This window comes from Perissodus microlepis, chromosome 11 (assembly GCF_051167445.1).
Source record: "Perissodus microlepis isolate ML-2025 ecotype Zambia chromosome 11, ASM5116744v1, whole genome shotgun sequence".
Taxonomy (NCBI): Eukaryota; Metazoa; Chordata; class Actinopteri; order Cichliformes; family Cichlidae; genus Perissodus; species Perissodus microlepis.
Window position 1 is genome coordinate 2364288 of NC_140471.1, and position 67869 is coordinate 2432156.

A 67869-nucleotide genomic window follows, 5' to 3' on the forward strand; every position below is an offset into this window, starting at 1 on the left:
ATCTTTAATAGAAAAGACAGGCAGAACTCAAACAAACAATAATCCAAACGAGGAGCATATATACACACTGGAAAGTAAATAATTATAAGTTATTAAATCAGACTAATTAAATACAGTAAAACTAATAAGGGAAGATGAAAATGACAACAGTGTAAACATACCAAAACTCACAAAATAAAACAGGAAAGCTACTACAAACCGAGTGTGACACAATTACATTCATATTGAAACATATGTGATAATTTTCTTTCTTTGTAGCATTTTTAAGATGTGTGTTAGAACAGTCATTATGCTGTTTGGATTAGGAACCAAACATTTTTGCCAAATAGTTAACTTAATACAAACTTAAAACAACAGTGAACAATTTTCAAGATTCTGATTTACAGAACAAACAAAAGGTTTCATTATTTAAGAGACAAGATCCAGTTTTTCACACAGGAACGAAATGACAGAATCCAGTGCAGCAGGGCCAAAGGTGTGTGTCAGCAAACTCAAGGTTGAGGAATCAGTCAGTTCCTGTTTAAGGTTGTGTTGGATTTTGCGAAGAGTCTGTCTGTTATTAGAAAGTAAGATTAACAATATTACACCAATAAACCAAATACGGGGAAATGACAAATAATACCAAAAAAGATACGACTTTCATATTATTCTACTAACTTACTTTGTCATATCAGCACTTGAATGGTCGATGCCTTTACAGACCATGTCTCTTGTGACATCGCAGGCCAATCTTCTGGCAAACCCGAGGGCTAGCTCCCCAGCCTCCTCTTCACTCAGAACACTAAACGCTGTTACTTTAGTTTTGGCCTTCTTAGGCCTGTCAAGAATCACTGCGGGCAGTTTGGCTTTACGGCCCTAAAAAAGAAAAAGTGCAAATACCAAAAGAGCAGAGAGACACACACACACACAAACAAAGTTAAATGCTTTTGTTTACATGGTGTAATTGTGTATATGTTGCAGCAAATGCACAACTTCCAGCCACATTGTCACTTCATTGATACGAGTAACCCGGATTTATTTCAGGTGACATCAAAATCACGAAATGTATACCTACCCCAATCAAACCTCTGAAAACATGAACTGACATGTTCTCTGCTTGGATTCTGCGCTTGATCTCGTCTTCTGTCATTGTGTAGGTTTTCTTTTTTGAGCTTGGTACAGATAAGCGACCATGCACTCTGTAAACTGTACTAGTTCCTTCTGAATCAGTTTGAAATTCTGTATCTGCATCGATCCTGTCAACATCATCATCAGCAGCATTATCTGTACTCAGACTTGTGCCGTATACTTCTGTTTCTTTTTCTTTGTCTTCAGTCTGTGTACCTTCATCTCTTTCAGTCTGTGTACCTTCATCTCTTTCAGTCTGTGTACCTTCATCTCTTTCAGTCTGTGTACCTCCATCTCTTTCAGTCTGTGTACCTCCATCTCTTTCAGTCTGTGTACCTCCATCTCTTTCAGTCTGTGTACCTTCATCTCTTTCAGTCTGTGTACCTTCATCTCTTTCAGTCTGTGTACCTTCATCTCTTTCAGTCTGTGTACCTCCATCTCTTTCACTCTGTGTACCTTCATCTCTTTCAGTTTGTGTACCTCCATCTCTTTCAGTCTGTGTACCTCCATCTCTTTCACTCTGTGTACCTTCATCTCTTTCAGTCTGTGTACCTCCATCTCTTTCAGTCTGTGTACCTCCATCTCTTTCAGTCTGTGTACCTTCATCTCTTTCAGTCTGTGTACCTCCATCTCTTTCAGTCTGTGTACCTTCATCTCTTTCAGTCTGTGTACCTCCATCTCTTTCAGTCTGTGTACCTTCATCTCTTTCAGTCTGTGTACCTTCATCTCTTTCAGTCTGTGTACCTTCATCTCTTTCAGTCTGTGTACCTCCATCTCTTTCAGTCTGTGTACCTTCATCTCTTTCAGTCTGTGTACCTCCATCTCTTTCAGTCTGTGTACCTTCATCTCTTTCAGTCTGTGTACCTTCATCTCTGTCACTCTGTGTACCTTCATCTCTTTGTACCTTCATCTCTTTCACTCTGTGTACCTTCATCTCTTTCACTCTGTGTACCTTCATCTCTTTCAGTCTGTGTACCTCCATCTCTTTCAGTCTGTGTACCTTCATCTCTTTCACTCTGTGTACCTCCATCTCTTTCAGTCTGTGTACCTTCATCTCTTTCAGTCTGTGTACCTCCATCTCTTTCAGTCTGTGTACCTTCATCTCTTTCAGTCTGTGTACCTCCATCTCTTTCAGTCTGTGTACCTTCATCTCTTTCAGTCTGTGTACCTCCATCTCTTTCAGTCTGTGTACCTTCATCTCTTTCAGTCTGTGTACCTCCATCTCTTTCACTCTGTGTACCTTCATTTCTTTCAGTCTGTGTACCTCCATCTCTTTCAGTCTGTGTACCTTCATCTCTTTCAGTCTGTGTACCTTCATCTCTTTCAGTCTGTGTACCTCCATCTCTTTCACTCTGTGTACCTTCATTTCTTTCAGTCTGTGTACCTCCATCTCTTTCAGTCTGTGTACCTTCATCTCTTTCACTCTGTGTACCTCCATCTCTTTCAGTCTGTGTACCTTCATCTCTTTCAGTCTGTGTACCTTCATCTCTTTCAGTCTGTGTACCTTCATCTCTTTCAGTCTGTGTACCTTCATCTCTTTCACTCTGTGTACCTTCATCTCTTTCACTCTGTGTACCTCCATCTCTTTCAGTCTGTGTACCTTCATCTCTTTCAGTCTGTGTACCTCCATCTCTTTCACTCTGTGTACCTTCATCTCTTTCAGTCTGTGTACCTCCATCTCTTTCACTCTGTGTACCTTCATCTCTTTCACTCTGTGTACCTCCATCTCTTTCAGTCTGTGTACCTTCATCTCTTTCAGTCTGTGTACCTTCATCTCTTTCAGTCTGTGTACCTTCATCTCTTTCAGTCTGTGTACCTTCATCTCTTTCACTCTGTGTACCTTCATCTCTTTCACTCTGTGTACCTTCATCTCTTTCAGTCTGTGTACCTCCATCTCTTTCAGTCTGTGTACCTTCATCTCTTTCAGTCTGTGTACCTTCATCTCTTTCACTCTGTGTACCTTCATCTCTTTCACTCTGTGTACCTTCATCTCTTTCAGTCTGTGTACCTCCATCTCTTTCAGTCTGTGTACCTTCATCTCTTTCAGTCTGTGTACCTTCATCTCTTTCAGTCTGTGTACCTTCATCTCTTTCACTCTGTGTACCTTCATCTCTTTCACTCTGTGTACCTTCATCTCTTTCAGTCTGTGTACCTCCATCTCTTTCAGTCTGTGTACCTTCATCTCTTTCAGTCTGTGTACCTTCATCTCTTTCAGTCTGTGTACCTTCATCTCTTTCAGTCTGTGTACCTTCATCTCTTTCACTCTGTGTACCTTCATCTCTTTCACTCTGTGTACCTTCATCTCTTTCAGTTTGTGTACCTCCATCTCTTTCAGTCTGTGTACCTCCATCTCTTTCACTCTGTGTACCTTCATCTCTTTCAGTCTGTGTACCTCCATCTCTTTCAGTCTGTGTACCTCCATCTCTTTCAGTCTGTGTACCTTCATCTCTTTCAGTCTGTGTACCTCCATCTCTTTCAGTCTGTGTACCTTCATCTCTTTCAGTCTGTGTACCTCCATCTCTTTCAGTCTGTGTACCTTCATCTCTTTCAGTCTGTGTACCTTCATCTCTTTCAGTCTGTGTACCTTCATCTCTTTCAGTCTGTGTACCTCCATCTCTTTCAGTCTGTGTACCTTCATCTCTTTCAGTCTGTGTACCTCCATCTCTTTCAGTCTGTGTACCTTCATCTCTTTCAGTCTGTGTACCTTCATCTCTGTCACTCTGTGTACCTTCATCTCTTTGTACCTTCATCTCTTTCACTCTGTGTACCTTCATCTCTTTCACTCTGTGTACCTTCATCTCTTTCAGTCTGTGTACCTCCATCTCTTTCAGTCTGTGTACCTTCATCTCTTTCACTCTGTGTACCTCCATCTCTTTCAGTCTGTGTACCTTCATCTCTTTCAGTCTGTGTACCTCCATCTCTTTCAGTCTGTGTACCTTCATCTCTTTCAGTCTGTGTACCTCCATCTCTTTCAGTCTGTGTACCTTCATCTCTTTCAGTCTGTGTACCTCCATCTCTTTCAGTCTGTGTACCTTCATCTCTTTCAGTCTGTGTACCTCCATCTCTTTCACTCTGTGTACCTTCATTTCTTTCAGTCTGTGTACCTCCATCTCTTTCAGTCTGTGTACCTTCATCTCTTTCAGTCTGTGTACCTTCATCTCTTTCAGTCTGTGTACCTCCATCTCTTTCACTCTGTGTACCTTCATTTCTTTCAGTCTGTGTACCTCCATCTCTTTCAGTCTGTGTACCTTCATCTCTTTCACTCTGTGTACCTCCATCTCTTTCAGTCTGTGTACCTTCATCTCTTTCAGTCTGTGTACCTTCATCTCTTTCAGTCTGTGTACCTTCATCTCTTTCAGTCTGTGTACCTTCATCTCTTTCACTCTGTGTACCTTCATCTCTTTCACTCTGTGTACCTCCATCTCTTTCAGTCTGTGTACCTTCATCTCTTTCAGTCTGTGTACCTCCATCTCTTTCACTCTGTGTACCTTCATCTCTTTCAGTCTGTGTACCTCCATCTCTTTCACTCTGTGTACCTTCATCTCTTTCACTCTGTGTACCTCCATCTCTTTCAGTCTGTGTACCTTCATCTCTTTCAGTCTGTGTACCTTCATCTCTTTCAGTCTGTGTACCTTCATCTCTTTCAGTCTGTGTACCTTCATCTCTTTCACTCTGTGTACCTTCATCTCTTTCACTCTGTGTACCTCCATCTCTTTCAGTCTTTGTACCTTCATCTCTTTCAGTCTGTGTACCTCCATCTCTTTCAGTCTGTGTACCTTCATCTCTTTCAGTCTGTGTACCTTCATCTCTTTCACTCTGTGTACCTTCATCTCTTTCAGTCTGTGTACCTCCATCTCTTTCAGTCTGTGTACCTCCATCTCTTTCACTCTGTGTACCTTCATCTCTTTCAGTCTGTGTACCTTCATCTCTTTCAGTCTGTGTACCTCCATCTCTTTCACTCTGTGTACCTCCATCTCTTTCAGTCTGTGTACCTTCATCTCTTTCAGTCTGTGTACCTCCATCTCTTTCACTCTGTGTACCTTCATTTCTTTCAGTCTGTGTACCTTCATCTCTTTCAGTCTGTGTACCTCCATCTCTTTCAGTCTGTGTACCTTCATCTCTTTCACTCTGTGTACCTCCATCTCTTTCAGTCTGTGTACCTTCATCTCTTTCAGTCTGTGTACCTTCATCTCTTTCAGTCTGTGTACCTTCATCTCTTTCAGTCTGTGTACCTTCATCTCTTTCACTCTGTGTACCTTCATCTCTTTCACTCTGTGTACCTCCATCTCTTTCAGTCTGTGTACCTTCATCTCTTTCAGTCTGTGTACCTCCATCTCTTTCACTCTGTGTACCTTCATCTCTTTCAGTCTGTGTACCTCCATCTCTTTCAGTCTGTGTACCTTCATCTCTTTCAGTCTGTGTACCTTCATCTCTTTCACTCTGTGTACCTTCATCTCTTTCAGTCTGTGTACCTCCATCTCTTTCAGTCTGTGTACCTCCATCTCTTTCACTCTGTGTACCTTCATCTCTTTCAGTCTGTGTACCTCCATCTCTTTCAGTCTGTGTACCTTCATCTCTTTCACTCTGTGTACCTTCATCTCTTTCACTCTGTGTACCTTCATCTCTTTCAGTCTGTGTACCTTCATCTCTTTCACTCTGTGTACCTTCATCTCTTTCAGTCTGTGTACCTTCATCTCTTTCACTCTGTGTACCTTCATCTCTTTCAGTCTGTGTACCTTCATCTCTTTCACTCTGTGTACCTTCATTTCTTTCAGTCTGTGTACCTCCATCTCTTTCAGTCTGTGTACCTTCATCTCTTTCACTCTGTGTACCTTCATCTCTTTCACTCTGTGTACCTTCATCTCTTTCAGTCTGTGTACCTTCATCTCTTTCACTCTGTGTACCTTCATCTCTTTCAGTCTGTGTACCTTCATCTCTTTCACTCTGTGTACCTCCATCTCTTTCAGTCTGTGTACCTTCATCTCTTTCACTCTGTGTACCTTCATCTCTTTCAGTCTGTGTACCTTCATCTCTTTCACTCTGTGTACCTTCATCTCTTTCAGTCTGTGTACCTTCATCTCTTTCAGTCTGTGTACCTTCATCTCTTTCACTCTGTGTACCTTCATCTCTTTCACTCTGTGTACCTCCATCTCTTTCAGTCTGTGTACCTTCATCTCTTTCAGTCTGTGTACCTTCATCTCTTTCACTCTGTGTACCTTCATCTCTTTCAGTCTGTGTACCTCCATCACTTTCAGTCTGTGTACCTTCATCTCTTTCACTCTGTGTACCTTCATCTCTTTCAGTCTGTGTACCTTCATCTCTTTCACTCTGTGTACCTTCATCTCTTTCACTCTGTGTACCTTCATCTCTTTCAGTCTGTGTACCTTCATCTCTTTCAGTCTGTGTACCTCCATCTCTTTCACTCTGTGTACCTTCATCTCTTTCAGTCTGTGTACCTCCATCTCTTTCAGTCTGTGTACCTCCATCTCTTTCAGTCTGTGTACCTCCATCTCTTTCAGTCTGTGTACCTTCATCTCTTTCACTCTGTGTACCTTCATCTCTTTCAGTCTGTGTACCTTCATCTCTTTCACTCTGTGTACCTTCATCTCTTTCACTCTGTGTACCTTCATCTCTTTCAGTCTGTGTACCTTCATCTCTTTCAGTCTGTGTACCTCCATCTCTTTCACTCTGTGTACCTTCATCTCTTTCAGTCTGTGTACCTCCATCTCTTTCAGTCTGTGTACCTCCATCTCTTTCACTCTGTGTACCTTCATCTCTTTCACTCTGTGTACCTTCATCTCTTTCAGTCTGTGTACCTCCATCTCTTTCAGTCTGTGTACCTGCATCTCTTTCACTCTGTGTACCTCCATCTCTTTCAGTCTGTGTACCTTCATCTCTTTCAGTCTGTGTACCTTCATCTCTTTCAGTCTGTGTACCTTCATCTCTTTCAGTCTGTGTACCTCCATCTCTTTCAGTCTGTGTACCTTCATCTCTTTCAGTCTGTGTACCTTCATCTCTTTCACTCTGTGTACCTTCATCTCTTTCAGTCTGTGTACCTCCATCTCTTTCAGTCTGTGTACCTCCATCTCTTTCACTCTGTGTACCTTCATCTCTTTCAGTCTGTGTACCTCCATCTCTTTCAGTCTGTGTACCTTCATCTCTTTCAGTCTGTGTACCTTCATCTCTTTCAGTCTGTGTACCTGCATCTCTTTCACTCTGTGTACCTCCATCTCTTTCAGTCTGTGTACCTTCATCTCTTTCAGTCTGTGTACCTTCATCTCTTTCAGTCTGTGTACCTTCATCTCTTTCAGTCTGTGTACCTTCATCTCTTTCATTCTGTGTACCTCCATCTCTTTCAGTCTGTGTACCTTCATCTCTTTCAGTCTGTGTACCTTCATCTCTTTCACTCTGTGTACCTTCATCTCTTTCAGTCTGTGTACCTCCATCTCTTTCAGTCTGTGTACCTCCATCTCTTTCACTCTGTGTACCTTCATCTCTTTCAGTCTGTGTACCTCCATCTCTTTCAGTCTGTGTACCTTCATCTCTTTCACTCTGTGTACCTTCATCTCTTTCACTCTGTGTACCTTCATCTCTTTCAGTCTGTGTACCTTCATCTCTTTCACTCTGTGTACCTTCATCTCTTTCACTCTGTGTACCTTCATCTCTTTCAGTCTGTGTACCTTCATCTCTTTCACTCTGTGTACCTTCATCTCTTTCACTCTGTGTACCTTCATCTCTTTCAGTCTGTGTACCTTCATCTCTTTCAGTCTGTGTACCTTCATCTCTTTCACTCTGTGTACCTTCATCTCTTTCACTCTGTGTACCTCCATCTCTTTCAGTCTGTGTACCTTCATCTCTTTCAGTCTGTGTACCTTCATCTCTTTCACTCTGTGTACCTTCATCTCTTTCAGTCTGTGTACCTCCATCTCTTTCAGTCTGTGTACCTTCATCTCTTTCACTCTGTGTACCTTCATCTCTTTCAGTCTGTGTACCTTCATCTCTTTCACTCTGTGTACCTTCATCTCTTTCACTCTGTGTACCTTCATCTCTTTCAGTCTGTGTACCTTCATCTCTTTCAGTCTGTGTACCTCCATCTCTTTCACTCTGTGTACCTTCATCTCTTTCAGTCTGTGTACCTCCATCTCTTTCAGTCTGTGTACCTCCATCTCTTTCACTCTGTGTACCTTCATCTCTTTCAGTCTGTGTACCTTCATCTCTTTCAGTCTGTGTACCTTCATCTCTTTCAGTCTGTGTACCTCCATCTCTTTCAGTCTGTGTACCTTCATCTCTTTCAGTCTGTGTACCTTCATCTCTTTCAGTCTGTGTACTTCCATCTCTTTCAGTCTGTGTACCTCCATCTCTTTCAGTCTGTGTACCTCCATCTCTTTCACTCTGTGTACCTTCATCTCTTTCAGTCTGTGTACCTCCATCTCTTTCAGTCTGTGTACCTCCATCTCTTTCAGTCTGTGTACCTTCATCTCTTTCAGTCTGTGTACCTCCATCTCTTTCAGTCTGTGTACCTCCATCTCTTTCACTCTGTGTACCTTCATCTCTTTCAGTCTGTGTACCTCCATCTCTTTCAGTCTGTGTACCTCCATCTCTTTCACTCTGTGTACCTTCATCTCTTTCAGTCTGTGTACCTCCATCTCTTTCAGTCTGTGTACCTCCATCTCTTTCAGTCTGTGTACCTCCATCTGTTTCAGTCTGTGTACCTTCATCTCTTTCAGTCTGTGTACCTTCATCTCTTTCAGTCTGTGTACCTTCATCTCTTTCAGTCTGTGTACCTCCATCTCTTTCAGTCTGTGTACCTTCATCTCTTTCAGTCTGTGTACCTTCATCTCTTTCAGTCTGTGTACCTCCATCTCTTTCAGTCTGTGTACCTCCATCTCTTTCAGTCTGTGTACCTTCATCTCTTTCACTCTGTGTACCTTCATCTCTTTCAGTCTGTGTACCTTCATCTCTTTCAGTCTGTGTACCTCCATCTCTTTCAGTCTGTGTACCTTCATCTCTTTCACTCTGTGTACCTTCATCTCTTTCAGTCTGTGTACCTTCATCTCTTTCAGTCTGTGTACCTTCATCTCTTTCAGTCTGTGTACCTTCATCTCTTTCAGTCTGTGTACCTCCATCTCTTTCACTCTGTGTACCTTCATCTCTTTCAGTCTGTGTACCTTCATCTCTTTCAGTCTGTGTACCTCCATCTCTTTCAGTCTGTGTACCTTCATCTCTGACTGTCAGTCCTCCTATCTCACTGTTACTTTCCGTCTTGCTTCAGATGTCCTCTCCCTTAGGAACTTTTCCTTTGTCATTCGCTGCCTGATGCTTTCCCTGATGACATTCTTCGCTGGCTACTTCTATTGCTCCTCCTGTATAGCCACCTACTATGCTGCACAACTCCTTTCCCTCTGCTGTGCTGCACTGTGCTGTTACATAAAGAAGAATGATATAAACAGCACTATATCAATTTAATTGTGAAGGGAAATCCCCACAATACGACACAGTTATGTCTAAAATAGTTTTGTGTAAAAACTGGATCTTGAAACGTCCACTTTAATTACACAGTCCTGGTGTGCAAAGGCAAAATTACGAAAACTTTTTCACTTTAAACATTTTTGGACATTGTTTACTTATATTGTGACTTACTCTCACAGAAGATACAGATGCCACAAACAGACTTTAAACAACGCATGTGCTTGTATGCACCACATTTCTGGCACTGCACCTGTGAATTTAAAAAACAAACAAACAAAAAACAAATGAACAAAGTCCATTATATAAACAATCTATATGGCTAAGGACATGTCGTAGCGTACCCGGTCTTTGGCTGCAATCACACACCAGCACTGACTGCACTTCCTAGTTCGATCTGCAAAATATAATTTGTTTAAGTACAAGTTACATTTTCCAATGTTAGAGAAAAAGAAGACGGCTAATTTTATATTTACCTATTGAGGAAAATAAGTAGTGGCAAAGTCGGGACGTGAGCTTTGGGATTTCAGTGTTGTACTCCTCCACATGTGTTTTACCCTCAATGAGAGATTGGGCAAACTAATAATTGACGAAGAAGAAGAAAAAAGAAAAAAAAGAAGAAAAAAAATTCGATTAACAAAGAAATGGGATTTTTTTTTAACCCCCCCCCCCCTACCATCCTGCCTCTAAAGCTTTAAAAACTGAATAGGCAAAAATGTAAACATTACTTATATAGGTTAAAGCTATAGTTTTCAGTACCATTACGACATGCACTCCACATGAGTTCCCATCCTGTTGATGTGGGTGGCTCACATGTGACAAAGTCCACTCTCCAGTGCAGCCTCTTGCTGAAGCAAATGAGCTGAGAGATCGCAGTTATTACAAATAAAAAGCATATAGAGAAATCAATAACCACGTTCGGTAATGATTTCAATTAAATTAAATATGTTATGTTAAATATGTTAATTAAGGCGATCGTGGCTCAAGAGTTGGGAGTTCGCCTTGTAATCGGAAGGTTGCCGGTTCGAGCCCCGGCTTGGACAGTCTCGGTCGTTGTGTCCTTGGGCAAGACACTTCACCTGTTGCCTACTGGTGGTGGTCAGAGGGCCCGGTGGCGCCAGTGTCCGGCAGCCTCGCCTCTGTCAGTGCGCCCCAGGGTGGCTGTGGCTACAATGTAGCTTACCATCGCCAGTGTGTGAATGTGTGTGTGAATGGGTGGATGACTGGATATGTAAAGCGCTTTGGGGTCCTTAGGGACTAGTAAAGCGCTATATAAATACAGGCCATTTACCATTTACCATTTAATTAATTACCTCTAGTTTTTCAACACCGCACGTTTTCTGACCTCCGACTCTCCAAATGAATTCATATAGACTATGGTCCTCTTGGGTATGTCACAAAACTGTTTTGTAAAAAGATGGATATGGTAGGCTTGGGCCTTGAGCTTTCCTAATGAGGGACACTGAAAAGTATCATGCACTAGAGAGAGTGCAAAATCTGTGCAACTTACAAACAAGGTCCAGTGGCTGCCGTTTTCCAGACAGGCTCCAATCAATTTCTCATACATCTGAAAGATGTTTTTCTGGAAATAAAAAGAATGTGACAAGTATGTTTTTCTGTCAAGAATGACACTGCAAAATTGCGAAAGCTTGTCAGGTGAGACTTGTAATTAATTCTGCAGATACACAAACATATAGAAAGTGTCATTTTTTGTTTACATTAATTAAGTTCTATAGTGTGTACGAAACAAATCAAGACCACTGACTCAACACGCACCACTCAATTTTTGGTGTTCTTTATCAGATGGCCAAGACAGAAATGTTTTAATCTGTGTGCATTGCTTTTGAGCAAATCTTTACACAGAAAAGGTTTCAGAAAGGTATTTTTCAGGTTCTTCTGACAAGGCTTCCATTTTGGAAAATGCTGTTTGTTTATAGTGGCAACTTATAAACCCTTTGTGATAAGAACATAGTTACCACAGTCCAAGTCATACCTTCAAAAAGTATGCACTTTGTTACACGATGTCCCTGGCACAACATTTACACAATGTCCCTGGGACAACATTTACACGATGTCCCAGGAACAACATTTGCACGATGTCCCTGGGACAACATTTACACAATGTCCCAGGGACAACATTTACACGATGTCCCTGGGACAACATTTACACGATGTCCCTGGGACAACATTTACACGATGTCCCAGGAACAACATTTAAACGATGTCCCAGGGACAACATTTGCACGATGTCCCAGGAACAACATTTAAACGATGTCCCAGGGACAACATTTACACAATGTCCCTGGGACAACATTTACACGATGTCCCTGGGACAACATTTACACGATGTCCCAGGAACAACATTTACACGATGTCCCTGGGACAACATTTACACGATGTCCCAGGAACAACATTTAAACGATGTCCCAGGAACAACATTTAAACGATGTCCCAGGGACAACATTTACACAATGTCCCTGGGACAACATTTACACGATGTCCCTGGGACAACATTTACACGATGTCCCAGGAACAACATTTAAACGATGTCCCAGGAACAACATTTAAACGATGTCCCAGGGACAACATTTACACAATGTCCCAGGGACAACATTTACACGATGTCCCAGGAACAACATTTAAACGATGTCCCAGGGACAACATTTAAACGATGTCCCAGGGACAACATTTACACGATGTCCCTGGGACAACATTTACACGATGTCCCTGGGACAACATTTACACGATGTCCCAGGGACAACATTTACACGATGTCCCTGGGACAACATTTACACGATGTCCCTGGGACAACATTTACACGATGTCCCTGGGACAAATTTGTAAATTTCTGGATTACTGTTAATCTCCATAGAATCAAGAACTCATGTCCAGTTTCACAGCTATGGGCCAGTTAATTACAGAACAATAACCAAAAAAAATCCAGAAAAATGCATTTAGAAAAAGTTATAAATGAATTTCCATTTGAAACAAGTATTTGAGCCTTTTAATATTAGTTATTTATTTATTTATTTTCCCTGACTATTTCATGATTTCTGGAGGGCAGTGCTTAACTAGCACATGCTACAGTTTTCTCTGTTCACACGTATGTATATCCTATTTGCAGTTCTGCATGTACATCCTGCTGCTCCATTTCGATGAAGAAGCAATTCAACAGATACCTGTGATCCTAATTCTCTAACAGGACTCATTGTTGCCTCAACCAGCTACATTTAATGCTAGAGTTTCAACTGACTCTAGAACACTATTAATGCTAATCCATTTTCATTAGTAAATCTGGCCCATTTACAGTGGGGCAAAAAAGTATTTAGTCAGCCACCGATTGTGCAAGTTCCCCCACTTAAAATGATGACAGAGGTCAGTAATTTCCACCAGAGGTACACTCCAACTGTGAGAGACAGAATGTGAAAAAAAAATCCATGAATCCACATGGTAGGATTTGTAAAGAATTTATTCGTAAATCAGGGTGGAAAAGTATTTGGTCACCTCAAACAAGGAAAATCTCTGGCTCTCACAGACCTGTAACGTCTTCTGTAAGAAGCTTTTCTGTCCCCCACTCGTTACCTGTATGAATGGCACCTGTTTGAACTCATCATCTGTATAAAAGACACCTGTCCACAGCCTCAAACAGTCAGACTCCAAACTCCGCCATGGCCAAGACCAAAGAGCTTTCGAAGGACACCAGGAAAAGTATTGTAGACCTGAACCAGACTGGGAAGAGTGAATCTACAATAGGCAAGCAGCTTGGTGTGAAAAAATCAACTGTGGGAGCAATCATCAGAAAATGGAAGACATACAAGACCACTGATAATCTCCCTCGATCTGGGGCTCCACGCAAGATCTCATCCCGTGGGGTCAAAATGATCATGAGAACGGTGAGCAAAGATCCCAGAACCACACAGGGGGACCTGGTGAATGACCTGCAGAGAGCTGGGACCACAGTAACAAAGGCCACCATCAGTAACACACTACAACGGCAGGGAATCAAATCCCGCAGTGCCAGACGTGTTCTGCTGCTGAAGCCAGTGCATGTCCAGGCCCGTCTGAAGTTTGCCAGAGAGCACATGGATGATACAGCAGAGGATTGGGAGAATGTCATGTGGTCAGATGAAACCAAAGTAGAACTTTTTGGTATAAACTCAACTCGTCGTGTTTGGAGGAAGAAGAATACTGAGTTGCATCCCAAGAACACCATACCTACTGTGAAGCATGGGGGTGGAAACATCATGCTATGGGGCTGTTTTTCTGCCAAGGGGACAGGACGACTGATCCGTGTTAAGGACAGAATGAATGGGGCCATGTATCGTGAGATTTTGAGCCAAAACCTCCTTCCATCAGTGAGGACTTTGAAGATGAAACGAGGCTGGGTCTTCCAACATGACAATGATCCAAAACACACCGCACGGGCAACAAAGGAGTGGCTCCGTAAGAAGCATTTGAAAGTCCTGGAGTGGCCTAGCCAGTCTCCAGACCTCAACCCCATAGAAAATCTGTGGCGGGAGTTGAAAGTCCGTGTTGCTCGGCGACAGCCCCAAAACATCACTGCTCTCGAGAAGATCTGCATGGAGGAATGGGCCAAAATACCAGCTACTGTGTGTGCAAACCTGGTAAAGACCTATAGTAAACGTTTGACCTCTGTTATTGCCAACAAAGGTTATGTTACAAAGTATTGAGTTGTATTTTTGTTATTGACCAAATACTTATTTTCCACCCTGATTTACGAATAAATTCTTTACAAATCCTACCATGTGGATTCATGGATTTTTTTTTCACATTCTGTCTCTCACAGTTGAAGTGTACCTCTGGTGCAAATTACTGACCTCTGTCATCATTTTAGGTGGGGGAACTTGCACAATCGGTGGCTGACTAAATACTTTTTTGCCCCACTGTAGCTTGCTGATCTCTTGATGGTAGGTGATGCTACTATCTGTGCATTGAACAGGGAAGCTATTTTCTAAAGAAATGATTAGGCAGTGGCCTATATATTTGTTGATCGCTTCAATGAACATAACCTTCCACATATTAGTATATGCATTCAACATATGGTGATTTAAACATAAACAATGAAAACTTGTACTATATGCTTAGCTCGGCATCACACTCTTCTAGGCCTGAAGTTACCTCACTAAGCCTCAAATTCAGCCTCATAGTTCAGGTTTGTAGAGCACAGAAATAACTGATTAACAGACTAGATAACACAAAGAGAGGTAACAGAAGATGTGAGACAGTGCTGTGTACAGCAACAGCAAATATAAAGACCTGGAGAGAAGTGGAGCTGCTGTTTAAATATTGCAAGTGGTTGAAAGGTGTGCCAGCCAGAGAGCCAGCTGAGTGAGTAAGCAGCCATGCTGCCAGGGAATCCACAGAGAGAGAAAGAGTGGCTGGACAGCTCTGACGGCCACAACACAATAAATGATTGGCTCCTGAGTAAACAAGTAACATTCTTGAAACTATCCAGTATTAATGATTAATACCCAGTAAATGGTTTCTTGTGAATAGAGGTTATTTCTAAATTTTTAGAAGAAATTATGGAATGTTCTGGACAATAAATAAAAATATAAAAAAGAATTACCCAGACTGCCCAAATGACATATTTGATCATTTAAATCGTGCGTTTATCAGTAACTTACAGGCTTGACTGAAAGGATTAATAGGGAATATTGCTAATATCACCGTCCTGACTGAAGGGTTATTTACTTCCGTTGTATGTATGCCACGGTCAGCCCCCCTGACCGTGTGGTAGTGATGTGACGTTCTGTATGCGCGTATCGTTGCTTGCTTCATTTATGGGAGGAGCTGAAAATGATGACGTCCGAAGCCTCGCTGCCCGGCTGTACCACGTGACTGGTTCATGAAGTGGTTCGAACTTTGCCGCGAGCTATGACAGCGATATAAACCCCTCAGACTTCATTCAAAATGTAGGTGTTTGATGGAGAGTTGCGGTTAGTGAGAGTTTGGAGACAGTTTGGAGGTTTATGAGAGTGAGGAGAGAAAGTCAGGAGAGAATGGAGCCAGCTAAGAAGAGGAGGATGTCCTCCCCTGTGTGGGAACATTTTGATCTTATATCTCCCAACAAGGTATGTAAATTTCTACAGAAGATGTATTTTCATAATACTGACGGTGCAATACAATTTATGTTAAGCAGCTTTACCTTTGTACAAGGTGGAGTGTTTGCTATGTGCCAGGGAGCTGGGATATAACAACAACACCTCATCCATGCTTAGGCACTACAGAGCTTTGCATGAGAATAAGGGGAACACCGATTGTGGAGCAAGACCAGGTGAGCCATCAAATGCAATGATAATATAGCATGCAGTAATGTTACTAAATGATATAACAATATTATACAACTGTAATAAGTTACGTGTGTGATATTTATATTTGTGCTTTGTCTTTATTGTCTTTCCTCAGGAGAACAATCTCAAATAGATGAAGACCTGGTTAGCATGGTGATTGAGGACTCCCAGCCATTTAGCATTGTGGAGGACAAAGGATTTAAAAGATTTGTTAAATCATTAAATCCTAGCTATGTTCTCCCCACTAAAAAGGCCATAAAAGCAGAGAAAATTTAGTTTTTACTGAATAAAATGTGAACAGGCAGGACTGAGGCCTCAGTGTGTAGCTGTCCATACCTCAACGTTACAAAAGCACAACCACTGTCCACACCCCAACCACACCTCACCTCACAGTAAATGATCATTTCCATTTTAAGCATTTCCAAATGATCATTTTCCATACTGCCAGTATAAATATACACAGTATACTGCCATCACTACAATATACATGTTTTACACACTCCTTTTGTTGTTGACATTTACAGGCTGTGTGCAAAAGGCCACACTCTTCAAATTCATGCCAACTAATATTTTTACGTCTAGTAGATGTCCTACTAGAGCAAATGAAGCTTCAAGACGCTTTGCGCTGGTGTGAACCAATTGGATGAAAAGCTTCAGTGCTTCATGAAGCTTCATCTGCCCATCACTACCGTGTGGAGAGTGTTTGGAGGACCCAGGTGCGGACACAGATGCAGGAGGCAGAACTTTTGCTAAACTCAAAGCAAGCCTTTATTTGGGGCTGATATCTTGCAGGCTAGAATAGTGACATGCAGCTAGAATAACAGGGTGGGTGAATCAGACGACACGACCACGAACACAGGAAGCCTGAGGACTTAAATACACACATGAGGTGATCAGGGGAAGTGGAGACACATGAGGACACAGCTGACTAGAATGAAACATAATGACAACACAGGGGAGAGTAAGACTAAATGCAATGAACAAAGGACACCAGACTCTTTCAAAATAAAACAGGAAACACGGAGACATAGACATTACACAAACTTGACAACAAGAGCCACACAGACATGACACATGACAGGCAGATGCATGAACCACGGAGACTGAGTACAGGGGGAGATGACAAAAGGAATTTAAGAAACAAAGGACTAAACAGCAACCTGGAAATTAGCTAGATGAGCCAAACTGAAACTAGAACACATATGAATGCAAAATAATACATTAAAACCCACATACTGGGTCACACAGTACCGTGACAATGTACAGATGTAAAAAGAAGAAAGCAGATGGTTTACAGCCATTAAAGCTCACACATATCAAACTGAAGCAACAGGTGAAGTGTTGCTCACAGACAGTGAGGATGATCACAGCTAGCAAACTCTGTACCATGTTTGCATGTTCTTAGCCTTTTGCCCCCCAAACACAACAACACAAACTGTATTTTACTGATTGTGTTCTCATGCAACAACAAAGTGCCATTCTGAGTGGATTCCTCTATCCATCGTACCGTGACCATCTCTGACAAACTTTTTTGTGTTGAATGACAGTGTATTCATGTGATAGTGTGTTAATGTTTGAGTTTTGTCAGCTCTCTTTCCTGTGTAATGCTAAATCCTCATTGTGCCTCAGTAATGTAACTTTTAACAGCCCTGAGCCATGAACGAGGAACGAGGAAAAGTTTATTATTAATCTATTATACGAGTAGACTTTGTCACTACACGGTGAATCAACTTAAGAGCCCGGTCGTGAAACAGCTCCACACAAAAGGCGATCTTAGAGCAGTCGTTCTAGTGGTCTAATCAGCCAGGTGATCAGGAACACAGGGAACCTCACAGGTGCGCACAATCAAGGGCAGAACGTGTGATGAGTCCACCAAAGGGCCCGAGGCAAAACACAGATAGCAGGACAGAGAGAGAGAGAGAGCAGGATAACCGAAGCCCCTGACAAATCAGGGTTAACAGTGAGCCAGATGAATGAAAACATAACAACATAATCAAAACTGTAAGACCTTAAAATCAAAATATAAATAATAAACAACATTACAAACTAAAAAGAGAACACCTTATCATAAACAAGAGTCCGAAACTCAAAAGCTAAAGGATTATGACGACATCAGCCTCGGGGCTTGTAAGTTCTTCAGCCAGAGCTGGTGTCATGGTTCAGTCTTTGACCCAGTGTTTTGTGTTCTGGACATATTAATCTATCTATGGTGTTTATCTCAGGTTTATTTTAGGTTCTTTAGTTTCCTTTAGCGTTTCCCTTTCTCGCTTGTCCTGAGTGCCTCGTCTTCATGTGATTTACCCCTCTGTGTCGCTCTGTGTTTTGTCTCTCTTCTCTGTGTCGCTCTGTGTTTTTGTCTCTCTTCTCTGTGTCGCTCTGTGTTTTGTCTCTCTTCTCTGTGTCGCTCTGTGTTTTGTCTCTCTTCTCTGTGTCGCTCTGTGTTTTGTCTCTCTTCTCTGTGTCGCTCTGTGTTTTGTCTCTCTTCTCTGTGTCGCTCTGTGTTTTGTCTCTCTTCTCTGTGTCGCTCTGTGTTTTGTCTCTCTTCTCTGTGTCGCTCTGTGTTTTTGTCTCTCTTCTCTGTGTCGCTCTGTGTTTTTGTCTCTCTTCTCTGTGTCGCTCTGTGTTTTGTCTCTCTTCTCTGTGTCCCTCTGTGTTTTGTCTCTCTTCTCTGTGTCGCTCTGTGCTTTTGTCTCTCTTCTCTGTGTCGCTCTGTGTTTTTGTCTCTCTTCTCTGTGTCGCTCTGTGTTTTTGTCTCTCTTCTCTGTGTCGCTCTGTGTTTTGTCTCTCTTCTCTGTGTCGCTCTGTGTTTTGTCTCTCTTCTCTGTGTCCCTCTGTGTTTTGTCTCTCTTCTCTGTGTCGCTCTGTGTTTTGTCTCTCTTCTCTGTGTCGCTCTGTGCTTTTGTCTCTCTTCTCTGTGTCGCTCTGTGCTTTTGTCTCTCTTCTCTGTGTCGCTCTGTGTTTTTGTCTCTCTTCTCTGTGTCGCTCTGTGTTTTTGTCTCTCTTCTCTGTGTCGCTCTGTGTTTTTTGTCTCTCTTCTCTGTGTCGCTCTGTGCTTTTGTCTCTCTTCTCTGTGTCGCTCTGTGTTTTTGTCTCTCTTCTCTGTGTCGCTCTGTGTTTTTTGTCTGATGTCTGTGTGTGCTGATATTACTTACCTTTGACCTGGCAGATTAGTGTCTGTTAGTGTGAGACTGGCTGCAAGTACTTTGACACAAAAAAGAAGAAAATGTGTCCATTGTAATGAAGTGATTTTAATGTTTGTAACCTTTCACATGGTTTGACTTAAAATAGGGTGACGTAGACGTCGAGGAGGGGAAGAGAGAAGCACAGACAGATTAAGTTGTTGAGTAAGAGAACATCAAATCTAAATCTAAAAACGAAGGGCACTAAATCTTAACTCGGTTAGTAACGACAAGTGGACGGATTTAGAGGAGAGTGGTGGTAGTGGGTGTGACTGAGTGGACATGCCCTGGCAAACACAGCTTGAGTGGAAGCAGGCTCGACATGCGGAGTCTCCATCCAAGCTTTGTACTGCTTACTGGGTAATACTCACAGGATCAGAGACTGACGTTTTAAACAGAGAGCTGGTTCCAAATGGTTATAACCTGTTACTGTAACAAATTCATAATAACATAAGGTTTCCTATTGGCTGTGAGCAATTTATTACTACACTTACACTCGGGAGCTGGAAACACCTGTTTGTTTGTCTGTGTTTGTGTGTGTTTGTGTGTTTGTGTGTTTGTGTGTGTGTGTTTGTTTGTGTGTGCGTGTGTGTGTTTGTGTGTGTGTGTCTATGTGTGTGTGTGTGTGTGTTTGTGTGTGTGTGTTTGTGTGTGTGTGTTTGTGTGTGTGTGTGTTTGTGTGTGTGTTTGTTTGTGTTTGTGTGTGTGTGTTTGTGTGTCTATGTGTTTGTGTTTGTGTGTGTGTGTTTGTGTGTGTGTGTGTGTGTGTGTGTGTGTGTGTGTGTGTGTGTGTGTGTGTGTGTTTGTGTGTGTGTGGGTGTGTGTGTGTGTGCCTGGCTCAGTACTGTTGGCTCAACACACGAGGCAAACCGTGTATTGTGAGCTGAATAGAGCTCAGTGGCTGTACACAGGATTAACATAAGAATAGTGTGTGGGTGCTGGAAGGCCAGCACTTCATTCCTGTCACTCTGCAGCTGACGCGTTCTCACCTCTGCATGCTGCACCTCCACAAAACTGGCTCACCTCTGCTCTTCACCTCTGCCAGTGTTGCTTTATTCTGTGACTGTGCATAATTTTCTTTCCATCAGTCCATCTGGTTCTAATTTTCCTCCTGACAGAGACTGATGACAACATGGAGGATAACCACACTTTCCTGTACTTTGCATATGGCAGTAACCTGCTAAAGGAACGTCTTCAGCTCAAGAATCCCTCTGCGACAGTACACTGTGTAGCCAGGCTCAAGGTATGATGTGCTGTGAAAAAAGGGGAAGCTCTCCCATATGAACACATTTAATTATTCCTTCCTTTTGTCACTTTTCAGGACTATAAACTGGTTTTTGGGAACCACAAAGGCCTTGCTAGTGACCGATGGCATGGAGGTGTTGCCACCATAGAGCACAGCCCTGGAGACGAGGTGTGGGGTGTGGTGTGGAGGATGAACGTGTCTGACCTAGAGTCTCTTGACAGGTAAAGTTGTTTTTTTCTCATAGATTTTATTCAGTGTCCTCCTGGTCAACGTGACGTGTAACATTTGTTTACACACTTAGTCAGGAGAACGTGACATTAGGAGCGTACAGTCCTGTGGAGTTATCGGTGAAGACAAAAGGCCAGGACCTCAACTGTCGCACCTACATAATGAACAGCTGTGTGTATGCTCCACCATCACCACAGTACCTAAAGGTGAGATGCTGACTGTAGTTATGATTGTGAGTGTTTCAGTGTGATGCAGGAGCAGAGAAAAATATTTTTGAAATCACAGAAAGTCCAATTTAAAAAAAAAATGTTCACCATTATACTGATGCATTTTTTTCTCTCTGATGTCAGTAAATCCCATAAAAAATACTAACAACTACAAAGCAAAAACCTTTTTTCATTTTTATTTGTATGTTTAGAAACTAAGATGTTAAAGTTAACTGATTTTTTAAAACAGAAAATTACAGAACACTAAATAAAACAACATGCCATACTTTCAAAATGAACTTGGACAAATGAAAAATATAGGAAATGTCTTTAACGTCTTTGTCAAATATGGTCATATTAGGCATGGAAGGTATTTGTGTGTTTGTGAGACTGGTATATCAGTGGGAGTGTCTAATATTTATGTATTTTGTTTTGAAATTTTAATGATTACAATATACAATATAACTAGATGTGAACTAAAACGAAGAAATGATAAAGCAAATGTTCTGTGGAAACAAAATAAAACTAAACTGATTTGAAAATTTAAAAAAAAAACTAACAAAAGTAAGAATTTAATGGTAAACACAAAGCTAACTGCTAAGCAATTGGAAGAAACGGCTAATGGCTAATCCCTTGTTTAATTTTAATCAGAAGTTTTAAAAAGTGACATTAAATTGATATTCTTTTTCCACATTCATTTGTAAAATCTGTTTTCATGCTCTAGTCACTGTGACTGTGTGACATACTGATTTGTTATTTATAGGATCTCAAGAACAATGCCTCTTTATGGTACACGGTAACAACTTACACTCATTTCACTTACTGTAAGGAAGGTACATTTACTGTTATTTTGGGTCGTTTCATAATTTTATCAGCAGTATTAAAAACATTCACTCAGATGCCAGTTTATGTATATGTAGCTTAAATTAGTGGAGTTTAATATCACACGATATCCGGAAACCGAAATCAGGAAACCTGAGATGTGTTGATACAATTTTATCATAACTGTTAAGACTGTGATTTGTCCTGTTATATTGCCTTATATCAAAAGATAATGCAATTTGAATGCATTGTCCACCCCATTTATATAACTGATAGAAAGACACAATCCCGTTTTCAAAAGAAACTCAACTTATGTGATGCTGATGAGATTTTTTTTTAAAAGCTATAAAGGAGAAAATAAGAACGTTTTCTGACAGCACTAGCATGTCTAAAAAGAAGCTTACTGAGACATGAAGATAATGTGGGACCTATGAAATCTTCAATACCCAACATCCAGATGATGGTGAAACAACTAGTAGCTCAGTGTTACAACATTAAATGGTAAATGGCCTGTATTTATATAGCGCTTTACTAGTCCCTAAGGACCCCAAAGCGCTTTACATGTCCAGTCATCCACCCATTCACACACACATTCACACACAGAGAAAGGAACTGCTATCCCAACTCGAGATCGATGAAGTAAAATACAAATGCTGCAGCAAGGGGGACCAAGGGCTTCAGGTCAGTGGGGAGATATCATCAGCTCCAACCAAGATTGGGTACTAAGCATCTGGTTTGTCAGAAGGAATGTTGAGTGCAAGAGCAGCTTGCCTAAAAGATAGGATTCATGGCAAAGCAGGAAACCTTGACCATCGGTAGGTGGTTAACAAGAGTAAGTGAAGCACCCTCAGAAGTGCTACTAGAAGATTTGAATGCAGCATTACGGACAAACCCTACTGCAACCATCACCTAAACCAACAAGCTGATCTACACCACAGCAGCAGTGCCCTCCATGGAGAAGGAGATCAAGGTAGTAAGGAGGGAACTATCAACTGTCAGAGCTCCAGAAAGGTGTAATGAAGAAGGGGTGCCTAAGAAGTACAGCAAGCTGCCCATACCTGAGACCTTGGAAACTGCCGAGCAAAGACTCACAGCCTTGGCCAGGCGTTTGAAGGGGAATACCAGAGAGATCAAAGGCAGGAGAATAAACCAGATGTTTTCCGCTGAACCATCCAAGGTGTACTCTCAGTGGCAGGGGAACAAAATGAGAACAGCAGCTCTAACATTGGTTGAGATGGAGCAATACTAGAAGAGCATATGGAAGAAGGATGCAACTCATAACAGCAACTCAGGGGCTAGTCAATCTAAGAGCAGACCACAGCAAGCTCCCTGAACAGGGACCAGTAACCATCACAGTGGCAGACATCCAAGAAAGAGTCTCCAATATGAAGACTTGGACAGCACAAGACCCCAAAATGATTCACGCATACTAGAGCAGGGCGATATGACCAAAAATATTTATCACGATACACATTTGAAAATTTGCAATAACGATATAACTGACGATATAATTGACACGAGACAAAATACTTTACAACTCCACAACTTTATTAGTGCAAAAAAACCCATCAATGTATTTTCACTTAAACAAGCAGCTGTTTTTTATGTGCATTAAAGTTATATAAAAATGTAACAGTGCAAATGCAAATTCCTGTCCGACAGTTTAACCAAAAGCCATTTCCAGTGGAGACTGGCCGACATATCCTCAGCATAACCATGTATAACATCCACACAACTTAAAATGAGGTTATACACACACAATACGGTAATATTATGTTGAAGCACAGTACGTATCACTCCGCGAGGCTCCTGCCTACGATAGCCGTAACGCTCCGACAATCCATCAAGCGGTGCGGCTTCGTAGCTTAGCAAAGTCGTACTAAAACATTTGACAGATTTTCGAGCGCCGTGTACATAAAATCAGTTCAAGGTCAGTAAACACAACCAGAGTTCATACACAAGGCACACAGGATTATAAGGGGCCCTGTCGATTTTCAGAAAAATCAAAGGATTGATTTTAAGTGTGCCGTATTTTCCAAAAACACGGTAATAACGACGGCCCGCTAGCATGCTCTACCAAAAATAGTGCTTTGTTGTGTATCTGACGGACGAAAGCTAAACCAGTTCCACACCACTGAAGCTGCAGCATTTTTACAAACCAGTTCTGGTTCATCCGTTTCATTCAATGATCCGCTTTCGTCCTTCTCATTCTCCGTCGCTGCCATGCTTTTTCCGCCATGTGCGTATGAAAACAAAGGCACTACGCATGCACGTTTTCCTCATATTCTATCGCGATATTTCATTTTCTTATCATTGCCCAACATTATACCGGTATTACCGTGAACGGTATGATATGGCCCAGCCCTAACACCTACTGGCTAAAGAAGCTTACTGCACTCCATGAGCGTCTGGCACCAAAAATGAACCAGCTGCTGGCCAATGAGAGACACCCAGAATGGCTAACTGAAGGCCGGACAGTCCTGATCCCCAAGGACCCCCAGAAGGGACTGGTCCCGTCCAATTGCCGGCCAATAACCTGTGCCAGCACCGCATGGAAGTTCCTGTCAAGCATCATAGCGGCTAAGATGAAGAAACGCATGACTCAATACATGAGTGGGGCACATTAGCAAAAATACCAGAGGAATGAAACACCAGCTACTGGTAGACAGAGCAGGCATCCGAGACTGCAAGACCAGGCTGACCAACCTGTGCACTGCCTGGATTGATTACAAGAAGGCCTATGACGCAATGCCCCACAGCTGGATCCTGGAATGCCCAGAACTATACAAGATCAACAGGACCCTGAGAGCCTTCATCAGGAACTCAATGGGGATGTGGCGTACAACACTAGAGGCCAACTTCAAGCCCATAGCATGAGTCACCATCAAGTGTGGGATCTACCAAGGAGATGCTCTGTCCCCACTGCTGTTCTGCATAGGCCTGAACATCCTCAGTGAGATCATCAACAAGACTGGCTACGGATACCGACTACGGAATGGAGCAATTGTCAGCCACCTCCTGTACATGGATGACATCAAGCTGTATACCAAGAGTGAACGAGACAACAATTCACTGATCCACTCCACTAGGATCTAAAGCAATGACATCAGAATGTCATTCGGACTGGAGAAATGTAGTTGAATGGTAACAAAGAGAGGGACGGTAGTCCGAACTGGGGCGATTGCACTACCAGAAGGCAACATTGCAGACAACAAGGACAGCTACAGGTACCTGGCAATCCCACAGGCCTGACCGTCAGACCCTGCTGAGGGTCAGGCAAGTCTGGAGGAGTGAGATGAATAGGAAGAACAACATGCAGGCAATCAATACCTATATCCTGCTGGTGATCAGGTACCTTGCTAAGTTGGCCAAAGGAGGTGATAGAAGCCACTGACATCAAGACAAGGAAGTTTCCTTATCAGGCATGGAGCGTTCTACCCTAAATCCACCACCCTGAGGCTGTACGCTAAGCAAAAGAAAGGAGGCCGAGGACTGGTGAGTGTCAGAACCACTGTCCAGGATGAGACAACGAACATCCATGAGTACATCAGGAAGATGGCCACAACTGTGTGTGCTTAGTGAATACATCAGGCAGCAGGAACCAGAGAAAGAGGAGCAAGAGGAGGAAGTATCATGGAAGGAAGGGCCCCTGCACGGTATGTACCACCGGCAGATAAAGGAGGTGGCTGACAGAAATCCTACCAGTGGCTGGACAAAGCTGGACTGAAAGACAGCACAGAGGCACTAATCATGGCAGCACAGGAACAAGCTCTGAGCACAAGATCCATAGAGGCTGGGGTCTATCACACCAGGCAAGACCCCAGGTGCAGGCTGTGTAAAGATGCCCCTGAGACAATCCAGCACATAACAGCAGGGTGCAAGATGCTAGCAGGCAGGGCATACATGGAACACCATTAACCAAGTGGCCGGCATAGTGTACAGGAACATCTGTGCCGAGTATAACCTGGAAGACCCGAGGTCAAAATGGGAGACGCCCCCTAGGGTGGTGGAGAATGACCGAGCTAAGATCCTGTGGGACTTCCAGATACAAACGGACAAAATGGTGGTGGCTAACCAACCGGACATAGTGGTGGTAGACAAGCAGAAGAAGACGGCCGTAGTGATCGATGCAGCTATACCGAATGATAGCGATATCAGGAAAAAAGACAAAAAAAATTGAGAAATATTAAAGACCGAGAGAAGAAGAAGAAGACATGGCAGGTGAAGGCAAAGTGGTCCCAGTGGTAATCAGAGAACTCGGTGCAGTAATTCCCAAGCTAGGCGAGTGACTAGGGGGCTAGCTGTTGTTCCTAGGAACAACAGTTATGATTTCTGTCCAGAACAACAAATTGCACAGGACCCGAGTGTGAAGGATAAAGACAGCCCAGAGGGGCAAGAGGGAATTATACGTCACGCTTTTTTATGAAAGGTTCTTCATCCTCCAAAATGATCATTAAGCTGAATCAGCAACTTAGCAACAATGAAAAGTTTACTGTATATATAAGTCCTAGCTAAACATATTTAGTATCAGCTATCCACACACTTATTCTTTCTTGTATGTTTATTGCTTTAATCATTAAAAACGAGGTGGTTCTAGGATTTAAAGTCATGTTCTTAACCCTTTAAAACCGGTCGGAGCGGGCACGCTCTGTTTTGCATAAGTATTTTTAAATCCCGGTAGCACTGCAACCACGTAAGCTAGCGCAATAATTTTTTTTGCATATGAAACCGGAGGAGTTGTACTTACATCTTATGCCATCAGCTTGTCCTCGGTCACAGTTTCCTTCCACATATAGCTTTGCAAAAACTGCATAAAAAGCACTTGCAGCAACAAAAACATAATATTCCAGAAACACGCTTTGCCGATCCGATCAGCTGTTCGTAACACTTCCTACATTGGAATAGACGTCAGAGCGAACTTTCGCATGTCCGCCTTTACCTGCCCGAAACCGGAAGTGGCGTCATTTTCGCGGAAATGTAGTTTTTTTACCATCAGGGCCTTATGAGCCTATACTGGTGTTTTTAAAAGTTATCTTTGACTTTATGACTTTCTGTGTCATTTCTGCGATGCTTAGAACTCATATTGCACCGCTGGAAATAGTTTATTTTGATGCATATGCTGCTTTTTTGCAAATTTGCACTATAATATTTATTTTCATTTTTCCTGCAATATATAAAAATTGGTGTATTTCAAAAATAAAACTATGAAGACACTTAAAATAAATTTCCTGTGGTGGGAAACTATTTTGTGCAACTTTTTTGTATTTACAGTTTTGAGGGATAAGCCTCTTAAACTTCTCTAACTAGAAATATATGTTAAAAAAACAAAAACGATTTTCAATTTTTTTGTAGTTTATTGCACTTTTTTGCAATTTATGTAATTACTATGCACTTAATGCATACATATTATTAAGATTTGGGCTATAATGGTTGTATTGATGTATAGCAACTTGAAATGCTCCCAAAAATGGCTCCACAGCATGTAAAAATATAATATAAGCTCTGGTGGACTTGGTTCTATGGTAGGTCTTAAAGGGTTAATGACTATTTGACTAGTAAACCTTTATTTCAACACGTCTCACTTAAAAATATATATTTAAACAAAGCCAGCGTTGTAAAACTCAACCACATACAGAATTTACAATGAATTACTTTCAGGTTATATATTTACTTGTATCCATTTCTCTCTCTGTGGTTCATCTGGAAAAGGGATTCGTTTGCTACCCCCACTCATCACCTGACTATGTGAAACAATTAGGACACACATTGCTTTGCTATGTTTTACAGATCTCACAGCTTGTGAGCTAAAATGCTAGACTGTTCCTCAGCACATACGAGCGCTCCAAACATGCCTAACAGCATGCCTTTGTTTTGATACCTTTGTCTTCTACAGTGTGTCACCTACATTGTTCCCTCTGTTCTGCTTGTTCTTGTATCTGTTGAACTACAGGGCATTCTCAAATTTACTGTCATCTTTGAATTCTAACACACTGGTGGTAATACTAAAACAATGATCCAAGTGAACAGAAACTCCTTCTGGAATATCCTTACCTGGATTACTGAGCATGCATCACCACACTGACTCGTGAAGTCAACAACATCACTTATCTCTTTGCAAAGTTCTGCTGGGAAACCTTAGTTCAAGGCAGATTCAACTTAATTAAACACTGCAGATCATACCCTAATTTATTTATGAAACAGCTGGGAAAAATATGTTTAAAAAATACATTTAACAAAGCATTTTTTTGTTTCTTTGATAAAAAGCTTGACATATACTCAGTCATGTTGTTAGGTACACCTTGCCAGTACTTGTTTGGACCCCCTTTTCTGTTTATACAAGCGTCAACTCACTGTGATGTAGATTCAAAAATGTGCTGGAAACGTTCTTTCACATTACTCAGAGTGTTTATCGACTGCAGATCCATGATACAAATATCCCACTCTACTTAAGAAACCGAAACAACTGTGTTCAAAGAGGAAGCCAGAAACAGTGCATGCCTTTGCAACACTAGCAGCCTGAACTGATGATACGAGGCCTAATTGTGACCCTCCTGTTTTTTTCCAGTATTATTTTGTCCAGTTTTGGTGAGCAGTGTTGGGAAGGTTACTTTTAAATGTATTCCACTACAGATTAGAGATTACAGGCCCCAAAATGTATTTTGTAATGTATTCCGTTACGTTACTCAACGAGAGTAACGTATTCTGAATACTTTGGATTACTTAATTTATTATCATGCTTTTTACAACTACATGAATGTGATTTATTACTATTACGAGGTTACTCTCCATACCAATACCAACTAGATGTTTAAATCTTAATATAAATGAGTAACAGTAGGTGGACATTAGGTAAGGCTGCACTTTTTGCAGCGATTTCGTATAGAAAACTATTCCGCGCATATATAAAACAGGTCCGCGGCTCCGAACCGTAGTAAAGGGACCTCTGGCTAATACGTCGGGTTCGTGTCGGGCTCGTAGCTGAAAACTAGCTTTACTTTGTTGTCTGGGTCAACTTTGCTAGCGAGAGACGGAGAGAGGCGTTGAAAGGCTGCTCCAACGGAGCTTAATGTTTCAGAGGAAAACACGAACACAGTGTACAGTCGAGTCTTAATAGCTTACTTACAACTGGACTACACTGCCCATGAGGCTGCATTCATTAGGGCTACGCCTGTAACACTCTGCCTATTGCCTTCATGTTAAATAATTTTTGAACAATAATTTTTAAAAATATTTCTTCACGTCATTATGCGGGTCGCAAGTAGGGGTGACATGTGCCGCGAGATTGAGACACAGACATTAGAGCCTCTTAATGTGTGTTCTGTTTGGGTTTCCAACAGCGTGGAATTATCAGAAAAGAGAGCATAGCCGAACATATGAAACAGGAAAATACCGCCGTGCAATCCGTTAATTTCAACTGTAACGGAATACAGTTACTCATATTTTGTATTTTAAATACGTAACGCTGGTACATGTACTCCGTTACTCCCCAACACTGTCGGTGAGCTTGTCCAAGTTGCAGCCTCAGTTGTATTTACCTGAACAGCAGCTGGTGTGATGTTTTGCCGCTGTAGCCCATCTGCTTAAGGTTCAACGTTTTGTAGGTTCAAAGATGCTAATCTGAATACCTTGGGGAGAAACGTGATAGATTCTAAGGCCCTGAGACTGACAGGGACCCTAGAAAACATTAAAACAGTCAAATAGTGCATTTTGTTTCCTTTCCTTTTATTTTCGTTTTTTTTAATGTAAATTATTAACCTGTCATCTGAAAAAAAAAAAAACATGAAAACTGAGACAGCTGGAAATTAAACTCATAGCGAAGTCCACATGAAAGAAACTTCTTGACCTTCGTAATATGTATTAGCTTATCTTATTTCTATCAGAACACAACATGTTTGTGTTATTTTAGCCAACATGTACATATGTATACTAAATCACTTGTCTGTCGACCTGCTTACAGGCCAAACAGATCAAACCTCTGGCTCACGCTAAGCTGTCTCACTCCCATCTTCCTGACACTGAACCAGCCCACTGATATTTGAAGAAGTGTGTACTGCTCTGCTTATATTTTGCACTCTGCATGTAATTTTTGCAGGTGTTGAGAGCTTTCAGTAAGCTAAATTTATTTAAAGCCTATTTGAGTTTCACTAGGACTCAGAACAGAGACGTATTGTAGTTGGCTATAATTCATTTCCAATGGCTTATTTAAGTTATATTTGCCAATACTTAATATTATAAATAAAAGAGTAAAGTAAAAAAAAATGTATTCAATTTTATAAATACAATTTTTAAATTTACTTCCATCTAAAAAGTTCAGATGCATTTCATTTGTGTGTGGTGTAAAGTACCAATCAATGTTAGTAAAAATAGAAAATATAATAGTGTTATGAAAAGAATATTAAAATGCAACGATGGCCTGCACACATCTCGTCAGTCTTTCACACAATCAAAAACATCTCTTTAGGTTAAATATTGATTCATGCACAGTATTTTTAGGCGTAGCGTGGTTTGCAATATTAACGTGTTGGGCCCTAAAGTGACATTTTTTATTTCACAGGGCCACGGCTGTAATAAGTGGTTGTTTGAGTTACTGGTGCCTTCTGATCAGCTCAACCCAATTTGCCCATTCTCCTCTGACCTCTGGCATCAATAAAGCATTTTACACCTAGAACTACCACTCCCAGGATATCTTCTCTTTTTTGGTCCATTCTTGTGAACGGTGCAGATGGTTGTTAGTGGTGTGCGGATTGATATTGAAATATCGATTCTTCCAATACAAGTAATTTATGTTCTAGAATCGATTCTCATATTAAAATATTGATATTTTAGTACTTTGGGGTAAATTTGTAGATTTTCATTAACAGGAACACAGTGGAAAGAAACTATTTCATTCAGATCGTCTAAATTGGAAGGAACTACTTCCTCTTATGCCTTTCATAGTCATATGCGAATGTGTCGCAGCCCCTTGGCGTGTGCACTCACAACAATGGCTGAGCGTAAACGGAGTCATGTGTGGAGGTCTTTTACCTCCACAAACAGCCAAGACGCGGTTTGCGATACATGTGGCAAGACCATTAACCTCGTCAAACACCTCAGACTAAATCACATCACAGAATATGATGAGCTTATGTTGAGGTGACATGACAGGTGCTGCTAGGGCGAGACAGACGCCTCTGGCGGAGTCCTTTAGTGCTGCAGGCAACATGTTCAACTAGCACACAACTTCAGGATTTTTATTTCTTTACGATAATTCTGAATTATTAAGCAATAACAACAAGTAGTCTGATGTTGTCTAATCATTATGAAGCCCTGTTATTACAATTTCATAATACAATTATATACTGTATTATGAAATACAATGACACATTAAATTTTTGTACAGAATTTTACTTGGTATTGGATCGGAAAGGAAATCAGTGGTATTGCACATCACTAATGGTTGTGCTGACAAATTCCAGTAGATTAGCCATCTCTGGAAAACTCCAGCCCGTCCAAACAACCATGACATAGTCAAACTTCCTTAAATCACCTTTCTTTCTCATTCAAATGCGTGGTTAGAACTTCATAAGATTGTGTTGACATTGAGATTGTGTCCGTGTGCCTGTGATTAGCTGATTAGATATTTGTGTTACAAACAGGTCAATGGGTATACCTAAAAATTCCAAAAGTTATAGGAAGCTCACTCTTGCTTTATTACACTGAAGACAGTTGACAACTGACATTTGTGGCTGCTGTCATGGTTATAACAAATATATTCTCATCAATGACTGCAGGTGATTGTAATGGGAGCAGAACAGAACGGCTTGCCAAAAGACTACCAGGAGAAACTTCGAGCAATCAAGACCAACATGTATGAGGGTCCCCTACCCATGATGGCTGAACTGGAGCGAGCCAGACGAAGAGCCAAAGAAAAGGTCAACCATCGTCCTAATGATGCCTGATTATCCAATGTAAACCAGGTCCACTTTTTACCTTAGCAAATACTTTATTGATTATAACACTGTATTTAAGCATGTTGTGCCTTAATTAGCTGCTTCACCTAATGGTTAACCTTAATTATAGGAGCATAGTTTATGATTCTACTATGCTCCATTGTCAGCCACAGGTACAATAGAATATTAATGACTTTGTCGTCTAATTTGGATTTAATGAAAACTTACAATATTCCTTAAGAAACAATATTACATTTATTTATTTTATGTAAACAGTTTTACCTTCATGTGTTATGGTGAAGATATATTTCAGTACAAAAAGTCCAGAGACTAAGGAATAATTCTATAGTTGGAGAAGTGTTTAAGAAAATGGATGGATGACAGTCGGTCTTCAAAAGGATACATATGGAATTACACAGAAACTTTCGTCTCATATTTCACATTCTTCATACTCAGTGAGATAGATGTTGGTGTTGTGGGAAACATTGTGCCAGGTGCTGCCTGAGATTGTGTGTAGATATCCGACAGTGTTACCAGGAAAGCTGCCTTTCTGACATTATATTGAGATGTGTTATTATCAAATTATTTTTGAAGCATTTGACCACAATCTTTTCTACCAAATATATTCTATATATAAAAGAAAAGGAAAGAACTTTGAGTAAAGTGTATGTTTAGTACATATTTTATCTCTCATGGTATTTATATATTTCTTACTATAGAATAAAGGATGAAGGAAAAATTATTTATAAAAAATGCATGAAAATTGATTTTTTTAAATGAACTCTTTTATGAGTAAATTATAGTGCAAAACAATTACACACACACACACGCACATGCACACAGAAACTAGAGCTGCAGAAAGGTGCAACAAAGAAGGTGCCTAAGAAGTACAGCAAGCTGCCCATACCTGAGATGCCGGAAACTGCCAAGCAAAGACTCAAAGCCTTGGCCAGCTGTTTGAAGAGGTACACAAGAGAGATCGAAGGCAGGAGAATAAACCAGCTGTTCTCCAGAACCAGTCAAGGTGTACTCTCAGTAGCAGGGGAACAATATGAGAACAGCACCACCAAGGCTGGAGGCAGAACAATACTGGAAGAGAATATGGGAGAAGCATGCAACCCATAACAGCATTGCTCAGTGGCTAGTGGATCTGAGGGCAGACCACAGCAAGCTCCCTGAACAGGGACCAGTAACCATCACAGTAGAAGACAATAAAGGGTCTCCAGTATGAAGAGTTGGACAGCACCAGGCCCCAACATGATTCATGCCTACTGGCTGAATAAGATGACTGCACTCCATGAGCATCTAGCAGCACAACTGAACCAGCTGCTAGTTGACGAGGGACACCTGGAATGGCTAACTGAAGGTCAGAGCGTCCTGATCCTCAAGGACCCCCAGAAGGGACCAGTCCCATCCAACTACTGGCCAATAACCTGCCTCAGCACCACGTGGAAGCTCCTGTCAGGCATCATAGCGGCTAAGATGAACAGGCACATGGGTCAATACATGAGTGGGGCACAGAAAAGGATGGGCAAGAATACCAGAGGCGCAAAACACCAGCTACTGGCAGACTGAGCAGTCAGCCCAGACTGCAAGACCAGGCTGACCAACCTGTGCACTGCCTGGATTGATTGACTCAATGTGCCACACATGGATCCTGGAATGCCTAGAAATATACAAGATCAACAGGACCCTAAGAGCCTTCATCAGGAACTCAATGGGGATGTGGCGTACAACAATAGAGACCCAAAACTTCAAGCCCATAGCATGAGTCACCATCAAGTGTGGGATCTATCAAGGAGATGCTCTGTCCCCACTGCTGTTCTGCATAGGCCTGAACCCCCTCAGTGAGATAATTAACAAGAGTCCCTAGTCCAGGACTTCTTAGACCAGGAAACTCCTTACCATGCATGGAGGGTTTCACCCCAAGTCCAGCACCCTGAGGCTGTATGCTAAGCGGAAGGAAGGAGGCCGAGGACTAGTGAGCATCAGCACCACAGTCCAGGATGAGGCAGGGAACATCCATGAATACATCAGGAAGATCAACCCAACCAAACGTGTGCTCAGTGAATACCTCAGGCAGCAGAAACCCAAGAAAGAGGAGCAAGAGGAGGAAGTATCATGGAAGGAAGGGCCCCTGCACGGTATGTACCACCGGCAGATAAAGGAGGTGGCTGACAGAAATCCTACCAGTGGCTGGACAAAGCTGGACTGAAAGACAGCACAGAGGCACTAATCATGGCAGCACAGGAACAAGCTCTGAGCACAAGATCCATAGAGGCTGGGGTCTATCACACCAGGCAAGACCCCAGGTGCAGGCTGTGTAAAGATGCCCCTGAGACAATCCAGCACATAACAGCAGGGTGCAAGATGCTAGCAGGCAGGGCATACATGGAAAGCCATAACCAAGTGGCCAGCATAGTGTACAGGAACATCTGTGCCAAGTATAACCTGGAAGTCCCGAGCTCAAAATGGGAGACGCCCCAAAAGGAGGCGGATAATGACCGAGCTAAGATCCTGTGGGATTTCCAGATACAGACGGACAAAAAAGTGATGGCTAACCAACCGGACATAGTGGTGGTAGACAAACAGAATGTCAGGGTTGGACGGTTCCCCGACCGGTCGACCTGCCTGTGTTTGTGTGTGTTTTCCTCTCTCTTTCCTTTTTCTCTCCGGCTCCGTGGCGATTGTTTACGGAGGTCACATGGCAATGAGTGACCTCCGACCCGGGTGTGCTACCGCTCTGGAGCCGCCAGACCTGCAACTGATCCAGCCAACATCTGCCTTTAATCATCCACCATCTTAGGCAGAGCTGTTTAATGGTGTGGCCGAACGACAGTCAGCGCTGGAGTATTGCACTAAGCCTGGTAGTATTCTCAGACCGTTTGCGTAGTTAAGTGTTGCCTGCCAGATGAGTGATTAACTGTTTGCTGTTCTGTGTGCAACTAGGAACAGGGATGGAGGAGAATCACAAGCATGGGAGTCTACCTGGAGGAGGAAGGAAAATTCACTGCGACGCACTGTTTGAGCACGGGAAGGGGGACACAACTGACTACTTTGCACATTGAACTGTTGTTAACCTTTTACCACTGTAAATAAACGTACTGCCTTGTATTCAGAGCTCCATGCCTGGTTCCTCTCTTTCTCCAACCATGAAGAAGACGGCCGTAGTGATAGATGTAGCGGTTCTGAATGACAGCAACATCAGGAAGAAGGAACACCAGAAACCTGAGAAATACCAAGGGCTCAGAGAAGAGTTGGAGAACATGTGGAGGGTGAAGGTAACAGTGGTCCCGGTGGTAATCAGAGCACTATGTGCTCAGCAGATCCCAGGAACAACATTGGAGATCTCTGTCCAGAAGAGCGCAGACCTGGGAACTAAGATACTGTGCAGGACTCTCAAGCTCCCAGGCCTCTGGTAGAGGACCCCAGCTTGGAGGATAGAACGCCTGCAGGGGTGGGAGGGGAATTTTATATATTTTATATATTTTCCAAACATGGTTTTCACATTTTCAGTTATTCCTTACAAATTTTTAGTATTCCTATGTGGATGCAGCCTTAGCTCATGGGAGGAGTTCATTAAGGTCATGGAAGAAGCCTTTTGGTCAGCCTCGAGGCAATTCCAGCAAACCATCAGGCTCTCAGTGTGGGTTGCTGACTTCAACCAAGGATATAGTTGGTTGGTGTTAAGACTACTTTTCTCAGTCCCACTGACATGCCTTCTATTGAAGAAAAATAGTCTGGGGACGAGACAGACAACTTCCGGATCAATGGGTCCAAGGTGAGTAAGGAAGTTAAATAACTCCTTAGTGGTAGGGCCCCAGGTGATTTGCCTTGAGTTACTATAGGTATATCTTGGTTGACACACCTCTGCAACATCACTTGGAGATCCAGGGCAGTCCCTCTGGATTTGCAGACAGGGGTTGTGGTTACTTGTGTGATTCAATTACAGTGGCATCACACTACTCAGCCTCCCTAGGAAGAAAAGTCTATGCCAGGGTACTGGAGACAAGAGTTTGTCCATTATTCGAACCTCAGATTCAGTGATTGTCATCCTGGTCATAGACTGCTAAACCAGATCTTTATCCTAATGAGGAAATTCAAGTTTGAATGGGGATTACAGTCTACATGTGTTTTATGGGATTTGACCGCATCCCTCGAGACATTGTATGGAAGGTGCTTTGGGAGTATGGGGCATCTAGCTCATTATTAAAGGCCATTTGGTCCTTGTGCAACTGCAGCAAGAGCTTGGTCTGTCTTGCTGACAATAGACTCATTCCCAGCAGGTGTTGGGATTATGATTATGTTCATAATTTTTTAAACAAAATTTCTAGGCAGTCTTAAGTAGCAAAAGGCCTCCCCTCTGGTTGTCTCAGGATCTCATCTCTATTTTTTTGTGGTTCTGTTGGCTTCATCAGGTGGTGGCATCCAGCTTGTACAGCAACAGTTTGCGGCCCAATGTGAAGCAATGGGAATACCAGTTAGCACTTTCAAGTCTGGGGCTTGAAAGTTCTTAGCAAGAATAGATTGGAGAGCCTTCTTGGGGTTAGGGACAAGTTGTTGCCCCAAATGGAGGAATTCAAGTATCTGGGGGTCAAAAGTGAAGAGAAAGGAGAGCGGGGGAGTGACAAATGGATTGGAGCCATGTCTGCAGTGATGCATATGCTTTACTGGTCTCTTGTGGTAAAGAGAGATCTGAATATAAATATGCTATGGTGTTGATTTACTAGTTGATAATGACGTCTACTGCCTGGCCATCCTGGCCCAACCCTCAGGGCTGGGTTTGCCATTCCCCACCTGCCGTGGCCACCTGCAAGCCATCAAACAGCAAACAGCTGTCCAGTACTTAAGATGTGCGTTGGCTTCCACACTCTGCTAGACCATCCACTACCCCATGATGGTAACTTGGCTCTTGCACACTTAAATCTTAGAAATTTTCTTTCGTATAACCTGTCTCCTTGTGTTTTTCTTTACCTCTGACCAGAATCATTACCCACCACACCTGCAGCTGATTCTCGTGTTCTGGATTCATCTCTCCTCTCACCTGAAAAAGCTCATGGACTAGCTACTCCGACAGCGTTCACAGAAATTCCCTCTGCCTGCCTGCCCCCACTCACCTCTGGATCATGCAAATTGGCTGGATTGCCTCACTCTCACCCTGTTGGACACTCACACCATTTCCTCCCTCCCTCCGGACCCCAGTCTCTCATCTAACCAGTAACCTGTAATTTCTTCATTCTAATCATTACCTGGCAATTCCTCCTACTCCCTCACTAATCCCTCTCTCCCTTTGCTTCTAGTGACTGCAACATCTAAGACCCTCACCTCTGTCTCCTACCCCCCAAAGTTCTCCTTCTTTTTTCCTTGTGATTAAATAAACTTAAGTTCACTGTATCTCACTAGTCAATTGAGTTTGCTTTTGGGTTCAGCCCTCGTACCAGCCTAGTGGCCCCTGACAGATAAACATGCCTACCCTCGCCTGGTTAGTGACCTAAAGTATGCGATTGCAAATACAAGCGGTGAACATTTTGTTGTCTCCAGAATGTGGCTCAGTTCTCCTTTAGATATAGTTTGAGAAATTCAGTCATTTAGGAGGGAACTAGACTAAAGCTGCTACTCCTCCACATTAAACTGAACCAATTGAGGTGGTCTGGGCATCTGACTAGGATACCTCCTGGCCACCTCCTGAGCGAGGTGTTCTGGGCATACTGCAAAGCTATAGGGTATTGAAGTATGGCACTGTGAACCCCTTGAGCCTGCTGTACCGCCCCTCCCTTGAAGTTGAGCCATGGACCACACCGCCACCACAGACACCTTTCTTTGATCACAAGTGCCATAGCTGTGTGCAGGCAGGCAGGATGATAGACCCAAACGCAGGCCTCGTGGAGACAAACGTGAACTCAAAAACCTCAGCTTTATTTGTTGGCAATTACTAAACAGAAAACTAAACTGGTGAAACATGTCAGTTTCTAGCTTCACCACACGGGCAATTATGAGGTTACGACGCGACATAGGGCAAGGAAAACACAGGGCTAAATACACAGTAACCAGGGAATGGGAGACAGGAGGGAGACACAGCTGGGAGAAATCAGACTAAACTAGACAAGGGAAGCAAACCTAGAAGCACTGACATGAGACACGCACTTTCAAAGTAAATCAGAAAACACACCGACTTAACTCAAGATACATAAACTTAACAGAGACCGGGGGAGACAGAACATAGGAACCTGAAACGTGGGATAGGAGGGCACAGAGTAGACAACACAGAACACAGGGAAGCCACATAACAAAACCTAAGAACTAGTAATCACATAATAAAGAATTAGAGAGCTAGAAATACTGAGAAATAAACCTAAATACTAGTAGTGATAACAGTGATAAAAAATAATCAATGATCAAAAAAACAGAACAAAACTGGGTCCCAGGACCGTGACAACAAGCTTGTAGAGAATAGCCTGCCAAAGGCAAGCCTCTAAGTAACGAATTTGAGGATTTTTTAAAATAATGTTAAATGATTTCTACAAAACATCAAGTTTGCCAGAGCTGAAGAGGTGTCTATAATATCACCTCTTCTTCAGATAACAAGGCTAAGAGAATCCGATGTCCTCCGAGTCCAAGTGAATCTCAGGTCAGTTCTCTCAATCTAAATTTGTAATTTATTTGTAATTATGACTTATTTCGATTGTATGAAAGATTAAAATGGAGTGCTGGTTTAGCTCAGTGGGTGAGCTATATGCCATATGGCAGGACAGCATCTGGCCTGGGCCAAACCCGGGGCACTTTGCTGTGTGTCCTCCCCTCTCTCTCTCAGCTTTACTGTCTATCGTCACTGCATCTGTCCCAAAAAAAAGCCAAAAAATTAATCATTTAAAAAAAAAAAAGTAAGCATAAACACTTACGAGTGTTTCATTAAACTTCAGCTTTTTCTCCTCAACTTCCAGTCTTATAGAAATCTGTTTGGAGGAAGAATATTCTACTTTAAATCAATCAGTAATAAACTAAGGACACCGACAGAGTTTGAATTCATTTGAATACCTGATTTAGCCTTTTATTTGTTGTTATCGATCGTCTGTTTGACTCTTACTCATAGTGTCTATAATTATTTTATCTGAACTGAGAACTAAATCAGATTTTTTAAAAGTCTGGGAAATGAGGTAGAAACTCAGAGTAAGGACCAAGCATATGATAGATAACAACAAATAAAACAGTTCTTTGTTTGTTTGTTTGTTTAAAGGACTTCCTGTCTGTGATGCAGTGAGCATTTCTTCTCCACTCCTTATCTATTCTCCACTGTAGCATGTCATTAAAGTTTTGCCTTCTCCCTTAGTCTTTTTTTTTGTTCTGTCTCCTCATGCTCGCTTTTTATTTTTTATTTTCGTCTTTTCTCGTTCATCCGACCCCCAACGAGACACAGCAGATGGCCGCCCCTCCCCAAGCCTTGGGGTCACAGAAAACTGGGAGCTATCTCATATTTATATGGGGAGATAACCTCACATCTGGTGTGGCCTGAGATTCCCAGAGAGGTGGAGTCTAAGACCCAACCTGACACATAAACATAGACAAACAGGCACACACAGACACAAACATGCATTCCCACCCTCATGCACATATATACATATACTCAGCACTCGCTCAACATGGAGACAAACAGAAATGAACACTGTACACACACTCACACTCCCCAAATATACTCTATATACCCAGGTCTAGGCACCATCACCCCCAGCCCCACGCCTCAGATGGCAAACAGAGAACAGGGGTTTATCATAGTATAATCTTCATGTGCTTGATGCAAAGCACACTGTCTGTGTACTCACTACCTAAGTTATAGCCAAAGTATTCACTCACTGTCTCTCTACTGTATCGCTAGCCTAGCTTAGCTCGTAGCCAACTCACTAGCAGCATGGCCTCTTCACCTGTCCCTCCTGCACGTTCCTGCTCATTGTGTCAGATCTTTAGTTACTCCTTGGCCTCCTTTAGCAGTAATGATACTTGTAACAAATGTAGCATATTTGCAGCTCTGGAGGCCAGGATTACTGAATTGGAGACTCGGCTTCGCACCCTTGATTCACCCGTAGCTAGCCAGGCCCCTGTAGCTGGTGCAGCCGAAGATAGCGTAGGCCCCGCTAGCTGTTCCCCGGCAGACCCCAACTTGTGCTTGCACTGGGAAGAGGGGGTAGGGGCGGTAGTTACACTCGCAGTAGCACAGGAACAGAGCAGGAGGGAGAGAGAGAGAAAGAGAGCCAGGGACAACAACGTCACATTAGAAAGGTATAGTAATCATCCACAGCTATTTTCAGTTGCAGATGATAAAGGATTCAGAAAGTTTATTCATGCAGGTCCATATGACAGAGAATGTGCATCTTCTTTTTGTTTTGCATATTTTAATTTATATTTAATTGTGTTGTGGTTTGCAGTGTTTTGTGTTGTTTCACTTTAAATTAGTGTAAAAGGAAAAAGCTGAAATTTTAAATAGTTAAAAGTTGAAATGTAAATAGTTGGTTTTTCTATTATATGATTTATTTATTACATTTTATGTGGAGTGAATAAATAAAAGTAAATTTACGGTGGCCCCTAGAGACGTAGCACGTACAAACTCCAATACACGTACAAACTCCGAAGCACGTACAAACTCCGAAGCACGTACAAACTCCGTAGCACGTACAAACTCCAATACACGTACAAACTCCGAAGCACGTACAAACTCCAATACACGTACAAACTCCGAAGCACGTACAAACTCCGAAGCACGTACAAACTCCGAAGCACGTACAAACTCCAATACACGTACAAACTCCAATACACGTACAAACTCTAAAATGTGTACAAACTCTGAAGGACGTACAAACTCTAGAACGCATAAAAAACACAACGGAAGTGCTCCAGGATGCTAGGCGCAGTGTTGAGCTTTTGTTACCTAGTGGCTACACAAGCCAGGAAGTACCAACGACTGGATTTGGTGTGTGGTAGTAACAGGTAACTTTTTGAAAATTATTTGAATATATATGAGTGCTTGTGTATAAACTAGAGATGGCACGATACCACTTTTTTATGTCCGATACTGATATCATAAATTTGGATATCTGCCGATACCGATATGAATCCAATATATCTATTTTTTAAACTGTTTTTGTATAAGTTCAAAGTCAAATTTAAAAAGACAACACACTAAAGCTATTCTCTTATACTTGCAAGCAAGAAAAAGACTGCACCCAAAATATTGCTCACTTCAACAATGCATATCTCTTTATTTAAACTTTAGCACTGTTTAGCTGTCACCACTATCAAAACATCCATCCTGAAAGTGCGCAACATTATGCAGAACTTTAAATGTCGAAGTATTTAAAGTAAAATTCAAGTAAATAAAAGTGCAACTTTGCAAATTTGAAAACCCCTTAGGTACTGACAAAAGGTGCAATTTTAGCAGACAAAGCAATTGCTCTCCAAACCCTAAAAAAACCCAACCCCCCCCCCAACAACATTCTTGTAATAATGCATTTGTAACTTTTTTTTTTTTCACTCTAACATGAGAGGTAGGTTCTTCTTCAGAAAGATCAACATTTCAACCTTCTCAGCTGTCAGCCTGCTTCTCCTTTCATTAATGATAATGGAGGCTGTACTGAAGAGTCTCTCGCTCTCAATACTTGTGGTAGGTGCACAGAGAAATTTAGCTGCTGTAGAAACCAGAGTGGGAAATCTAAGTTTGTTGACTTGTCAGTACAGCAGTGGATTATCTGAGCGTTGAATGGTTGGCTCACTAAGGTAAGTTTGCACTTCAATGCGTGTACTTGTCGTGGCTAACTGAGAAACAGGATCTTGAGTGTTTTCCTTCAGGATTTCATCAAAAACACTTTCAAGTCTGCTTTGGCTGGAAGATTCCACCCGTGGAGTCTTCTTTGCTGGCTCCAAGACTGCTGATGTCCCCTCTGCTGGCTCTGAGGAGTTTAATGTAGTTCTCAAAAACTCCATCTTCCTCACCTCTGCCATCAAAGCATCTTTAGCTTGTTTTGAGGTTTCTACACTTGTGAAGTACCTGAAATGAAAAAAAGTCCAAACTTTAATATTAAACAATCATTAAATTTATCATTAGTAGCATTCAGCAGTGTGATTAAACTATCATTCCTCATTCTTGCTATTTATTCCATGCCCATTATAAAGACCTCAACATACTTTGCTGTACTACTCTGAATTAGACAATGCATGTTATAATGCACAATGGTGGTGTCCTGACTGAATGACAAGTCTATCACAACTAATCTAGAATGTCCTCACCATTTTCTGACACACTCTCTCTAATGCACTATCACTTACACACACACACACACACACACAAAACAAGTTGATCTGTTAAAATAACATGAGTGAAGCCTTACATACCTGTCTTTATATCTTGGATCCAGCAGTGTTGCAACTGTGTATAGTGGCTCGGATTCCACGTCTCTGAAGCGTCTGTTAACCGCTTCGAGAAGAGTGCCTTTCATTTTCTTCATTCCTTCGTCGGCCTCATTTTCTCGGGAGAGCACGCGCTTAAGGACGCAGACAATAGAGATGACATCAGATGCAGATGAGGATGATGCGCTTACCTCCTTGTGTGGGAAGCATTCCAAACTTGCAACACCCAGCCGGTCCATTGCCTTTTTTATATTGCTGGCATTGTCTCGCAAAACAACGTGGACTTTATTCTTCGGAATTTTCCACGCATTTAACATTTCCTCCATAGCTGCAACGATGGACTCTCCTGTGTGTGAACCACGAAACTCTTTGGCCTGCAACACTGCTTTTTGCATTGTAAAACTCGAGTCTATCCAGTGTACAGTCAGGCTTAGCAGGGACAAACGTCTGAGCTCCAGATATCAGTTGTGTCATGGTCTGGGTGAGCAGCTGGGATTTTCCATCAGTGCCAGAGCATCCTTGGCTCTGCCCGTGGGCAGGACTTTATCAGCTTCACGCATCTGGAGCTAATTGGGGCAATCAGGCCAAAGAGGGATTTAAGCTCTGCGCTGTCATCTCCTCCCTGCCAGTTCGTCAGCTACCTGATGTTGGTAACCGGCTTGTTTGACTCACGCTGTTTCTTGTGCTTCAGGACCTATTCTCCAGTGTCGACTACTGCTCACCACTTGGATCTCAGCTCCTTTCCACCTCACTGGGAAATATCTCCAAACCTCACCTGCCTGCCCTTCTGCTCACTCACCACTTTGGAACCAACGAACCCCAGGTCAGCCGTTTCACCTCCCCCTCGATACCACACCTCCACCTCCTGCAAGTAAGCTGAAAAGACTCTCATACTTACCCTCTCTGGTAATCCACTTCAACCCAGCTCTAACTCCACTCTCCTCTCTCCCCAGTGTGACCAATACTTACCTGCCTAGATCCAGTTGTCCTCACGTTCATGCCATGCTAATAGTTCCACGGCTACGTTTCCACACCGCAGTTTGCCACGTCCTTGTGTTTTCACCCATATTATATATTCACCAATAAATTGTGATAAAACGCCCTCTTGCCTCCGCTCTGTGTGTCTGCGCTTGGGTTCTGTTTAGGGCTGCCACAAACGATTATTTTGATAGTCGACTAGTCACCGATTATTTTTGCGATTAGTCGACTAATCAGATCATGCAATAAGCTGTAAAACGTACAGCTTATTGCACCAGCAGCATCTGCTCTTATATCACTATCATTAGCTTACAGCTTTAAGTGTTTAAGGTGCTAACTAAAAATAAAGACAAGATGATAGTTTATTAAATTTTAATGAAATTTGCAGATTGTTTCGGTGAAGTTTAATAAGCTCCTTACTATCTAAAATATAACAGGACACCGGAGTAAATTCTCGAGCATCTCACACTTCTGATGATCAGCTGTCTGCTTGACGTTTATTCAGCTGTGTAAAAACTATAACTTTAATCTCAGCCAAACCGATTTACTCAGGAACAAATAAAATACAAAAAAAAAAGCCAAACAATAACATTTTTAAGTTATCTAAGTGACTTATATATGTTTAACCTGAGTAGCGAAAGACGGTGGTGGATTTGAAAACGGGCTCTAGTGACCTTGCCCCCGGCTAGCTATCGAGCTAGTGGGTAACAGACGTGTCCGAAAACGTCGGAGCGCTTTTGAAAATATGTGGTGTCTTCATAAACTGAGCAGGTATTTGAGGTTTACACAGTTACATACTCGCCTGAAAATATGTTAAACGTTTATTTTGTGACCCAGAAAGAATAATAAGAGTAATATTAAAACTAACTAGCTGCCGCCATTGTTGTAAACTGAGCTGGGCTGCGCTATGAATTCTGGGACAGAGCTACTTCTTCTTCTCCGGGGTTTAACGGCAGCTGGCATCCTTGTACATGCAGTGCTGCCATCTTGTGTTTCAGTCCGTTATTACACTCTTAAATCCTACTACTTATTCCTACATCTTTTGGGATCTTACAAAGCTTCAAACGACGCGTCGACTATTAAATCAGTCGTCGACGATTTTGATAGTCGACGTAATCGTGACTAGTCGACTAATCGTGGCAGCCCTAGTTCTGTTCAAGTTGCTGGCCTCCGTCCAGCGTGACAAGTTGTCATGCTTAACGTGAGAATTATTTCCAAACTTTCGGAGATGAACTTGCATACCTGTTTGTACTTGCCTGGGATAGCTTCCTCCGAGATGAAATGCGGCAGCTTGTAGCGAGGCTCTAAATGCTCAATTAAGGGTCGAAAACCATCATTTTCCACAACGGAAAGGGGCTGGTCATCAAGCACAACAAATTCAACTATTTTCTCCGTTATCAGCTTCGCTCTATTGCTTTCCGGAGGGAATTTCTCACGTCTCTGAATATTTTCCAAAAGCGTTTGTTGATACGGTACACTTTTCTGCTTAGCTTTGGAGGCCAGGCTAAATTCCGTGTCCCCCTTTGCGTGGTGTTTCTGTAAGTGTTTAATCATGTTTGTGGTGTTAAAATTCCCCAAACTGCTACCACCTCGCAAAACACTTGCATCGCATAAGTTGCATTCGGCAGTCTTGCTTTTTTCGTCTTTTAGTTTGAAATAAGTCCACACTGCTGACATGATGGCTCTCAGCTCTCCCACACGATAACCGCTCAATCACGTGACGCATACTGCTCTGACGTGCTAAGGTCATGACCTGGGTTATACCATGTTAGCGAGTTTTTGAGGTCCTTTTGTGATATTTACTGGATCGGATAAAATTTTTAAATTTCTCTCCGATATCCGATCCAGTAATTTACGTCAGTATCGGACTGATACTGAATATCGGATCGGTCCGTCTCTAGTTTAAATACACAAACAATACACGTATGCTTTCAATTGTGTAATTTAAGTGATCTAGGTAGCTAGATGGCACTGTTTATGTGATGGCATGCCACATCTGGCCCGATCATGGTTTGGTTTTGGTTGGCCCAGGCTCATAGAAAACAGGTCTAGCCCGGATCTGGCATCAAGCTGGCAGTTCTGACTGACTGGTGTGATGGCAGGGTGTCTGTCAACCAGATGTGGGCCAGGTCTGGCAATGATGGCACTATTTATGTTCCTATTTTAGTTAGAAGACCCAAATGCCATGCTGCAGTACTATAATGTTATGGTAGCCAATGTTTCAAATGCAGGTTTGACAGGTTTGTGAGTGTACACTTTATCCAAAGCCTAGTGAGGGTTTACTCATGTTTACCACTGAGTGGCTGTAGTCAAGAGGTAGAGCAGGTCACCTACTGATCGGAAGGTTAGTGGTTTGGTCCCTGGCTCCTCAAGTCTGCATGTCAAGAGTGTGAATGTGTATGAATGTAGTTAGGCAGCACGCAGTTTAGAGAAAGTGTGTGGTTGGGAGAATGTGGCATGTTGTATAGAGCACTTTGAGTAATCCGGCAGAGTAGAAAAGCGCTATTAAGAATCAGTCCATTCACTGTCTGAACAGAGTTTCGTCATGTTACTTTTGTACTATTATGTTCCGGCACATGTTGTTGTTATTACATGGCTTGATTAAGGTACATATTAGGCTGACATCTGGGGCCACAGCTGAAACTGTTCTGGGCCAGCAGCGTGTCTGCAACTGGCCCGTGGCTGCACACAACTTACACTTGGCCCACATACCACAAAGAATGACGGCCCTTTGGTGGCCCAGACCAGGTTTGCCAGAGGTGAGCCACAGATGGGCCAGCACAGGACCACCAGTGTGTCTGCAACTGGCTTTGTTGAGTTGGGGCTGGGCTCTAACAACTAACACACCACGCTTCGGTATTTGCCTCCCTAACACCTGGCAATCAAGCTCCAGGTAGCCAACATAGGGAATATCTAGCCCATTAGCTGCCCGTAACCGCAGCCAATGGCATGCTTTCAGTTTCTCTGGACCCCAGTTCTTAAAATGTTTGGCAAAAAAACTCTCCGTGATGGTAGTGACCATGGACCCACATAACGATGCACAGGAAATGTAAACTCAAACACAATGACATGAAAACTGGACTTTCAAAATAAACAGAAAAACATGACAAGACACAGGCATGACAGCATCAACCAGAAACATGACACAATAAACAACAATGGGAACATTAACACATGGGAACACCACTGACACACATGAACCTAATAACAAGGCAGGCCAAACAACATGGGCTTGACACATGAGACATGAAACACAAATGGCAGGTGAGACCAAAGCCCAGGGAAAAGGGGAAATGCGGGGATCAATAACAAAACTCAGGCTGAACCACTCAGGGGTTTTACAGGAGCTAGATGAGCTTAACCCAAACGATAAATGACAAAACATGAAGCCTCAAGTTCTAACTAACAATACAAAACAAGAACCTAACATTTCCCGATACTAATAAAAGACCCAGCCCATGACACATTGCTTGACTGTCTAGTAATTTTGGACAAATTACATTGTCAAGAAACTGCTCAATTTCATTATTATATGGGGTTATTTGTGGTGAATATAAAATTTTATAAAAATCCCTAAAAATGTTGTTTGTTCTTTCAGGGTCACATATTGTGTTCCCAGATAAATCTAGTTGTTAATTTATTTATTTATTTTAGCTGGTTAGCTCACGTACTGTTTAACTACATTTGTGGACTGCCCTTGCACTGAGTTCCTGCTGTACTGAGCCTGTCCTTTTCTTCAGTTAGTCCAAGGTTGAGGTTGCCTCCAAGAACAAGTGAGCAATCTAGGTGTTCACTAAAGGCAGTGCACAAAAAAACGTGGAAGAATGAGGGGTTATCAACATTTGGGCCATATATACTTACAATACACTATGTTTGGCTAAGTAAAGATAATTTAATGATTAATGCACCCAGCCGTCACAGTGATCTGTCATAGTTATTGTCTTAGTCTCTCCTGTCTCCGACGTCTAGTTTATGTTCCTCACCAAATATAGTCTGAGTTTTTAGTTTGCTTAGCACTACAGACATTGTGAATAAAGATTCTTTCAAAAGATGCTTCTGCACAGTTCCACCCTTTAATTCACAAACAAAACAAAAATCAGATACGTGCCAAAGTCACAGTGTTCTGACAGTCTTTGCAGAACCGCCACATACTGTGTGACTGTTTCTTCTTCCCACTGATTCATCTTGTGGAACTGGAAACTTTTGGCTATGACCAGTGGCTTGGGAGCAAAATGAGCTTGCAAAACATCCACAATATTTGCACATCGATCTGGGCTTGTTCGGAGCTACCACATTACACAGCAGGCAATACGTTTTAGGTCCCATCACACTCAGCAGCACCGGCACTTGTTTCCCAGACTGAATGTCCATCCATCCATCCTAAGCAGACCCGAGGGCCATAACAAGCTCTGGTTTCTTTGCTTCAGTATTTTAATGGGAGCCACATGGAAAAAATGCCTGATACAGTGAATTTTCTATTACAAAAACAACAGACCATATAACAAAAGTTACTCTGTTAATAAAGTTAAGAAGGCATTTAGTCCTTTATTCAAAATTTCACAAAAAAGAAAAAAAAATTGTTTTCTTATTTTTTCTCATTCTAATTTTTATTCGTCATCCTTTACTTTTAATAAGCAAGTCAACAGTTGAAAGTCGTTTTTTTTTCCATCTTTGATTTGTAGCAGGCCGGAGTTTTCTGTGTCTGCCTACTTCTAACAGGTTTGTGTCAAGGCTGGCTGTGATGCAGCCTGCTTTTGCTGTAAAAACCAAACACTAAATATAAGGAAACAAAAAGCTAAAACTAAGGAGGAACTAGGAACTGAGACTGGAACTGAGAACTAGGAATTACAAGGAAACCAAGGAGCACAGAGGAAACACAAAGCGGGACAATGTGACAACAAGTAGAAGAAGTCAGAGGACTAGACTAGATAGACAGAGGACAACAAGACGATGGGAAACAGCTGGAAGTATTCAGACACAGTGAGACTGGGAGGAAGCAAAACATGCTGAACATTAGACAAGAGACTGTAAAAAAAAAAACAGGAAACACACTGAGACACAGACTAAAAGACAAAGGCTGAGACCAGGGGAGAAACAAGGGGAGAGCAAGACAGACTGAGGAGACAGAGAGGGCGAGAGACATGACAGGCTGGGGACGAGATCAAGACAACCAGAGCATGGAAGGGAACAGACGAAATCAACCTAAGAACTAGAAACACAAATGATTAAAGTAGGAAGAGCAAGGAAATGAATAACACTAAATCCAAGAATATCAATGAAACCACAAAAGCACAGTGGGTAGGGATGGGTGTTGATACGATTTTCACGATTCCGATTCCATTTTCGATTCTGTTTAACGATTCGATTCTTTATCGATTCTTTATCGATTCTTTTTAAAAAGGGAGAACACTAAGGTCGATTAGCTTAGAACTTTGTTTTATATCTTCTCTTTGAACAAGATAGAAATTTAGGAGTAACATGGCCTTACAAACCCAACAGTGACATCTTAAGAGATCCACAGCCTACGGCTCTTCAATGGGGCGTCACAGGGTCCCCAGGAAAAAAAACTGTAAATGTAAAATAATAAAATAAATATTCTTCTGTAGCAATAACAAAGTATAACATAAATTATTCTGTAGCAATTACACAAGAATATCCAGTAATGTCCCTGCCTACAATTAAACACATTCACTTACTGAAAATCATCTGCTGTGGCAAATGGGTGCAAGCCTTTGACCACAAACTGAGTCACTGCTCGGTGACATTCGTCTATCCTGGCCTGAAAGGAGACGCTAACGGTAAACTGCAGCGAGAACTGCCAGCATCTGAGCCAGACTCTGTCTCTCTCATCATGGTCACCTAAATGCACAGTAAAGGCAGGTTTTGTAATAATCGCGCTAACATAATATGCACTGTTAGTTGATTATTTACCTGCCGCATTAACGGGAGAGGACGTGCAAACGTTACCGCTGCTGCTGGGTTGAGATTCGCGTGTTTTGTGAGCAAATGCTTTTGCATATTCGTAGTGTTTGCTCCCTTAAATAAAATATCTACTTTGCAAGTATTGCAAGTTGCCCTGTTGTCATCCGTTCTCATAAAGTATGACCAAACTTTTGAGCGTTTGAGCCGCCGTGTTTCCTGCCAGGTAAATGACGCTCCGCAACGAGGTGACGTCATTCGGGGCGACTGGAATCGATAAGGGAATCGTTTGCAAAAATGGCAAACGATTCCAAGGAATTGAAACAGTGGGAACCGGTTCTCAACAAGAACCGGGTTTCGATACCCATCCCTAACAGTGGGTCACCGAGCCAGCACCATGACAGTTTGGCTCCATGTGACAGCTGCTGGGCCCAGTATAGTAATGCATGGCTTAGCCTAGCATTTCATTTTCCCTGGGGTGGGCCAGTCTGTCACAGGGTTGACACAGAGAGACAGAAAACCATTCCCACATAATAATAGTAGAATTCTAAGTTTCAGTGTTATTCTGGTTAAGAGTTTGTTCTTAGGTGCCTGTCATGTTTCCTGTTTTACTTTGAAGGTCCGTGTCTCATGTTAGTGTGTCCAGTGTTACGCTCCCCTGTGTTGTCATTATGTTACATTCGACTCAGCTGTGTCCTCATGTGTCGCCACTTCTCCTGATCACCTCCTCGCCTCTGTCTGCTCCTGGGTCCACCTCACTCACTCCCCTCGGTCTGCCCCGCCGACCGTGACGTAATCGCCATTTGACCTAATCTATCTGTGTGTTTGGACTTTGGGACAAAGCTGGAGTAGCTGGTGAGAACCCACACAGACACGGGGAGAAAATCCAGACTCCACACAGAAAGGTCACAGCTCACCAGTGGGTTCACATCCAGGTCCTTCGCAAAAATACTCACCGCTACACTCCGACGCATCTGGGAATAGATTTTTCTGAAAACATCACTTAACTGAAATTGATGGGACTCATTAAAATGAACATTTATATTGCGCTTTTCTACTAAAATGCTTTTACACAGTTGCAATTTCTTTTGACACCAGATGCTGCTAGTGTAGCACTGTGTGTGGACACAGACCCTGAAACCAAACCCATCACAATTAACTGACTGCCTCTGGGGCAATGGTCCATGTTTTGAGTCAGTCAGTGTTTATCTGCATGCAGCCTATATGTTTGCTTAATACTAAAGAGGTTCTGGTACTAAACACTGAGGCTGCATAATTATGTACAGATACCCTTGTAGAGTTTATTTTAAAAAGCTAATACCTGAGTTAACAGTGGTCTGCATTATTTTCAAGTTAAAATGGTCTCAGCTCTCGCTCTCTTTTCAAGATTAAGTGTGCGTGAAAGGCACACGAGAAACTGTTCAGGACAAAACACCGGGCTCTGTTTTCTTCTGTTCAGTTACCAAAACATGCTCCCTGAGTCCTGCTGGTCACACTGACCTTTCCCTTTTCACAAAAAGGTTGTAAACTACACATATTTGCACCTTGACATAAATATTGTTGTCAGGTGATGTTGAATTTTCTGTTTGTTTGGCCTCATAAACACACGAGAACAGAAAACAATAAATAAACAAAGTTTATTTACATAAGGCTGTGCTGTCTGTGGGGAACAGGCAAAACATATTCTTCTCTGGTTTGCAGCTGTAGTTTCTATTCACAGAACCACATGGCTTCTTTTCACGCAGACCTACAGTGAAGTCAGAGACCCTTGAGTGTGACTTACAAAGTGCTTCTCAGAAACACGTAATAAACAAACAAACTAGGAAGAAACTGTAAAAGCAGTTTTCATATCAATTAAAATTGGCCATGCCAGATTTAAGTTAATGTCAAATTAAGAAGATGATACCTTTATTCCATTCTTTACAATAGAATTACGTTGTAACTTAAAAAAATCCAAAACTTTCGAGGATCGAGGTAAGGTAAGACTGTCAAACACATAAAAAGTATAGTAATATTTACAAAAAAGACATTACCAAAGCTGACTGTGTATATTCTGTATACTCTGAATATTCAGAATATTTACACAATCTAAAAGTATTTTGCAGTGTAGATTCATTCAGACTGGAGTCATTTTTTCACTTTTCTTGTTCTAACAGAAATAACAGATTTTTCTAATATCTGTAAAACGCCAACAATGATTGATTGATTACAACAATCAAACCAACAGGAAATAAAAGCATAAATCGTACTCAGTGTCACTAAAACTGAGTGACCTGGTTACATTGTTTATATGTTTGTTAAAGGTGAAACTAGACTCAAGTGACACACCTAAGTTTCTGACAGCTTACTTTAAATGAACAGACTGTGGATGTGATGCCCAGTTTGTGCTTGCCTCAACCATTGATGACAGTTTCTGTTTTATCTCAGTTTATTCTTCTTCTGTTGTTACTTTCTTGACATTGGTTCGACACTCTGTAAGACTGGGGAGCAGCTACCCCCCTCAGACGGATGGTGCCATGGTTCGGGGTCTTTGACCCAGTTTTTGTGTTATTTCTACAGTGGTGTTTCTTGAGCTCTGTTTTCCCGACACACTTCTCTGTGTCTCTCAGTCTTCCCGGCCATGTACCCATGTCTCATTTGTCTGGATTAGTGTCAGCTGTGTTCCCACCTGTGGTCTGTTCCCTCATTATCCGCTCTGTGTATATATTGTCTGTGGTTCCCGCTGCTCTCTGTTCTGTCCTCCCTCGCAATATGGTTTCTGTTTTGATTTGTTCAGTTTGAATACTCTGTGAGCAGAGAGCACAAACGTGTTGAAGGATTGGCTGTGTTAGTATCTCATGTGTACACTAATGTCTGCATTTTGATTTTGTTAAATACGAACACAATGATAGCAGAAGTGCTGCCACGTGTGTGGCCAGACAGAGAGGACCAATGTGTCTATTTGGTAGTTCAATGACAGGCTTCAGTCAGTTATGAGTGTGTGACACAGGACCGCGTAACACACACACTGGCGTTATGTTTGGGCACCAGCCCTTTTATTAGTAGCAACGCAAACTGCGGTTTTGTTAGCCTTCCAGCTCAGGATGCAGACACTCCTTTATATTGTAAGGCAGACCCTACAATAATAACACAGAGAAAACCCAACAATCATATGACCCCCACTGAGCAAGCACTTTGGCGACAGTGGGAAGGAAAAACTCCCTTTTAACAGGAAGAAACCTCCAGCAGAACCAGGCTCAGGGAGGGGCGGGGCCATCTGCTGTGATTGGTTGGGGAGAGAGAAGGAAGACAGGATAAAGACATGCTGTGGAAGAGAGACAGAGATTAATAACAGATATGATTCAGCAGAGAGGTCTGTTAACACATAGTGAGTGAGAAAGGTGACTGGAAAGGAAAAACGAGTCAGTCAACCTGGCCAGGCACACCTGTTCCCACCACGCCTGCCCCTGTGAGCTCACTGTGTCGCCCTCCTCTGCAGCAGGCCAGAGACCACAACTCTGCCAAAAGTGGGAAAAGAAAATGTGTTCATGTTTGCAGTTTTGTCTTGTTATACAATATTTGAAATTTAAAAAATTAAACACTATTTTTTTGCTTGTTTTGTATTCCTTGAATACAACAGTGGCCTTCACATGAGATGACAGTGCCAGCAGTGGCCACAGCTCATTTAAGTTTGAGACCTCTGGTTTAGACAGAGGAGGAGACACATAGAGATATCACTGCAACCTCTTTAAAACATGGAGAGAGGCTGAAACCACTTCTCTGATGAGTCTAGTGAAGGAAAGAGATTTGTTGGGTCTTCGGATGTTGCTGCGTTGCAACAGCGTTTTTGCAGATGTGTTCTCCCTCCTGCCCAGAGCATCATTTTGAAACATGCCCCGGAATGTTTCTGTCTGATTTCTCAGACTTTATATCTAATTTAGTTCTGAGCTCAGATAAAATAATTATTGTGGGTGATTTTAACATCCATGTAGATGCTAAAAATGACAGCCTCAACATGGCATTTAGTCTGTTATTAGACTCAATCGGCTTCTCTCAAAATGTAAAAGAACCCACCCACCACTTTAATCACACTCTAGATCTTGTTTTAACATATGGCATAGAAACTGAACATTTAACAGTGTTTCCTGAAAACCCTCTCCTGTCTGATCATTTCCTGATAACATTTACATTTACAATAATTGATTACACAGCGGTGGAGAGTAGATTTTATCAAAGTAGATGTCTTTCTGAAAGCGCTGTAACTAAGTTTAAGAATATAATCCACCCACTGTTATCATCTTCAATGCCCTGTACCAACACAGAGCAGAGCAGCTATCTGAACGCTACCCCAACAGAGGTCGATTATCTTGTTAATAATTTCACCTCCTCACTACGTACGACTCTGGATACTGTAGCTCCAGTGAAAACTAAGGTCTCTAATCAGAAGTACCTGACTCCGTGGTATAATTCTCAAACACGTACCCTAAAGCAGATGACTCGTAATCTGGAGAGAAAATGGCGTGTCACAAATTTAGAGGATCATCATTTAGCCTGGAGAAATAGTTTGTTGCTTTATAAGAAAGCCCTCCGCAAAGCCAGAACATCTTACTATTCATCACTGATTGAAGAAAATAAGAACAACCCCAGGTTTCTCTTCAGCACTGTAGCCAGGCTGACAAACAGTCAGAGCTCTGTGGAGCCAACCATCCCTTTAACGTTAACTAGTAATGACTTCATGAACTTCTTCACAAATAAAATTTTTATCATTAGAGAAAAAATTACCAGTAATCATCCCACAGATGTAATATTATCTACAGCTACTCTTAGTACCATTGATGTTAAGTTAGACTCTTTTTCTCCAATTGATCTTTCTGAGTTAACTTCAATAATTACTTCCTCCAAACCATCAACGTGTCTTTTAGACCCCATTCCTACAAAACTGCTCAAAGAAGTCCTGCCATTGATTAATTCTTCGATCTTAAATATGATCAACCTATCTCTAATAATCGGCTATGTACCACAGGCCTTCAAGCTGGCTGTAGTTAAACCTTTACTCAAAAAGCCATCTCTAGACCCAGCAGTCTTAGCTAATTATAGGCCAATCTCCAACCTTCCTTTCATATCAAAAATCCTTGAAAGAGTAGTTGTCAAACAGCTAACAGATCATCTGCAGAGGAATGGTTTATTTGAAGAGTTTCAGTCAGGTTTCAGAGCTCATCACAGCACAGAAACAGCTTTAGTGAAGGTTACAAATGATCTTCTTATGGCCTCTGACAGTGGACTCATCTCTGTGCTTGTCCTGCTAGACCTCAGTGCAGCGTTCGATACTGTCGACCATAATATCCTATTAGAGCGATTAGAACATGCTGTAGGTATTACAGGTACTGCACTGCAGTGGTTTGTATCATATCTATCTAATAGACTCCAGTTTGTGCATGTAAATGGAGAGTCCTCTTCACACACTGAGGTTAATTATGGAGTTCCACAGGGTTCAGTGCTAGGACCAATTCTGTTTACATTATACATGCTTCCCTTAGGCAGCATCATTAGAAGACATAGCATACATTTACACTGCTATGCAGATGACACCCAGCTCTATCTGTCCATGAAGCCAGATAACACACACCAATGAGTTAAACTGCAGGAATGTCTTAAAGACATAAAGACCTGGATGGCCGCTAACTTTCTGCTTCTTAATTCTTTTTTTTTTTTTTTTTTTTTTGTGTCCCGTTTGGAGCTTTAGCCATCAGAATTGTTGTCTTAAGGCCAAGAAAGATGCCAAGCGGATTTATTTTACCAAGTGGATCATCATGGCCTTGCCATATTGGTCCATTTGATTGACCTTTATTATAATTATGTATTTATTTTATTTTCGGTTGCTACAAACGGGACAGACGTGACTGGGGGATAGGACAGGGAGAAAGAATGAAAGAAAGAGAGGGAGAGAAAGAAAACCAAAGGGGAGAAGAGATGGTGAGAAGGGGGGGAAGAAAGGAAAAAACAAACAAAAACAAACAAAACGCCTGGATCACCTGTATGGAGAAAAAAAACAGAAGAGAAAGCAAACAACAAAGAGCAACATAATAAAAACAGCACCATCACAATAAACTAGCTAGCAGTAGATAACAGTAGATACTAAATAATAAACGATATTGTGCAGCACGCAAGATAGACAGCGCACAATGTGCTTTGAGGCAGCAGCCAAGAAAGGTGTAGTCCGCGTCTGTGAACACCCGTGTGTACACCTGTGTGCATACCTGTGTGGATCAGCATGCTTGTATTCCAAAGGTTTCTCCATGTAACGATCTGCTAGGGAGTGTGGGGAGCCATAGCCCCGTCCACCAGGGTATGAAGCAGGTATGGAGGAGATCCAGGCCCCAGATATCCAGAGGCCCCAGAGTACAAGGACCCGAGGAGGACCACCAAAGGGGGGGGGAACCGTGCCACCCTCCTGGGAAGAGCTGAGTAGAGCCCCAAACGAGAGGTCCCCCCGCAGCTACGGAGCAGAGGCCATAGGGGGTTGCAGTGGCGTGCCCGCGGGCTCCGCCGGCAGCCAGCTGTGCCAGAGAGGACCGAGCTTCAGGCCCAGAGGCCAGAGGCCTGAGGGCATCCCACCCCCCGGAAGGAGCCCAGCCGGGCCACAGGTGCCCGGCCCCGCCAATCGGCCACCAGGAGTGAGCCGGTACATGCATGAGCGCCCAGCCCCAGATGACAAGGACCACCAACACACCAACGTCTAAGGGCATCAGCCACCGGCAGGGAGTGTGGTGAGGGGAGATAGGCCTCCGTACTTTAGAGGGCCTGAGATGTACCCAGAGAGGTTGAGTCTAAGACCCAACCTGACATATAGACACAGACAAACAGGCACACGCGGACACAGACGTGCATTCCCACCCCCATATGCACAACCAAATACTCGGCACTCACCCAACGTGTAGACAGACACAAATAGACACTGCACAGACAGTCGCACTCCCCAAACATACTCTATATCCCAGGTCCAGGTACCCCCGCCCCCAGAGGGGCAAGCCGCACCTAGACCCAGGAGATGTAACCCTTCTCTCTGGGGTGGAGGCAAGCGGACCACCTCCTTATCTGCAGTAGCAGGGAGGCCCCGCATCCCAGACCCCAGTCTGACGGCCAGCACCTCCTCCCAGCCCCCCAGCCCTGACGGCTAACAGAACCGGGGTGAGTGAAGACCTCAAGCCTCCCTACGCCCGCTCATATGTAATGTTGTTGTGTGCTGTTCTAAAGTGCATTTAAAACTCAGGAGAGCATGGTACTAGCTTCCTCTCAGAGAGCAGCACGGCTCCTCCCGAAAACCCTCAGTGTCTAAATGCATTTAAAATTGAGGGTAGGGCACCAGCGCCAGAGGTGGGTTGGAGTACAACGACCATCCTCTGGATGCTGTAAAACGTGCCCACCCCCAAGGCCCTATATGTATGTGTTATGTGAGAGTGTGAGTAATGTGGATGTCTAGGTTGCAGAATAAAATTGAGGCACAGGCGGCCAGAAGGGGACAGAGGGGGAGTGCCTCCCCTGCACCCTGGTGACATACCTGCACCCCAAGCCCTGCGTGTGTGGGTGGGTGTGGTAGAGCGGGAATAGGGAGGCAGCTGAGGATGGGGAGGGAAGAAAGGGAGGGGCAAGCGGCCCCTCCCTGGGGCCAGCTCCCCCGCTGACCCCAGTAGGCACCCCCACGCTCTGGAACCCACCAGGGCAAGGAGGCCCAGGCCCATCCGGACCGGGGCCCGCAGCAGCAGCACTGCCCAGCCCCACAGAGTCCGGGGCAGCCCACTCGACTCCACCCCAGAGAAAACTGCACCCACCCCATCATCCAATCATCTCCCAAACTACACAAGACAATAGACACCCAGGTTGAGTTCATTCTCCTCCTCTCCTATATCTCTCCCCCCCACCTGCAGAGTGAGCTCCTGTAGTGAGGAGACCACCTGCAAAGATGTAACAACCTCCCCACCAGTTAGAGAGCCCCCTAGTTGGGCCGATGCACCAGAGGTCCCCTGCACTGGGGCTGAGCCCCCCTGCACCCACCCGCCCACTGCTCCGGCGACACAACAGCCAGGACCCAAGCCCCCAAGGCCCGGCCAGCACCCCAGACCGGGGGGCGGAGCACCCCCAGACCCCAAGCCTCCACGCCCGTCCCGGACCCTCCCAGGGGCAGCCAGGCTACCAGGCCAGTAACCAACGTCCGCCAGCACAGACCCTCCCCCATCTCCGCTGTACGCAGCCACAAGGAAAACACCATCCAAGAGCCCCAGAGCTTCTAACCAGGTCATGGCCACAGCCCCCAGGTTAGGCCCTCCAGGGAAACGTCCCTAGGGACTCCCCAGACGCCCTAAGGCCGTCCCTACCCCCACATCAACCACAATAGCGAAGGCAGGACCAAACCATGACCCCCCACTAGGTGATGAAGCCGATCAAAGGAGCCCAAAGGGATTGATCAAATGTGATGGCAGAGGTTGTATCAAGACTAATGTGATCTATTAGACGGTTTTTATATTGGTTAGAATTAAGATTATTTTTATTTTTCCAGTTAATGAGGACCATTTTCTTGGCAATGCATAGGGCCGTAAAAACAACGTGGGCTGTGTTTATTTCTGCAGTGACCTCATCCAAGTTGCCCAGCAAGCATACTAAAGGGGAGGCTGGAATGTTACATTTCAGACACTTTGATAAGTCTTCACATATCTCACGCCAAAATTTCTCAACTGGTGGACAGAACCAAAGAGCGTGGATGTAATTGTCCGGTGTATTTGCTGTGCAGTGTAAGCAGTTGTTGGAAGGCGTATAGCCCATCTTGAACATCCTATGACCAGTATAGTGCACTCTGTGTAATATTTTGTATTGTATTAATTGCAAACTGGGATTTCTGATCCATTGAAAGGTTTTTAAGCATATCTGAGACCAAAGGTTTGGGTCTAAGTTGATTGATAAATCTGCTTCCCATTTTGCAATAGGAAGGGATATTGATTCATCTATTTTAGAAAGTGTTCTGTATATTTTAGACAATAATTTGGGGGGTTTTAGACTAAGAAATTGTACCACACTTGGTGGTGTTTGTAATTCAGCTTCACTGGGATTAAATTTCTTTTTTACTATGGATTTAATTTGTTGATATTCCAAAAATCGTTTCTTGTTGATCCCATATTGTATAACTAGTCTGTCAAACGAAATAAAGTCTGTTCCTTCCAATATATGTTCCAAGTATTTAATTCCTTTGCAACTCCAATCTGAAAAGTTTATCATATTATTGTTTTGTAATATGTCCGGGTTGTTCCAGATAGGTGTACGTTTGCATGGGATTAATGAAGACTCTGTCATTTTTAGAAACTCCTACCATGCTGTCAGAGAAGAGCTAATATTGATGCTTTTAAAGCATTCATGTCGTTTGATGTTTGAGCTGATAAATGGTAGGTCTGAAATTTCTAGGTTATTACATAGTGCCTGTTCTACATCTATCCAAGGTTCATCTAAGAAGGTGTGTTTAAACCATCTAGAGATGAACTGAAGCCTGTTGGCTAAAAAATAGTGATTAAAGTTAGGCAGATCTAATCCTCCTTTATCCTTGGTCCTTTGTAGTGTTTTTAAGCTGATACGTGGGGGTTTATCTTTCCAAAGGAATTTAGAAATGTACGAGTCTAGAGATCTGAACCAATCTTGTGATGGCTTATTTGGGATCATTGAAAATAAATAGTTTATTTTTGGCAAGATCATCATTTTTATAGCGGCGACCCTTCCCATGAGTGATATGGGTAAAGATTTCCATCTAGCCAGGTCGCCTTCTACTGTCTTTAAAAGTGGGATGTGGTTTAATTTAGTTAATTCTGAAAGTTTAGGAGAGACATTGATACCTAAATATTTTATATTTCCACATTGCAGTGGGGAAGGAGAAGAATTATGGAAGGAGCAATTAATCGGAAGAACTGTTGATTTCGACCAGTTAATTGAATAATCTGAGACACTTGAGAAGGAATTTATCAATGCAATTACCCCAGAGATATTGGTTTGTGAGTTTTGGAGAAAAAGTAACACATCATCTGCATAAAGGCTGATTTTATGTTCTATATTCTTACATTTTATGCCCTTAATTGTTGTAGCCTGTCTAATTGCTGCTGCTAATGGCTCAATAAAAATTGCAAACAGTGAAGGGGAGAGTGGGCATCCCTGTCTGGTGCCCCTCAGAAGAGAGAAGCGGGAGGATGTTTGGTCATTTGTTCTGACACAAGCTGTTGGGGAGTTATATAATATTTTTAACCAGTTTATGAAACAGGGTCCAAAACCAAATTTATGTAAAGTTGCAAATAGAAATTTCCAGTTAACTCTGTCAAATGCTTTTTCTGCATCTAAAGAAAATATTATGGTTTCAGTGTTTTTACTGCATGAGTAGTCTATTAAATTAAGTAATCTACGTGTATTTGTTGATGAGTGCCTACCTTTTATAAAACCAGTTTGGTCAGGATGAATTAAAAGGGGGGTTATTTTCTCTAATCTCTTTGAGAGAGCTTTGCAGATTATTTTAAGGTCTACATTAATAAGGGATATTGGACGATAGCTTGAGGGATATACAGGGTCTTTGCCTGGTTTTTGTAAGAGACTGATATTTGCAGAGTTCATATTTGGTGGTAGTCTACCATTTTCTTTGATTTCCTGCAACATCCTGTGAAAAACTGGTGCCAGAATTGTCCAGAATTCTTTGTAAAAATCTGTTGGAAAACCATCTGGACCTGGAGCCTTATTATTGGGCATACTTATCAGAGCTTCCTGGAGTTCACCTGGCGTCAGTGGCGAATCCAGTGCTATTGCTTGGGTGTCTAATAATTTTGGAAGAGTTATGTTGTCGAGAAATTGATCAATTTCGTTTTTAGATGGGTTTATTTGTGGTGTATATAAAGTTTCATAGAAATCCCTAAAAATGTTATTTATTTTTTTAGGATCATATATTGTATTCCCAGATAAATCTTTAACAGCACATATAGTTGTTTTTTCTTTATTGATTTTTAACTGGTTAGCAAGAAATTGTCCGGATTTGTTACCGTGTTCATAATTTTGCAGGCGAAGTCTTTGTACTAAGAATTTAGTCTTTTTATTAATAATTTCATTTAATTCTAGTTTTGTCTTGCGTATTTTGTTTAATATTTCTTGATCTTGGTGTGACACATAGGCTTTTTCTAAGGATTTGATGTTTTTCTCTAGTTCCTGAATTTTTTTGTTTTCTTCTTTCTTCTTATGTGATGAGAAAGAGATTATTTTACCTCTCATCACGGCTTTCCCTGCTTCCCAGAGGACAGATGCTGATGTTCCAGGAATGTCATTAAAGCCTAAATATAGAGTCCATTCTTTTTTAAAGTATTTGATAAACTCTTCGTCTTTGAGCAGTGATGTATTAAATCTCCAGTTTTTTCTTGGTGTAGTATTATTCATCTGTATTAGTGTTAAAGATACAGGAGCATGATCGCTGACAGCTATAGGATGAATCTCAGTGTCTGTAATGTTACTCAGCAGTGAGCTGCTGACCAGAAAATAATCCAGACGAGAGTAGGAGTGATGGACATGTGAGAAGAAAGTATATTCCTTACTGTTGGGGTGAAGGGAGCGCCATGCATCGCAAAGACCAAAGTCGCTCATATACTGTTTGATTATATTTGTGGACTGCCAGTTACGCTGAGTTCCTGCTGTATTGAGCCTATCCATTTCTTCATTTAGTCCCAGGTTGAGGTCTCCCCCCAGAACAATTGTGCAGTCTAGGTGTTCGGAGAGTGTACTAAAAAAAACGTGGAAGAATGAGGGGTCATCAACATTTGGACCATATATACTTACAATACCTAGCTTTTGGTTAAGTATAGATAGTTTGACGATTAGGAATCTGCCCTCTGGATCTATAACTGTATCGAGTACTGTGAAATTAATATTTTTATGTATTAGAATTGCTACTCCTCTTTGTCTAGAATTATAACAGGCTGAGAACACATTAGGAAACTCAGGTGTTTTAAGTTTATTCAAACCTGTGACAGGCATGTGGGTTTCTTGTAATAAAACAACGTCTGCCTGTAATTTTTTAAGTTGGTTAAGTATTTTTAACCTTTTTTCCCTAGAGCCAGCTCCATGCACATTCCATGTGACAAATCTTAGCATGCCCATAGTTGTGTGTTTGTGGCTAATGATGTACGCTGTGTGTCTCGCTTAGACGGGTGAGGAAAATGGAAACACATCTTTTTTTTTTTTTTTTTTTTGGTAAGTAAAGAGAAGAAAATGCGCGGCAAGAAGCTCCATAGGTCTGACTATGTGTGTGCATAATAACTAATATGAGCAAATGTGTGCATGTGTCCTATATCTGTGTGCGCTGTGTGGCTGTTGTAAATGTGTTGCCTTTCAACGCATGTGTGTGCGTGATCGTGCAGAGTAAGCATGTAGAAATAGACAGTGTCGTTTGTGAATGGATAGGGAAACAGGTGATCGACATAGTGATAGAAAAGAGAAGCAAATAAACCAAAGAGCAAGGTGCGCGACAAGAGAGAGAGAGGAAAAAAGAAATAAAAACAGAAACATTCCAATTAAAGCATTGGCGGAGAGTGACGGTGACGTTATACTAAATTAGCAAACTGAAATTACATAGTTAAGCAAAAGTTAATACAAGAGAGTGTGAGTGAAGAGAATAGTGTAGCGGATTCTTATCTGGTGTGCGGTCAATACAGCCATGGAGTGGTGCCAGGGTCGCGGTAGAGCTGTCCATCCACGTAGAGCCGGTCCACGGCGATGACAGCCCGGGAGCCTTTCTGGATAAAACTACGTCGGACTGGGAAGAGGACCCTGCGTCGTTCCAGGATCTCTCTGGGGAACTGATCGTTCACGCTGAAATCCGTTCCTTTCAGCTCTCTGCCGCGACTCTTCACCTGCTCCTTCTGCTTGAAGTGGCCGAATTTGGCTACAATAGGACGTGGTCTCCCACTTCCTGTCTTCGGAGCCCCTATGCGATGCACTCTATCGAACCCTATGTTTTTCACCGTGTCCTCCGGCAGCTTCAGGTGGATTTTAATGAAGCTTCTCACGGTCGTTTCCGGGTCCTTTCCGGCAGACTCTGGAATACCAGAAAACACCAGATTATCTCTCATGCTACGGGCTTGTAAATCTATAACGGTCTCTTTTATTTTTTTATTTTCTATGTTTAATTGGGTCACATTATCGGTTAGAGATTTGACCGAGTCCCGTAGCGTGGCGTTTTCCGCAGCAAGTGTTTCCACCTGCCGCTGGCTGAACTCCAGGGATTCTTTTAGAGATTTAAATTCCCGGTGTAAGATCTCCACCAGGGACAGCCTTGCATCGAAACTGGACAATCGCTTATCGATTGACTCCAGGATGTCGACGATATCTTTGCCGGCAGGCGATGTTGTGCCGGGGGAGTCTGCCGGGCGATATCTTTTAGATGACGGCGTCTCAGCTTTGGCCGGGGAAGACGCGCTCTGGGCCTTCTTCATTACTAAATCTTCAAAGCACCGGTCGATGTATTCTTGGAGAGCGTCTAAACTCTCCTCGTTGTCCTCCAGGGTGTTAGAGATGATAGGACAGATGTTGTTAGTTATATGACAGTTGGTTAGTTTATTTGGCAATACTGAAGTTTAAAGAAACTTTGTTAAATTCTATGCTACCATTTGCTTTTTTTTTTTTTTCCGCCAAATCTCCGGCGTCTGACGTCACCTACATGGGTCGCTTACCTTTCCCCGTCACTTCTGTCACTTACCTCTCCTGAAACGCCCTCTGCTTCTTAATTCAGATCAAACTGAGGTTATTGTACTCGGCCCTGAAAATCTTAGAAATATGGTATCTAAGCAGATTCTTACTCTGGATGGCATTACCTTGGCCTCCAGTAACGCTGTGAGGAACCTTGGAGTCATTTTTGACCAGGACATGTCCTTCAACGCACATATTAAACAAATATGTAAGACTGCTTTCTTCCATTTGTGCAACATCTCTAAAGTTAGAAATATCCTGTCTCAGAGTGACGCTGAAAAACTAGTTCATGCATTTATTACTTCCAGGCTGGACGACTGTAATTCATTATTATCAGGATGTCCAAAAAACTCACTGAAAAGCCTTCAGCTAATCCAAAATGCTGCAGCAAGAGTCCTGACAGGGACTAGAAGGAGAGAGCAGATTTCTCCTGTTTTGGCTTCCCTTCATTGGCTTCCTGTTAAGTCCAGAATTGAATTCAAAATCCTGCTCCTCACATACAAGGTCTTAAATAATCAGGCCCCATCTTATCTTAATGACCTTGTAGTACCATATCACCCTATTAGAGCACTTCGCTCTCACACTGCAGGCCTACTTGTTGTTCCTAGAGTATTTAAAAGTAGAATGGGAGGCAGAGCCTTCAGTTTTCAGGCCCCTCTTCTGTGGAACCAGCTTCCAGTTTGGATTCGGGAGACAGACACTATCTCTACTTTCAAGATTAGGCTTCAAACTTTCCTTTTTGCTAAAGCATATAGTTAGGGCTGGACCAGGTGACCCTGAATCCTCCCTTAGTTATGCTGCAATAGACGTAGGCTGCCGGGGGATTCCCATGATGCATTGAGTTTTTCCTTTCCAGTCACCTTTCTCACTCACTATGTATTAATAGACCTCTCTGCATTGAATCATATCTGTTATTAACCTCTGTCTCTCTTACACAGCATGTCTTTATCCTGTCTTCCTTCTCTCACCCCAACCAATCACAGCAGATGGCCCCGCCCCTCCCTGAGCCTGGTTCTGCCGGAGGTTTCTTCCTGTTAAAAGGGAGTTTTTCCTTCCCACTGTCGCCAAAGTGCTTGCTCATAGGGGGTCATATGATTGTTGGGTTTTTCTCTGTATCTATGAAGCGCCTTGAGGCGACTTTTGTTGTGATTTGGCGCTATATAAATAAAATTGAATTGAATTGAATTGAATGACAGTGTGATCACAGGCCTACAAATGACCTGAGCATAAGAGCCAAATTGTTCACAAGGATTTGGCTGAGATGCTGAAAACTGGAGTAACAGAAGAGTTTCAGTGTTGACGAGCTCCTGGTCCGGTTAGGCATTGCTCGCTTTGTAACGACACTGGATTCTCCACTCCGATTGCATTGTACCAATTCATCACACTTACTTTCAGCTTGTTCAGAGCATCCGCCCCTTTTCTGTGCCTCATGGACCGGGTGCTGCGTCCGCATGCTACTGCAACACAGCACCCATCATCCATAGTGACACCTGGGTGGAGCATGTGCACCAGCTGGCCATGGTCCTACAGTCTCTGAGGCGAGTGGAGCTTATTGTCAACTGGAAGAAGTGTGCGGTTAGCTGGAGGGGGGGGGTACAGTATCTGGGGAATCACTTGGGAGGCAGGCAGGTGCGCCCTCGGATGGAGAAAATGGCTGCTGTCGCATCCTGCCTGTGTCCCAAGACCAGCCGGGACTGATTGTGTGATCATGTACTCGCATGTCAGTAGAAAGCTGGGACCCAAGAGGAGAACTGCCACGGGAACAAGTCCACTGAAAGAACACTGTATATAAATGTCACCAACCCAACGGTGTCTACTCATTGGGTCCTTTGTGTCACACGCACAACATGGTGCTTGCAGGAGGATGACAGAATTACCAGGTGGAGCACTGTTGAGTAAACCAGGCTGGGTAATCTGAGCTGTGCATAAGCGCAAACAAGGACTCGATCCTTGATCCGAACACACAGGAAAACAACCCTCTCATTCACCGGTGAAAACCCAATGTACTGGCAGATACAAGAATACCTACCCTGCCTGCCCCTCACCAAGGGCAACTCCAGACCCAGACAGGCTTTTAATTCATTTGAAAGCCTGATGCTTCGCCTCGTCCACCCCAGCTGTGAAACTCAGAAACCAGTCTTACTTGTTATCATCTATCGTCCACCTGGGCCTTACACAGAGTTTCTGTCTGATTTCTCAGACTTTATATCTAATTTAGTTCTGAGCTCAGATAAAATAATTATTGTGGGTGATTTTAACATCCATGTAGATGCTAAAAATGACAGCCTCAACATGGCATTTAGTCTGTTATTAGACTCAATCGGCTTCTCTCAAAATGTAAAAGAACCCACCCACCACTTTAATCACACTCTAGATCTTGTTTTAACATATGGCATAGAAACTGAACATTTAACAGTGTTTCCTGAAAACCCTCTCCTGTCTGATCATTTCCTGATAACATTTACATTTACAATAATTGATTACACAGCAGTGGAGAGTAGACTTTATCACAGTAGATGTCTTTCTGAAAGCGCTGTAACTAAGTTTAAGAATATAATCCACCCACTGTTATCATCTTCAATGACCTGTACCAACACAGAGCAGAGCAGCTATCTGAACGCTGCTCCAACAGAGGTCGATCATCTTGTTAATAATTTTACCTCCTCACTACGTATGACTCTGGATACTGTAGCTCCTGTGAAAACTAAGGTCTCTAATCAGAAGTACCTGACTCCGTGGTGTAATTCTCAAACACGTAGCCTAAAGCAGATGACTCGTAAGCTGGAGGCGACTGTTGTTGTGATTTGGCGCTGTGTAAATAAAATTGAAAAAATCCATAATGAACAAATAAAATTAATTTTAAAAGTATTTTCTTTTACTAACATAATGTTGAACTGAAGAAGCCTCTTGGATGAGAAGTGAAATGTCCTTATAAAACTTTCCAAGCTCGTTAGACAATAATCTTGAATGAATTGAATAAATATGGCTGCTATCGCTCCATCAGTTCATCCGCCTTATGTTTTGTTTTTATCATTTTAAATTTAAATTAAACTCAGTGGATACACAAAATGCTACATCTGGAAAATGTTTTTAAAAACTCACAAATGCAGTTAAATGTTGTGTAAATGTATACAATCACATAACTGCCCAAAATTTGCGGAGCTGTTGGAATCTTTTGTAAAGCTGTCAAATCTATAGCTCTGGTTCTGAGCACCTGGTCCTCATAGTCATAATCTGACTGTGCCTGGCTGTCATGATGTGTTTGTCCCAAATGGAATCAAACAGCAGAGTCTGTCAGCTGTTATTACTGAAACATAGACTAATTGAATTCTTTCAGAGCTGGCTCCTTATGCTCTTATTCACTGGCAGAGTCTGTGGACTCCAAAGTCACTTTTAGTCTCTTGAACCCTTATTTATTTTTAATAAATTATGTTAGAACTGTGTTGTCCATGGTGTATACAACATATTATGCTTGTTCGTGGAGTTGGTTTCATTATTTTGATGAGTATCCTGTTGTTTCACAGCCCATAGTCCTAAATGTTGAGTCCATTGTCACCTCATATTCCCTGACACATATGCATGTGGGGTGGCCTCAAACAGTTAAGTGGGACACAGCAAGAAACTGCACGTGGGCCATTACACAATCAGCTGCATCACCATCTGATAATCATGGGGACCAGCAAGGAAAAGATTCACTGTTTTCTTTGGAGCAGCGTCTTTAAAAGAGAGCTCAGAGATCAACAGTTGACAGAAGCTTTTGAGTTTAAAGCACTGAGGAGACAGTTTTCACATAATGGGCAAAAGAACTAACAGCAGGCTTTGAAAATCCTCAGATAAATAAAGATACAAATGATACTTAAGCCATTTTGTATCAAGCTGCAAGTGTGGTTTTTAATTTTGCAGAGTTGGAAATTTTTAACATGGGTGTCTATAGGGACCGACCTCCCTCTGAAACCAGCTGTAGGAGCCATATGAGTTGTTCCTTTTTTGACTAAGTGGGTTGGTTTAAATGGACTCACTGTATTGATGCACGGCTGTGGGGCGTGTCTCATGGGTGTGGTAGATGATAAATGTGGTTGCACTCACCTGTTCACAGCACCTGATGTTGATGAGCAGAAAGGTAGGGTGAGCATGAGGCAAAACTTTCTGTTGACCGCAGCTTGAATGATTTTGATGTATTTTGACTGGAACTTGATGGTTTATGTATATTTATGCACTAATTGATGCCATAGGCCAAATTGTAAGTTGGCATTGTAGTTAGTGCAGTTATTGGAGAGTTGCAGTTATTTGTTTGTGCAGTCTGTGCATTTGTCTAATAGTTAATCCCAGGCACTGATTTGTATATTGGACAGTTGCATGTGGAATAAAAGGAGCAAATGGTACAGAAGTGTATTTTATGCGTTTATTGTTGCGCGTCATCTGTGTACTCATGTTTAGCCTGCCGCAGCCATAGGTTGGAGGAGCCGCAACAAACTGTCAACAGAAAGTTTTGTAGGTTTTATTGGATTATTTATATATAGATGAGTTTTATTAGTGAGAGTTTTATAGTTTGCTGTTGCCTTTGTCCACGCAGCTTTTAGATGAAGCCTTTGGCTACACAAAATAGATTTCTGTCAGGAGTCATATTCCCCTGTTAGGTTTCAGCAGTACAGCTGCACTAGGCGTTGTACTGATTTGCTTTCTAGTTATTGTGCATCAGGCGGCTGAAGCCATTGGCTTGGGAGTACCGCCGCAGTTTGTGTTTAAGACAGTTTGTCTTCCTCACAGCTGACGGTATGGAGGTACATAAATACCCACCGCTAGTATGTACGGAAGACTAGGTTGAGTTAGTTAGGTTTAATAGGCAGATAGTGGGGGATATTGCTCCTGTTAATTATGTGTGTCCAAGGTTTATTGAAGGGAATGTCATCAAGTTGATGTTTTGGAATGAGGCTGTGTGGCATAGGTGCAGTTCAGCGTTTGGATTTTGTTAATGTTTTGAAGAAAAATGGAGACGCACCAATTAATACAATGTGGTGATGTGGATGGAAAGAAAAGACAGCCGAAACCGACTGCTAAGGCTTTGGAGAGTCAGATTGAAAGGCTTCAAACAGAACGGCACACTAAGATTAATAAAATTAAAAAGGTCATAAAGGCTATTAAAGAATTAAAGCAATCTGAAGATAATGTTTCCACTGTTCAGGCTCAGTTAGAGAATTTGTCTGTGTTGCTTAATGAGGCAACTCGTCTGCATGAAACCTTGCTTCCTTTGCTTCCTCAAGAAGAGCAAGAAAAACAAACTGCTTGGTTCATAAGTGTGCGGGCACATAATACTGAGTTTATGGAAGAGATAAAGAAATGGCTTCATGATGCAAAGGG

General features: G+C 42.4%; 1 protein-coding gene, 1 long non-coding RNA gene and 1 pseudogene across 4 annotated transcripts; 2 read left to right on the forward strand and 1 right to left on the reverse strand.

The window, feature by feature from the left end:
• The first annotated feature begins 19983 nt into the window (after positions 1-19983).
• ggctb (gamma-glutamylcyclotransferase b) lies at positions 19984-37296 on the forward strand. 2 transcript variants are annotated; one of them, XR_014801697.1, is made up of 5 exons: positions 19984-20309; positions 20388-20533; positions 20614-20746; positions 31339-34364; positions 34447-35931. XR_014801697.1 is itself a non-coding variant. In XM_084944549.1 (5 exons), the coding sequence occupies exons 1-5, from the start codon at positions 20199-20201 to the stop codon at positions 36012-36014; spliced, it is 630 nt and encodes a 209-aa protein (XP_084800675.1). In that variant the 5' UTR covers positions 19984-20198; the 3' UTR covers positions 36015-37296. The 2 variants fall into 2 exon arrangements, 1 of the variants encoding a protein (XP_084800675.1); XM_084944549.1 differs by having other exon boundaries at positions 31339-31479; positions 35916-37296.
• A 3201-nt stretch (positions 37297-40497) lies between these two features.
• On the reverse strand, positions 40498-42284 carry LOC146377055 (zinc finger BED domain-containing protein 4-like; annotated as a pseudogene). Its single transcript, XR_014801574.1, has 2 exons — positions 41875-42284; positions 40498-41530 (listed from the first exon to the last, which is right to left on the reverse strand). The product of XR_014801574.1 is annotated as a zinc finger BED domain-containing protein 4-like (transcript).
• Positions 42285-42396: 112 nt separating this feature from the next.
• Positions 42397-42991, forward strand: LOC146377056 (uncharacterized). Its single transcript, XR_014801575.1, has 2 exons — positions 42397-42760; positions 42843-42991. It is a non-coding gene; the product is annotated as an uncharacterized LOC146377056 (long non-coding RNA).
• The last annotated feature ends 24878 nt before the right edge of the window (positions 42992-67869 follow it).

Bases quoted from the DNA above. Each gene is read 5' to 3' on its own strand.
- ggctb (XM_084944549.1), top strand. From the start codon at position 20,199: ATGGAGGATAACCACACTTTCCTGTACTTTGCATATGGCAGTAACCTG. The intron at 20,310-20,387 runs GTATGATGTGCT...GTCACTTTTCAG, and splicing joins ACTGTGTAGCCAGGCTCAAG to GACTATAAACTGGTTTTTGG. The intron at 31,480-35,915 runs GTCAACCATCGT...TGGCTTCATCAG, and splicing joins GACGAAGAGCCAAAGAAAAG to GTGGTGGCATCCAGCTTGTA.